Source organism: Oryctolagus cuniculus, chromosome 18 (assembly GCF_051225735.1).
Source record: "Oryctolagus cuniculus isolate XC-2025 breed Fujian yellow rabbit chromosome 18, ASM5122573v1, whole genome shotgun sequence".
NCBI classification, from domain to species: domain Eukaryota; kingdom Metazoa; phylum Chordata; class Mammalia; order Lagomorpha; family Leporidae; genus Oryctolagus; species Oryctolagus cuniculus.
Window position 1 is genome coordinate 77,182,640 of NC_142884.1, and position 68,849 is coordinate 77,251,488.

Consider the following 68,849-nt stretch of genomic DNA (forward strand, 5'->3'; position numbering starts at 1 on the left):
GCAGCCGTCGGAACCCTGAGGGCTCACCAGCGGTCATTGCTGTCTGAGGCCGCTGTGTCTTTCGGAGGCTTGTGGTGTGGGGTACTTAGCTGACCGGAAGTGGGATCCCCAACCCTAAACGACAAAGGGTATTGGTGCTGAGATTGGAAAGCCGGCGGAGGCCTGCAGACTGATGAGGGCACCTGGAGCAGGGCTGTGAGCAGCGTGGAAGCTGCCGTCGGGGCCGGGGGAAAGGACCCCGTCGTGGGGCCGGCACAGGTGGTGACGCTTTGCCAGCGGACTCGTGAGTGGGGCTGCATCCGTTTGCTAAGGGTATGTACTGTTGCGGCGTCCAGAGTGTAACTGGTTGCCTTGGATTCCTGGGAAGAGAGAAGGAGGAGGAGAAGGCAGAGGAAGAGGAAGACATTTAATTTTCGAGCAGAGCTGAAGGGGCCGGCACTGTGGACAGATGCCAAACACGCAAAGATAAACCAGCTCCTGGGGAAGCGCCCGGTCCGGTGTTGTTAGTGACACCAGGATTGGAGCGCCAGCTCGGCTGGGCAGTGTGGCTGGAAGGCCCTCTGAGAACCGAGTGGACAGGGAGACCGCGGGCTCTCTTGAGTCCGACCAGGGGCTCCTAGTGGTTTTAAAGAGGCTGTGCGGGAGTGACGCAGAAGCTGCCAGCTCCAGCTGTGACTGTGGGGGTGCAGAAGTGACGCAGGGGCTCCCAGCTCCTCTCGCTGTGGGCAGCCCCTCTCAGAGCCCAGGTGCTTTGCTGTGAGGAGCAGGGATTGGGGGGGTAGCAGGCAGAGCTGAAGGGCTCCTGTGGATGCCCCCGCTGAGGCCCAGCCAGCAGCCAGCACCGAGTGCCGGGCCCGTGAGCCAGCTGCCGTGGGGGCCGGCCCAGATGAGACTTTGGACGGCCGCAGCCCCACCGCCGTCGGGGAACAGAACCGGGCAGCTGAGCCCAGTCCCCCTGTCCGTCACGGGAGATAATGAATGGCTGGTTTCTATTGAAGCCACTTAGTTTGGGGTGGTTTATTCTGCTGCAGTAGATAATCAAAACAAGCATTTGTCTTCCCCTTCAACATATTTACTCTGGGTGAAATTCCCTTCAAAGTGAACATGGCCATGAAAATATTCTCAGAGGAAAGTAGCAGAATGTGGCCCCCGCCCCCACGACTTTGACTCCGTGGAGAAAGGACTTAGGGGACTTAGGGAAGGTTCAGGGGCCCCCGTCCCGAACCTCTAGGCACAGGTGAGGGAAACTCTTGAGTCCCACCCGTCTGGGGGGGAGTGGTGGCTGAGGTGCCACGGAGCCTCCTTGGGGTCACCTGCAGTGGTGGCCCTCAGTGAGCAGCCCAGGCAGCTTTCCGGCCGGCAGCTAAGACACTCTGATTGGGACCACAGCCTGCGCCGCACCAGTAGCGGGCGCTCGGTGGTGCCTGTCGCTCTTCTGCCGAGGGCCCGGCACTGGCTCCCAGCGTCAGGGGTGACCTGCAGGTGCTGAGCAGCCCCCTGTGGGCTTGTCCCTGGACACCTGCCTCTGATGGATGAGGGGACCACAGGAGTGCTGTGGGACTGAGCCCTAGTGCCGACAGCGCCGACAGTGCCCACGCCCTCGCTTGTACAGCCTTCTAGGGCTTTCTCCTCCCCTGGCCACCCTGGCTGCCCGCCCCAGCCTCTCCTCCCAAATGAAGTTCCTGGACTCGGAGTCTTGGCTCAAATAGTTTTTTTTTTTTTTTAAGATTTATTTATTTATTTGAAAGAGCTACATAGAGAGGCATGTGGTGTGTGCGTGTGTGTGTGTGTGTGTGTGTGTGTGTGTGTCTTCCATCTGCTGGTTCACTCCCCAGTTAGCCGCAATGGCCAGAGCTGCGCCAATCTGAAGCCAGGAGCCAAGAACTTCTTCCAGGTCTCCTGCATGAGTGCAGGGACCCAAAGTCTTGGGCCATCTACTGCTTTCCCAGAACACAGCAGAGAGCTGAATTGGAAGTGGAGCAGCTGGGACTTGAACCAGCGCCCATATGGGATGCCGGCACTGCAGGTGGCAGCTTTACCCGCTACGCCGTAGCGTCAGCCACCTCAAGTCTGCTTTTGAGTCACATTAATGGAAGACTCTGGGCAAATTTCGTGATTCCTTTCTCTGCTCTAGGGGCACTGGCAAACCTGATGAAGCCTGCGCCCCCTCCCTGGCTCCTCCTCAGTGTCAGGGAAACCTGGGGGTTCCTTCTGTCATGTGCTGTGGACCCCCCAGATCCTTCATCATCACCCTGGGTGAGACCGGCCTCCCCCCGACCCCTGGCTGTTGGTGGGTGGGCAGCAGGACACCTTTGTCCACTCTGTTTCCATGGCAGCCTGGTTCCCAAGTGGCAGCAAGTGGGATGGACGCGGCTTGCAGCATCTGCCCACAACCCTCTCCCCCCTCCCCAGGCCTCGCCCAGGAGAGACGGCTGCAGAGTCCTCCTGCTCTGACGGCGAAGCCGGCCGTGCCGAGTGCACAGCAGGTGGAAGCTGGTCACTTGGAGTCTAAGCCGGGGAAAAGCCTGACCTGCGGGTGCTGGCTTCGACCAGCAAGGCTGTGCTGCAGGAGCGACAGCGCCAGGTCTCGGGCTCTCATGCATGGGTGGACAGAGCTGGCCACAGGCCTGCCCTCTGGGGAAGGGGGTGGGCCACATTCTGGTGGCTCCGCCAACCTGATGCACAGGTTCCCTGGGCACTGAGAAGAGAGCAGTGGAGAGAATCTGGGCTTTGCGCTGGAAGTGACGGTCCCCTCTGCCCCGACCAGAGCCAGTCCCCTGTGCTTCTGTTCTTGAGGGTCTGGGAGGTGGGAGGGGGCAGACAGACACCTGGGGACCACCCCTGGCTCTTCAGTTTTCTGCCCAAGGCTCTCCTCCTCAACTTCTCCTGAGAAGCTTGGTTTGGGGCCGTTGTGCGTGCACATGCAGCTGTAGGAAATCCTGCGCGGGGTCCCTCGCATCCCTCTCTCACTTTCCTGCGCTGGTGACGTAGAGTGCTGCTTGCGTCGTGCTGTGCTGTGTGGTGGGGACCGCAGCACCCAGTCCCAGGTGGGACGCCACGCGGGGACAGCCACGCTGAGCACCGCCCGCACCACGAGGACGTCTCCGTGGCAGCTGGTGGTTGCCAGGCACGCAGTGCACCGTGTGCCGGCCTAGCAGCAAACACTGCCAGGATTGATTAGTAATGTCTGCCGTGGAGAGACTGGGGGTGGGGGGGTGCAGTTGCACATGGGAACTGTATCTATTCCAAGAGGCACACTTTCGAAGTCAGAGATCTTTGCACATCTCTGAAGTCAGGATGCATCACACAGTTGGTGGCATTCTACAAATGATTTTGCAATGTATTTTTTTTGTGGTTCACAGAAAAATGGTGCATTGTACAGTTCATGAAATAGATAACATATGGTATTTGACATTTTTGGTTTGTTTAGAAGACTTGTTGGAATTGGATGGGCTGAAATTCAGAATGCCTGGACCCAGGAAGGCGCTGTGGGGCTGATTGCCTGTGCCTCTGCCCCTCTCTCCCCTAACCCCTGCTTTGCATCTGGGGGTGCTCATAACCCATCTTCGGCACGGCTCCACCACAGCCGCCTCAAGACCCTCGGGAAAGGCATGCGCTGTGGCTGGGGATGGCTCCACTGCACCCCTTGGCACCCTCCAGATCACCCCGTCTCTGCTGGCCCCACCCTCACATTCTTTCCATGTTCTGAAGTTCAGATTCTCTGGCCCCTGAGTCAGTCAAGTAACCTTTCCGAGGCTAGAGCTTGCTGACCAGCCCATGAATCATTTCTCCTCTGGGCTGAGGGCTAGGCCCTCATCTAGTCAGCTGGGATGGGGTCAGGAGGCGGCGGGCAGAGTGCGGGATCCTGGGGGCTGGTAGAGGATGGCTGGAAAAGCTTGTGGCAAAGTGGAGCTAAAAGCTAATGCACATCTTCCAAAGGTTTTGCAGCTCCCTCGCAGGTCCTGGTGGAGGTAGGAGGCTGCGGGATGCTGGAGGTTGTGGGTGTGAGGAAGTGGAATGAGGTGGGGGCTGTAGGTCACCCAGATGGAGCCTCAGGAATGGAGTTGCCCCCTGCAGGTTTTTCCCTCTGGCCCGAGGGAACACAGCGCAAAGGCAGCCCTCTGTGCTTGGGGAGGGGCACTCGCCAAGCCCCCATCTAGCCTTGGGCTTCAGCCTCTGCAGTGTTGATGGAGACCCCCAGGTGGTGGTCTTTGTCTCAGAAGCCTGAGCTGAGTGTGTGTAAGACCCAGGCCCGTCACACCTGCGTCTCCACGTCCATCTGCCCTCCTGTCTGTCTCATTTTCCTGGTGATGTGGCTGGATGTGAACTTGGAGAGAAAGGGGCCTGGCTGTGTAGCCGGCCTGGTCACCTTGATTTACACTCCTTGAGGCCAGATGTGAGCTTCTGCTTCCTCCTGCCCTGAATGAACCCAGCCACATGCAGTTCCGTTTTAAATGTCAAACGTTTGTCCCTGAGACCCTGGCTGTCCATCACAGGCCCCCAGGAGGCAGGTGTCAGCATCAGGCGGGAGGTGGTACCTGCTGCACGGTGGGAGGCGGGTCAGCCGTGATGTGGGCACCTCTGCTGGGTGTAGGCACAGGAGCTGGGGCGGCAAGGAGGCCGGCGGGGCTGGCGAGGCGGGTCCTGCCTGTCCTTCCTGGAAGCGAGCTGCCTCCCGGTTACACATGAAGTCCATTCTGATTGTAAGTGTGGGTTTGCCTGCCCTAATGGCAGGGCTGGTAATGATGTGGTGACGAGAGGAATGCTGCAGCCGGGGGATTCCGGACGCTGAAGGAATGCTTGGCCCTTTGATTGCCATCCCCGTCACTTGATTGTATTTATCGGGCCAGGAATGTGGGGACGCTAACTCTGCTGCAGTTTCTTCCTGTGGATTTGAGGCTGCGCTGAGGAGCGATGGGGGCTACCATTCCCCCGGGAGGGACCCCGGGGCCAGTCTGCGGCAGGCCCTGCAGGGCGGAAGCAAGGTGCACGGGGCGGAAAGCTCGGGAAGAGCCCCGGAGCGGGGCCTTGACTCGCCGCGTAGGGCACAGATGGATGTGGGACATCCAAGGTGGTTTCAGGCTTAGCCTGGGGATCCGTCAGGACTGCGGCCGGCCGCAAGTCATTCCTGAGTGACTCAGAAGGTGTGCGTGGGAGCTGTTGTTTTGTGGGCAGGAAGACTGCAGGTGTGGGGCAGCTGGAGCTACACCGGCGTCCAGCAGGGGATTCTCAGACTTCTCCCCACCACGCCAGCATGGGCAGGAGCCCTGGGCGTGCTGCGTTCACACTCCCTCCACACCCGTTCTCGCTAGCCAACAGCCTCTTTTCACCTGCTCAGCAAATGCCACCATCCCCACTGCAGAAAGACACGCAGCAGCCCGTGGTGGAGCTGTGAGTTCACCTGAGTCTTGCTGGAGTCGCCGTGGCCCTGGGGAAGTCGGCTGCGTCTCTGCTCCTCCCTGACTCCCCGTCAGGGAATCAGAATGGCCAGGGCAGAGGCCCAGCGGCTGGCCGCCTCGGACCTGATGCTGCCTTCCAGTCCCCAGCGTGGCCCTCGATGGCAGCCTGGGCAGGCAGTGCGTGCCTGCTCGGAAGCTCACCCCTGGGCTCCCACCCCAGCTTCTCCTGTGGGACTTGGGCAGGTGTGAGCATGCTTCTCGGCCTGGGTGCCCCTCGGCCAGCTGGGAGCAGGAACAGAGGCAGGAGCGTTTGGTCCAGCAGCTGAGAGTCTGGTCAGGACGCCTGCACGGGCTTCCACCCCGGCTGGCTCCTGCCTCCAGCTTCCTGCAGATGCAGCCCTGGGAGGAGCAGGTGCTGGCTCAGGTGATGGATCCTTGCCAGCCTCGCGTGGGAGACACGGATTGAATGCCTAGCTCCCAGGTGGACCTGGCCCGGCCCCAGCTGCTGTAGGTCTTCAGGGAAGTGAACCAGCAGATGGAAGATCTCTCTGTCTGCCTCTCTGTCAAATAAATGAATGAATTTTTTAAATAAAAAGAAAATGAAATAATTAGAGTGGGGAGCAGAGAGAAAGTGGGAGACGCCCACAGGGCTGTTCTCGGCAGAGGGGACTCCGTGAATGCTCACCCCTTCTTGTAAGGGCCAGCGGGGGGCGGGGCAGGTGCCCTGGTGACCCTCCCTGAAAGGAACCCAAAAGGGAAAGGAAAAGTGGTGGAACTTGTCTTAGCTTTGGCTTCCAGCAGAATCACGAGTAGGGAGTCTAACACGCGAGGGTGCGTGCTGTGGGTGTCTAGCGTCGATTTCCAGGCACAGTCAGAAGTTCGGGGTTCAGCCACCACAGCACCCACCCCACAGGCGCTGCAGGAAATCGCGCTGGCCGAGCTCTTTCGTGTGCTGAAGAGCTTGGCTCCGTGTCTGCCGTCTGTTGGCGTGAGCATGTGTGCTGGAGTGCAGGACGGTGAAGCTGCAGCCTGCTCCGAGAATCCCTGCCAACCCCCACAGACCCCACCGTCTCCGCAGGAGAGGGAATGGGACGTAGCATCCTGGAGAAGCCCCCCCCATGCCTGGAACCACGACGCCCAGTGCCCCGGAGTAGCCAGAGTGGCTGCACCACTGTCCTCCGTGGGACGCTTTTGTGGAGTGCACTTCTGGATGTCCAGGGCAGGGCCAGGTTTCAAACAAAGCCACCTGGCAGCAGGTGTGCCCAGTCTGATGAGGTGGTGGCAGTGGAAGGACGTGTAGACGTCACTTAGTTCAGACTTCTCATGTGACGGATGAGAAAGCTTGTCAGGAAAGGGGAAGTGAAGTGCCCAGGTCGCGCAGTAAGGTGATGCCCACGCCATTCAGTTTATGTCCTCATCTGTCGTCCACCTGCCTGTCTGCCCACTCATCCACCCTCTGTCCATCCATCCATCCACTCACCCATGCACCCACTGCCTACCCACCATCCTCCATCTGTCTATCTGTCCATCCTCCCATCTGTCCATCCACCCACCCACCTAACCATCCATCCGTCATCCACCCACCACCCACTCACCCACCACCCACCACCCACCCGTGCATCCATCACATTCACCGTTCACCCACTGCCCCCCCATCTGCCCACCATCCATCCCATCCACCCCCCCAATTCATGCATCCCCTACCCATTCATTCTCCCACCCCCCACGTACCCATCTGTCCATCCGTCATCTGCTCATACACTCCCCTCCCCTGCCTCCCATCCTGAGGCGCGAGTACTGGACTAGCTGCTGAGCATAGGTCCCCATGAGCATGCCTGATCCCTGTCCTTAGCAACTGTTTTAGGTCGGGGGGGGGGGTTACACCAAATTATATCAATTAGGGCTGTCGCTGACCCCTGCGGAGGTCATCTCAGGCTGACTTGGAACAGCCAGACAAAAGGGTGGGGTAGCAGGGAATATTTCAGGCAAACAGAGGAGTAACAAGGAAACGCTTGGGACATCTACACAATGCAGGAAGGCTGGCGAGCGGTGGGGGCCGGCAGTACGAGAACCCGGACTCACCACCAGCCTGGGTATACGGTCCGCTCCTGGGCCCCCACCCCACGACTCTGCCTTGTGGACCCCATCTCACCCTAGAGAGGATGGGCAGTGAGAATGCTTAGCTTATTTGCTTAAGAGAAGCTTTGTTCTAAAATGTCCTGGGGCTTAAGGGGCTGGGGAGAAGCCTAGATAGCTTGTAAATAGTGAAATACCAACTAACGTAGCATGCATGAAGACAAGATGTTACTCCTGGGACGAGAAGTCTGGGCTCAGCGTCAACCGTGGAGTGACTCCCCGTGGTGCTGGCACCCTGGCACCCTGGGCAGTCCCACCGTGGAGTGACTCTCCGTGGTGCTGGCATCCTGGCACCCTGGGCAGTCCCACCGTGGAGTGACTCCCCGTGGTGCTGGCACCCTGGCACCCTGGGCAGTCCCACCGTGGAGTGACTCCCCGTGGTGCTGGCACCCTGGCACCCTGGGCAGTCCCACTGTGGAGTGACTCCCCGTGGTGCTGGCACCCTGGGCAGGATCGCTTCAGCTCCCTTGACCTGTCCAGGGCAGTCAGGGTGGCAGGTGTTTTTTAGGGATCTTGTCTTCCTCCAAAGGCAAGTTGATGGAGAAGGGGCCTCTCCCCATTTTGCAGGGGCAGAAAAGCCCCTTTCCAGGGGTGTTTCAGCGAGCTTTCCCCTACGGCTCACTGGCCGCATGCTAACCACCAGCTGTGAGAAGGCTGGAGACGGCGCTTTCCAGGGAAGCAAGGAGGAGGGGCATGCCGATGGCTGCTGGCCCTGGCTGTCGAGGCAGCAAACCCATGGAGAGGCACGTGTCGCCTTTCCACTCTCGGGGACGTGGTCCTGGGGGCCGCCGTCAACCTGCCTCTGCCGTGCACACGCACTGCTGCCGTAGGGGCGGAAAAGGCACTGCACTGTTCAAGCTCCCGTTCTCGGCCATTCAGAGCCAGGAGGAGGCTTCCTGCGCTTGGCAAAGACCTGGGCAGGGAATGTGACCTCTGATCCCTACCTCACACATGTACAAACATCAGTTAAAATGCAAGAGCTAAAGCCATGGAACTTCTAGAAGAGAATACAAGAAATAGGTCTGCATGATACCAAGGCAGACAGAGGTGTCTTCAGTCAGGCGCAGAAAGCGGCAGTCAGGAAAAATTTGACAGATCGGAACTCACCAAGACTGAAAACGTTGCCCTTTAAAGAATACCGTTAGAAATTAACCAGCAAGCCTCAGACTGCAAGAAATCGTCCCAAAACTTGTATCTGGAAAATGTCTCGTTTCCAAAACACATAAAGAACTCTTAGAACTCAATATGAAGATGACAACCACCCAGTTTTGCAAATGGTCAATATTCCTGGACAAACCCTTCACAAAAGAGGTACGAAAATCTATTCAGCACACAACAAGATGTCCAGCACCATTAGTCACCAGGAAATGCGGGTTACAGCCGCAGAGCCGCAGCGCGGTCTTGCGGAAGAACGCTACCACGTGCTGGGCGTGGCGGCTGCGGCGGGAGCACAGCGCGAGCCCCGGGACACAGCTCTGCTGCTCCGTGCTTTGTCCTGTTCACACAGGGCTTGCATGGAGATGGTCGGTGCAGTTTTATTGATGTACTCATCTGTCGTCAGGGCTGTCGACGGGTCACTGGAGGGCCACCGTGGAATGGCCAGACGATGGAACACGGCCCCGGACTGCAAAGGAACACTCTTCCAGCACACGAAGCAGCGGTAGTACAAGGCAAATACCCTGTGTTGAGGAAGCCAGGCACAGCACGTATGTGCCGGGGTCCACAACACGTATGTCCGAGTGAGGACTGGACCAGGCTGAGCTATTCTGCAGCCGCAGGATCCGAGTGGGGTCGCCTGGGGAGAGGGCGGAAGGCTGACGGGCGTGTCTGGCCCTCCTGGGCTCTGCAGCAAGGGCAGGACTGTCTGTCAGCAGGGTGCAGAGGGCCCGGGGCTGCGCTGCCCCGCCGGGGCTGGGCCCGAGCCTGCAGCTTGACTATTACCTAGAAGGGGGCTCTGCCCGCGGCAGTCCGGGCCTGCTTGGGCCTCACGCTTTGGCAACAGGAGCTCCACTACCGCCAGATGTGGGGGATCCCCTGGCTGTGCACACACACGCACACCCACACCATTTGTAGTAACTCAGGTTAATATCTAGGGCATGGCACCTGTGGCTTGTATTTAATACTTTTTGAAAAAAAGGTTTATTTGTGTATTTGAAAGTCAGAGTGAGAGAAAGAGAGCTTCCATCTGCTGGTTCCCTCACCACGTGTCTGCAGCATGCAGCGCTGAGCCAGGAGCTCCACCTGAGTCTCCCACGGGGGTGGCAGGGCCCAAGCACTTGGGCCACCCTCCGCTTTCTGCCAGTACGTGCATTAGCAGAGCCAGAATGGAAGCAGGGTAGCTGGAGCTTGAAGCAGGCACTGTGACACGGGGTTCAGGCATCCCAGGCGGCAGTTCAACCCGCTGCACCACAGCACCCGCCCTCTGTGGCCTCCTTTTGTACAGCCCAGGGCCTGATAGTGGTTTTTAGATTTTTAAAGAGTTGCAAAAAAATTACAACAAAACAAAACAAAGAACAGGCAGCAGAGGCACCACACAGGCTGCAAAGACAAATGCTCCCTCTGCCCTTCCCCGAAAACCCATCCCTGCACTGCTCTAGGTCAGAGGTTTGCCATTGTTGTCAAAGACTTACTTATTTATTTATTTGAAAGCGAGAGTGCCAGAAAGGGAAGGAGGGAGGGAGAGAGAGAGAGATCATCTGTCTGCTGGTTCACGCCCAGATGCCCACGATGGCCAGGGCTAAGCCAGGGGCCAGGACTCCATCTTGGTCTCCCTCGTGGGTGGCAGGGACCCACGTACTCGGGCCACCACCTGCTGCCTCCCAGGAGCGTTAGCGAGATGCTGGGTAGAGGCGCGGGGCAGAGCTCGGTCCCAGGCCTCTGACTGACTAGGCTGAAAAAGAGTGAAATCACACAAAGCATATTTTCTGACCACAGTGAAATTAAACTGGAAACCATGAACACAGATGCATACGGGAAAATCCCCAAGTATCTGGAAAAAAAACCAGAGGCCAGTGGATCAGACCATGAAGGCAGCAGGCAGTGCCCGCACCCGGGGCTTATTACAGGGGAGAAGAAATTCCAACATGCTGTGGATAGGACCAGCTGTCCACAGTGTTGGCACAGCCAGCAAAGGCAAAAAACTAGACCATAAAGATATTAGGAAGAAATTTAGAATAATGTATTTATAAGCTTGAGGATAGGGAAATTTTTCTTTGCCATAAAAATGGAAAAACAAAATGAGGTATAAATGAGAAGTCATCTTGACAAATGAGCACTTAAAAATATATACTGTAATTAACCACAAACATGGTAAAAATGCACGTGACCAACTGGGGAAAAATATTGGCAAAATGGAAAAGTCAGAAATTACTGAAATCCAAACCATTGAGAGCCTTGCAAAAATCAGGTTTACACGCACAAACAGCCACACACACAGCCACACAGACACAGCAACATGCACACACAACTACACAGACACACAGCAGACACAAGCACACACACACACAGAGACACACATATGGACATAGCCAAACATTCAGAGACATGCACACGCGCAGCCACACACAGATACACAGCCATGCACACGGAAACATACGCATACACACAGAGACACACACACACAGACACAGCAACATACACACAACTACACAGACACACAGCAGACAGACACAAGCACACACACACACAGAGACACACACATGGACATAGCCAAACATTCAGAGACATGCACACGCGCAGCCACACACAGATACACAGCCATGCACACGGGAACATACGCATACACACACACACACACACAGACACAACTACACAGCTACACACAGCCACTCACACACACACCCGCACAGAGGCCTCCAAACTGCAGGCTGCTGGAGGCGCCGGGAGACCAAGCGCTCTGGAATGGGCTGCAGGTGCCCAGCGCGGAATGCCACTCAGCCTCGGCAAACAGAACGTCTGTTAGTTAAGACGGCAGGATGCAGCTTCCCGCCTGCAACACTGGCGTAGGTAGCGGATTCGCCGGGTTGGTGCCGGGCCCTGTTGTGGTGTGTCTGGGGTGATTCAAGAGTACAGGCTTGCTGAAAGGGCTCATGGGAAAGCTGATGCGAAACAGTTTGAACTCCTCACCTGGTCTTTGCACAGCACACGTTCACCTGAATCGCTTGAAGAATCCTCCCCTAATGAGAGCCCGTAAGCCCTTCGGCCCAGAACGCGCTCTCCTAGCTGGGGGAGAGGGGCTGTGTTCACTGCCGGCCCGGAGATCAACCCCAGCGTTCACACCCGCCCGGCAGCCAGGGCATGGCAGACTGCAGCTGCGTTGGGTGAAGCAGAGTTGGTTGGTATCCTGGGCGTGGGCAGATCCCTAAGACGCTGTGCCAGGGAGGGTGCTGGGGGACATGCCACTCGCGGGAGGGCCACGCAGACTGGCACACCTGTGAGTGTGGGGTCGGGGCAAGCGCTCACAGGAGCGAGCGCAGTCCCAGAGGCAGCTTCCTCAGCACAGAGGTCGGGTGGCTTCACTGCTCTCGGGGGCTTTTGTCTGGTTATTCCTGAGGTTTGCTAAAGGGTTACAAGGCCACACGTGTGCTGGGTCTTCTGTCTCCCGTGCCAGGGACTGCGCCCACCTGCTGTTACTGGACGGGAGCCGGCCTGCCTGGCATGGTCTCCAGCCCTGGGCATTCTGATTGCATTTCATCTTGTAAGTCGGCCCTGAGCTGAGGGAGACCCTCAGCCCCGGGGAGGGTGCCTGGAGGTGTTCCAGGGGGCTTGCCTAATTCTCAGCTCTAGTTCCGGGAGGGGGACAAGTGGGCCTGTGCAGTGACACCCGCTCCCTCCCTGGTGCTCCTTAAAACCACGTCTCCAGAAGCAGCCCAGACCCTCCGAACCGTGCCGCTGGGGCAGAGGTTACCGAGGCAGGGGAGCCAAAGCCCCAGGCCCCTACCCCAGGCCCCAGGGGACGTCTGGCCAGCCCCTTGTGCCTGTGCTGTGAATCCGTTTCATCTGCAAACTTCACCCAGCTGGGGGCTTCTGCCCAAAGGGTGACAGAGCTGGAGGCCCCCTGAGTGGGCAGACTGGGGGCTCCGGGGCAGGGGAAGCAGGCCTGGAGGAGTCCCGGTGGGGAGAGCGCAAGGAAGAAGCAGGGCAGGGAAGGGGCTGAGGGTCTGCAACGTCACCTCCCTGCCTGGGGCCCTGGGTGGTGTCTGGGACCCTGCAGAGTCGCAGCAAACATCACTGCCTCGAGACAGCCCAGGAGTCCCGACCCCAGTGCTCTGAGGGAGGTCTGCCACCCAGCACCCAGGAGGGCTGATGTCGACTGCAGTGGCAATGACAAATAAATAGAGGAACGGGAGCTAGACGAGCCCAGTGCCCCCACCGCGGTCGCGAGAGGGACTGTGCGGCCCAGGCTGCGAGATCGCGGACGGCGCAGGGCCGCCTGTGAGCGCCCAGCTGCACGGGGAGGGAGGGCCCTGTCAGGAGGTCTTGTCCAGCTTCCAGCATTTGGTTCTGATGGGCGCGTGTGTGTGCACATGTGTATGCGTGTGTGTGTCTGTGTTCGCACAGGCACTCTTGGGATAGAATGGAGTCCAAGAAGGTGAGAACGCTGAACCAGAACTGGACGTGGGACCGGGGTCAAAGGCAAACACGCTCAGGTGGCGATGGCCGACAGATGGGTCGGCTGTAGTTTAAACATGGAAACGTCCCTGTGAGGAGCAGACGTCTTATCTAGTCCCTCGTTGCTTCCATTATGAAAATTTGAACCCGTGCCATTTCCTGCAGTGAGGGCTCACGCAGAGGGGTGAGGAGGGCACGTCTATTTTGGATTCCTGTTTCCAAACCTCCCAATATCGTAGCGATCAACTGGCACGGCGCGCCGGGGGTTTCTTGCACAGAGCGGCGGAGCGCGCCTATCAATGGAGCACACGCACGGCGGGCGGAAGGGCGCGCCGCTGGCCGCTCCATCACCCCTGGCAGATGTGTACATTATGGCCTTTGATCTGCGAGGATGCTGGATTCAGATGACATAATGCGCCTTCGGTTATCTTTGCCCAAGGTAGAAGGGACGCAAGCAGATATCCACTCGTGCAAGATAAAATTAGCACCTCTTTGCTGGGAGATAAACATTCCAGCAGGAAGGTCCCGATCAAAGTACAAAGCAGGCGAGGTATTGGCTGCGCCCCTCTGAACGAAATTCCGACTTATAATAAGCGGAAATAGCATTGGTATGACATCGGGCAACCAGCAGAAGCCACTGACGGGGCCTGAAAGACGTGTCTTCGCCATGGCGGCCTGGGAACCACTGTGGTTTGCTCAAAGGCCAAAATTGGGGTTCAGAAGAGCAAAGGGGGGAGACTGGAGGTCACGTTTTTGACCCTGACACAGAGCCAGGGGTTCTGTTGGTCTAGACCCTTCCTATTGCCACATTCTAGGGCTGCCATGAACGGTTGTGAGGTTTGCTGACTGCACAAGGAGCTTGGCCAAGCAGCTGAGTGGGCGCTGCTCACCGAGTTCTTTACCCTGGTGTGGGGCTGGGTCTGATAATTCTGGTACAGGTGCCAGGTAGGCCAAGGCGATGGTACGTCTGCTGCCCCAGGATGTCTTCCGCCCATTCCTGCTCCTGCCCTGTGTCCACAAAGGCCCCCAGGATGTCTTTCCTGCTCCACGTTGGCCTCAGTAGCCAGTGAGGGGATGGCACACTGCAAAAGGCCCTGGTCCTGCCTGTGGCTGGGGAAACATGGGCCCGGGCTTCCGTTCCTCTCCGTGGGATGGCTGTCTGGAAGCCGGCACACACTGCCGCCTGCGCTCCACCCGGCCCCGTGTGCCGCTGTAGCGCCCGGCACACTGGAGCCGCTCACCTCCTCCCTTCTGCAGGAGGCCCCGTTCATTCCCGGCATGAGCGAGGCGGCCCACCGCCTCCCAGGCGCTGCCGGGGCAGGGGCAGGGGCAGGGGCAGGGGCAGGGGCAGGGGCAGGGGCAGGGGCAGGGGCAGGGGCAGAGGCAGAGCTGGTGGCCCCGCCTCTGCCTCCTCCCAGCCCCGGGTTTGAAGAAACTCCCTGGTCAGTTTCAGCGTCTGGTCCAGGCGGGTTTAGAGTAGAACAAGCACTGGGAAGCCTGCAGTGCCCTCCCCACACCAGGAGATCACAGTCGCCGGCAGGTGTAGGAGACTCGGCACAGAGCCCTGGGCTACGGCTGTGCTCACGCTCGGGCTTCAGGGCTGCCTCGTCTCCTGTTGGTCTGACCTGTGTTTGTGTCTCTGCCTCGTCTTCGTTAATTCCCCTCGGATTTGCAGTTCTGCTTTTTCCTGCCTTTTCAGCTATCTCGTAACACAGGCTTAACTTTCTTGGCTTTTAATTTTTTATTTACAATTTACAAATTTTTCTAGTTGAATTTCGCTTGCATAAAAGGGTCTTGAGTGTACAGCTTGCTGATGTCCACCTGTGTGACCGTTCCCAGCCCCCGAAGGGCCCCCTGCCACCCCAGAGCTAACCTCTTCCGACCTCTGTCCTCCGTGCCTTTGGCAGCATCTCAGGCCCGCGACACGGGCTCGAGCTGGCCGCTGGGGTTCGCTGGCAGCCGTGCAGCCCAGCCCAGGCTGCCGGCACAGCCTGAGCTGAACTCCTGAGCTGCTGGGGCCTGGCCAGGGGCTCACTTGAATACCTTCCCAGACACACACCTGCCGGTGGGATACGTCCAGGGCACCCCTCCATCCGCTCACTTGAAAAGTGGCGTTGGCCTGCGTGAAGGACCAAATGCTAAGAGCCCACATCCTGTCCCCCCAGAGGAGCCCAGGGCCAGCCCGGGGGGACAGTCCTGCTGCGGGGAGAGCTACAGCCTCTGTAGACAGCGGGGTCTTGGCCATAAAACTGCAGGAAGAAACACTGCAGCATTGTGAGAGACAGGCAGAGCCGCCCCAGTCACCCTGCCGCCCCCAGTCACACTGCCCCCCACAGTCACACTGCCGCCCCCAGTCACCCTGCCCCCCACAGTCACCCTGCCCCCCACAGTCACCCTGCCCCCCACAGTCACACTGCCCCCCCACAGTCACCCTGCCCCCCCCACAGTCACACTGCCCCCCCACAGTCACCCTGCCCCCCACAGTCACCCTGCCCCCCCACAGTCACCCTGCCCCCCACAGTCACCCTGCCCCCCCACAGTCACCCTGCCCCCCACAGTCACCCTGCCCCCCAGTCACACTGCCCCCCCACAGTCACACTGCCCCCCCCACAGTCACACTGCCCCCCCACAGTCACACTGCCCCCCACAGTCACCCTGCCCCCCACAGTCACCCTGCCCCCCCACAGTCACCCTGCCCCCCACAGTCACCCTGCCCCCCCACAGTCACCCTGCCCCCCACAGTCACCCTGCCCCCCCACAGTCACCCTGCCCCCCACAGTTACCCTGCCCCACAGTCACCCTGCCCCCCCACAGTCACACTGCCCCCCCACAGTCACACTGCCCCACAGTCACCCTACCCCCACAGTCACCCTGCCCCCCACAGTCACCCTGCCCCCCCACAGTCACCCTGCCCCCCCCAGTCACCCTGGCCCCCCACTGTCGCACTGTGCCAAGGTTCGAGACATACTAACAGCGCTTTCTGCAAGTGTGGGTTCTCAGACGAGAGGCGTGTTTATTTAGAGTAGGGTGATTGTTCGGGGTAAGGATTTTATTTGGTAATTAAAGGATTATCATTTGCAGCTGGGGCAGGGGGTCCAGCGACGTGAAGTTCTGTGGCCAGGCTCGCCCAGCAGGTAAACCACACAAACGACACGAGACAATCAGTGGTCCCGTCTCCCCGAGTCGCCTGGCCGGTCGCCACATCTGTGACAGACATTGTTTCAGCCTTTCTTACTGTGGGGGCTCTCAGCGTCCCCCCCACCCCGTCTGAGCTGGGCAGCAGGACGGGAACCCGTTTCTGTGAGAGCTGGGGGAAGCGCCCTGCCAGTCCGCTGCCTCTCCCGCCGCGGCACTGCGCGGAGCAGGCCGGGATCCCGGCTGTTACTCTTCCTGTGTTCCTTGTGCAGGCGTCCCCTCGGCCTGGAGGGGGAGGGTCCATGGGACTCCAAGGCAGGAGGGCTCCTGAGGGCTGCCCCCCAGCTCTGCTCCCCGAGGGCCCACTCGCCTTCCTCGGGGCACCTGGCTGAGCCCTGGCCTGTGGGGTCCCCTTGGCCCTCCCCCCATAGCTATGCTGTGCGAGCATTTGGGACATGACAAGAGTTCTTGCCGACTCCTGACGCCAGGCTGCAGCCCACGACCCAGTGTTGGGGCCAGGTTGTGGACAGCTGGCCTGCGGCCCAGACCCCAGGGCCCAGTGTGTGCTGACTGCTTCTGGCCGGGCAGGCGCTGGTCATACCCTTAACAGCTCCTTCAGTGGGGACCGCCGTGCCCCCGGTTTCCCGAGGGACACTGAAGCTCAGATGGCTGCAGAGGCATGCCCGTGCCCGCTGGGACCGGGCCTGAGCGACTGCCACCAAAGCCCCGTTGTCCCGCTCGGGGAGTGACGGGCACCGCTCTGCCGCCAGACAGCCTGGCTTCGGTCCCAACGCTGGCAGTCTGGCCCGCGGCCTCAGTTTCCCTGTCTGCACATGAAGTCAGAGCAGTGCCTGCTTCCAGAGGTTGTAGTGTCGGAGGGCGGGGGCCACGGGAGCTTTTCCACACGAGGCGGTGGGGACGGCTGTCGCCGGGCGGCCGGCACCTCCGTGGGTCTGCGCAGGGAGCGCAGCGAGCGTTCCTGCGACAGTGGAGCTGCCCGCTGCGAGTGCACGAGTGGCCCTCCCTCCTCCTGGAGCTCCTGCGAGGAGAGAGGTGGGTGTGACCCCAGCCCCGAGGCCATCAGAGGGTGCAGGACAAGGGACATGACGGTGCTGTTTCGGGGTGAGCCAGCGTGCTTTTACTTCAGACCCCGCTGCCCGCCGGCTTCCCATGGAGGGGGTTCTCTCAGCCATGACTGCAGCGGCAGCGGCAGCGTAAAACTCTGTGCGTTCGACACCCGGCAGGGACCGGCGGGAGGGCTTCTCTGAGAGCCGAGGAAAGGGAGTGAAGCCGGGTGGCGCTTCCGCGACGAGGGAAAAGGAAGCGGTCTTCGGCTGGCAGCTGCCGCAGCGAGAGGCCGGACGATCAGCTACTGTTAAAAAAGACCGTGCTCGGGAGCTGTCACGCTCAGGCTGTAGCTTTCAGAACAAAAGGATTAAACTTGCCTTTTGCTCGGTTTAAGTGGGTGTCCACAGGTCCCAGTGGGTCCCCGGGAGAAAGGGTTTGTGTTTGTCTCGTGGCTGCCTCGTCCCCCGATGGGGCCTGCAGGGGAGGTGGCAGACACCGGTGGCTGTCACCCATCGCCCCACGGTCACACTGCTAGCAGGTCAGACAACCCGGAGAGCAGTTGTACTTCCACACGGGATGGGGGTGCATGGCGGTCCTCGGGACCTGCTTCTCCCCTCATCTCAGTCAAGGCAGAACAGTCAGGGAGGGACAGGGGGTCCTGTGTGGCAGTGCCCAGTGTCCTGCCCCAGCAAGGATCACTGTGTCTCGCGTCTCGGCTGGGGCGTCCCTGACCTCAGAAGATACGGCGGGTGTGGCCATCAGAACCGGCTGAGGGGATCCAGCCCCTCTGAGAGCGACCGGGGTGCTGCCCAGAGCTGGGCACCTCGGTCCTCTGCTGGAAGCCACCTTCCCCCCACCCCTGCAGCTGCTGCCCGGCTCCTTCGTCAGAAGCGTGGCTGCTCTGGTCAGCCGGCCACTCTCCAAAACCACAGCCACGTCCGAGAACCAAAGAGCATCAATGTGTGGCCTGCTTGAAGTCGCGAGGTCAAATCTAACAGCAGAAAACTGTGTCCTTCTTCTGTGTCCTTCCATCAGCAGGGCCTGGAAAAACAAATCACACTGCCACAGCCTTTGTTTCTCGTACAGAAACAGAACGAGGCGGAAGGAAAGGCCACGCTTTGAATCTGCAAGTTAAAGCAGGGAGACGCTCACTTCAGAATTCTGAAGTCCCCACACATCTCACGGTCCAAGTGCAAAATCCTACGTAGCACTGATAATGGATTCTTCCCCCATCCAAATAGAAAAAAGCTCTCTATGCTATATTGACATTCAGGCTGAGTCTTTCCCTTATAAGGGGCTGGACATAAATAGCTTTTATTATGTAACTCTCAATAGAAGGGATTCACACATCTCTTAAAGGTCCCAGCTGGTATTGTTATCATTGGAGACATAAAATTGGAGTCCCAACTTCCAATATCAAATTTTAGCACAAACCCTATAAAATGTATCTTGTCAGAACGTGCCAGAACCACTAAGCCCTTCCCAGCGGAACGCGTCGCAGCTGGTGCCTGGGCCCCGCGTGCGGCATCCCCGGGGCCTGGCCGCCCACTGCTGGCGGTGTCTGCCCTGCAGCAGCGGCTGCAGATCAGCCGTGGCCTAGGCCATCTGCCGGGTGACACCGGCGTGCCGGCCCAGTCCTAGGCCTGGAGATAGGACGGAGCAGCAGGAATGCCAGGAATGTTTTTCTTCGGACTCTGCCGAGGCACACAGACCGTGGGGATTCTGCCGCAGTGACAGCCTAACATTTGCCAGAGCCCTGCACGCCTGCAGAAATGGCATTGCCCACCCTGGAAGTGAGAAGGTAACGTTTATTTTTGTATTTTTTTCCCTCTCTCCCATATACAGGCTGTAGGGAGACCACCAAGCGCGGGCCGGTTTTTTTTTTTTTTTTCCGCCATCATGTACAATTCACATTTGTTAATCAAAAAAAAGTGCCCGAGGTCATCCACCTAAGCTTGCTTTCTTTTTTTTTTTTTTTCTGAAACAGGAAACGGGTTTCAGATGTTTAGATGTTAAAAAGTAAGGCCATTTACCACGCCCCGACTCCCTCTCTCTTACCTTTTAATGTTCAGACCTCGTAGAATGACACTGATTTTTAATCTCTCTTGTTATTTAGAATTAAACAACAACAACAACAACAAAAACCTCTCAGTAGTCACCTGCTTCTTGGGGCCGGCTCCGCGGGGGTTAACGCCAGCCTGCCTGGGCCCCGCTCCCTGGCACGCGGCGGGCCCGTGAATACGGGGGAGCTGCGAACCGTCCACAGAGAGGTGGGATTCGTAGTGCCCTTATGTTGGCGCACGGCTGCCTCGAAGCCCGCTTGTGGTTTTCCATGCCGGGACTTGTTACCGCTCCCGCGTACACACGGGCTTCAACCTTGTTTTGCACAGAAACAAACTTATCTTTTAAGACCGTTTCCCACAGTCTTTGGAATCCCTTGCACAGCGTGATCACACGTGTGCTTGCGTGTCGCTCTCCGCAAAGGGACGTGGCCCGAGGCCTCCGTTCAGGTGCAGAAGCTGTCACCAAGCGGCTCCTGCAGACGCTGGCTTCTCCGCGGTGCAGCGAAGCTGTCCATGTTCCTTCCCGCAGTCAGGCCGGGAACGCAGGGCAAAGCCGGGAAGCCCAGGGTCTCTGCACCAGGCTTCAGCCCCAGGGCTGGTGGGAGCCGGCTTTTGCTTTATGGCTGGGATTCTCCTCGCTGCACGGCTGGGGAGTTCTGACGGCCACTGCTGGTGCGAACGCTCCCCGTGACGCCCTCTGTCCTGCAGGAGCACGGGCGCACAGTCAGGGAGGGAGCGGCACGGACGGCGCAGCCCCGCCTGCCTTTCAGGGGAATTGTCGGTGTTGGGACCACGGTTTGCGAAGACGGCGCGAAGAAGGAATTAGAGCGTTTGCTGCGAATGAGGGATCGCTGGCCCCTGCTCTGGGACCCACCTGTGTCTGACAAACGCTCTGTGTCTGCAAAGGAGAGAGGGGCTGCCCGGAGAGCATTTCGTGGAGGAGTGAAAGCCAGCTGAGCTGAAACCAGCCCCGTGTTCTCTGATGAGCAGAAACGCTATTTGTAACCATCAAAACGCGCAAAGACTCGTTCTCTGTTTCCCCACACGCCTCTTTCTCCCTCACCCCAAATTATAAACGGTTCCCTGAGGCCGGGCGCGTTTGCTGTCCTTCTCACCAGAGCCTCACAGGAGGTGTGGAGAAGAACCGCTCAAGTGTGAAAACGAACACGCAGCCCGTGCCCCGCCGTCGTTAAAGGGGACCGCAGGACACGGCAAACTGAAAGTGCGCGTCGCTTTTGACAAATGCAGCAGCCATGTTTGATCCCTCGGGGCGCCCCCAGAAATGCAAGGCTGCCTCCTGCCACACAGGTGTCAGGGCCCCCCAGCTGGAGACAGCAGCCCCCGCGCCGGCCCTGAGCTCGGAGCACAAGCGTAGCAGGTGTCCTCTGGAGAGGGAGCAGCGCCCGACCCTGCCTCAACTCCGGGCAGGCACCCGGCGGCGCCGACGCCCTGTGTGCTGAGATCTGGAGCAGGCGCCGCCCCACCAGGGCCCTTCTAAACCCGCAGGGCCGGGGTGGAAGGCCCCGGTGCTGGGACTGCAGAATGGAGCCGGGCTGAGCGTCTGTGCAGCCACCAAAAGGCTGGGCGTGCAGAGCGGCCCCGACAGAGGGACTCAGCTGGCCGCGGCCGGAGGAGCCACGCCGCACGGGACGGTTTGCGGGCTGCCTGGCGGCCTCAGTTCCACAGCCTCCCAGGTGAAACCCGCAGACCGGGAACCTGCTTTCTGGCCAGCATTTAAAAAAAAATTTTTTTTTCATGTCTGTTTGGCCCCTGGACCGTAGTGAACACAAAAATGCCGAAGACTGCAAATCCGCTGCAGTGGCCGTGTCAGCGCCTGGGAGAGATGTTTCCCAAGCCAGCACCTGGACGGCGTAAATCACCCCCCGGTAAACACTGCAGGCCGGGTGTGGGCTGCAGGCGGGCGGGGGCGGCCTGGGCCCAGAGACCAGGCGCTGGCCCTGCCCTCGTCAACGCTCTTGTCACCGCAAGGACCCCCTCCCAGGCTGGGGGCTGGGTCCCTTCCTAGAGAGTGTTCAGATAAGCCGCAGTGACTTACCCAGGCTGCTGTCAGGGCGGGGAGCTGTCAGGCGCTGGTGCCGTTATGAATGGCTTTACGACCCCCAGCCGGATCCGGGGCGAGGGGAGCGGGGCTGTGAGGAGACAGAGCTTGAGGTCTGGTCCCTGATACCTCGGCAGCACCAGCACAGCGAGGGAGGTCGCCGAGGCACCAGTGTCGGCAGGAGCCCGCCTGGCACCGCCGCTTCTGAAGTGTGCGAATTCAAACATCAGAATAACTCCCGTTTTCTCTGCCCCGGCTCCCAGCAGTTGCCTTCCTGTTGGGTGCACACAGCTGTCGGGGACAGGACGTGGCTCGGGGACGATGGCCTCCCCGGAGTCTCTTCATCCTGGGACGCTCCGCTCGAAAAGGACTTTCTCTCCTTATCGCGATCAGGCTGGGAGACATCTGTCTGCGGTGGATAGATGTGCAGGGAGCAGCGAGCGCGTTAGACCAGTGGCCTTTTCACAGACCGCTCCTTTCCACCCCCGGCCGGGACCCCAGAGCCGAGGGCCCCAGGAAGTCCGTCCCCGAGAGATGGTCCAGCCTGCACCGCGGCAGGGGCCGAGGGCGCTGGCCGGGGAGGTGACCGGCGTGGTCAGGGGAGCCCTATTAGATACAGCATGTTCAGTGCATCTCACGTGGAAAACACCTTTTGAAAAGTGTGTCTGATTTTAGCAGTCTGCTGGGTGTGCATCCTAAGGCTTTCTCGGTATGCCCAGGAATTTGCCGTCTCTTCCCAAAAGAGCCCTGCCTTGGCCGCGTGTCCCCCCGCCCCGACTGATTGCAGGTTTCCAGGTGGCTGTCTGAGACTGCTAACACCACAGGCAAGCCCAGGGTAACTGACTCGAGTTGTGTTTGCTCACAAGACGCAGTGCAGGCCGGCCAGCGCGGGAACCTGCGTGTGGGGGCTGTCATTCTCCCACCTCAGGGCGGCGGGATAGCCGCTGACCCGTGCTCTGCCCAGACCTGAAACCACTCTCTAATGGGCTTTACGGAATTTACATTTGCATTTTATTTATAGGACACCAGATGGCTACGTTCAAAAGAAAAAATCGTTTGGGATGGAAAATCCCATGCTGCCCCCAGTTGTTAGCCTGGTGGGGGCTCAGAGCTGGGCTCTGTGGTCAGGGAGTGGGCACCCCTCGTGCCGGCCTCCTTGTCCGCCTTGGGTAAAACGCGGGAGGTGAATAACCGGCTTGTGTCAAGGAAGAGGCACTGCCTGCTCCGAGGTGACACTGAGCGTGGGAACCGGCCCTCACCAGACCCGGAGACATGGCCTGGGCAGCGGCGTGGTTCCTGGGCTCCCGGCACCCACAGAGGTGACCTTGGGACAGAACACATCCAAAACGCAGCCAGATCCTGCCCTTCACGTGGTTAGGATTTGCACCGCAGGGTGACTCGACACCAACACTCAGCAGGGAGCACACAGCGCACCCGACACCCCGCACACCCACTCTGGCCGGTCTGCCTGGAGCTGCCGGCCACGTCTCCAGAGAATGCCGGAAACTTCTGAGATCCCCTTCCTGGAGCCCACTCTCCCTGGGGCTGTGCCTGGAAAATCACCCCCCCTCCCCCGGCGTAGATGGCCAAGCAGCGTATCCTCCACCCGCGGAGACGCAGCCCCACGCCTCCTGTTGGGTCACACAGGCCCTTCCTGTGAGCGCTGCACTGCTGTGCGCACCTGGCTCCGAGGTGCGCTCTGGGGCCCGCTGCTGTCCACCTGCCACCTCCTTTTAGATCCCCAAAGGGCGTCTTAGGCCCCCTGCTTAGTCGACACCCCTCACCACAGTGCACACCGAGATCCAGATTCACCTCCCAAGTGGCCTAACAACTCCTTCTGGGTATCGTGTTTGGGGTTGCAGTCAGACCAGAGGGGAGAGTGGAGAGGAGAGTGCCAGAAAGCCGGGTCTGGGAGGGTGGGGGTGGGGTGCAGGGGCCTTTGACACGGCCCCCTCCAGCGCCTTGTGGGCCTGCTGCAATTCATCACTGCTGGGAGGCCTGGCTTTTATTCCCTGCGGTGGCCGGCAGCAGCCTTACACTTTGCCAGCATCAAAGTGCGGGGGCCAGGGCCGGAAGGAGGCGATATCTGTAGGAGTGACCGGGTGTGGAGCCTGCCTGGGCCTGGGACAGAAACAAGAAAGGGACAGAAGGAGGAGGTGACAGATCCGAGAGGGAGCAGATAAGAGAGCAGTGGCGATGCCTTTGGGGTTAGAGACCTGGGCAGAGGGAGCAGTCAGGGTGCCATTAGCAGCTAGCTGAAGTGAGAGAAGGGGCCTGGGTGGGTGGGGGCCGGCTCGCGTGGGAGGCCAGGATCCCTGGAAGTGCAGAGATTCAGGACAGCTGGGTGGGGGCTCGCAAGGGAGGCACCAGGGCCTCCCATGGCTCTCCCCGGGGCTGCCCAGTCCACCCCCCTAGAGAGCACCCCAGGGTCGTGTGGGGCTTAGCCCTGGCAGTGTTTACCCAGCTCCCTGGTGATTCTGAGACCCAGTGCGCGGAGCCGGGGCTTGTGTAGGCTAACGTGCTGTGCGAGCTTCCACGAGCTGCCGGGAGCACCAGGCTTCGCCTCTCTGCTTTCAGTTCACACGTGGAAGATGCCTTCTGGGCTGGGGGCGCGTCCCGGGGAGCAGGCGTGTGCTGGGCGGGGGCGTGTTTCCGACGTGCTCCTGGGGCTCTGTCCTGTCCCATGGTTGGTCCCAGGGCAGTGAAGGAGACCCTAACCTGCCCCTGGCCAGGACTCATGGTCCAACCTGAGTGGTGAGCAGGGGGCCCAGACCCCTTCAGAGCCTGGACAGAGCCCCTGTCCCCAGCAGGGCCTCCTTTGTGGTGGCGAGCGTGGCAGTGAGGCCGCGTTCAGTGCTTGTCTGGGGAGAAGCCTCGTGTTGATGGAGGAACACCAAGGCTTGGCCGTTGGAACAGCGCAGCCGTGGTGCTCCGCGCGACCTGCCGAAAGCCACGGGCCTCGTCCGTGAGAAGGACACACACGCATGTAATGCACCTGGCACCTCCGTCTGTGCACGGGGCCTCGCCCTCCGTTCATCCCACGGGGTCAGTACTGGCGCGTTGTGGTGAGGATTTATTTATGTTCTCTCAGGAGTAGCAGTGACTGCGAGAGTGAGAGAGAAAGTCTTCCATCTGCTGGTTTGTTCCTTAAATGGCTGCGGCTAACACCAGGGGCCCAGAGGTCCATCTGCATCTCCCACAAGGGTGGCAGAGGCCCACGTACTTGGAGCATCTCTGCTGCTTTCCAGGCTCTTCGGCAGGGTACCCGGATCTAAGCAGAGCAGCCGGGACTGGTGCTCCAGGAAGACGCTGGCTGTGAGGGCATCGCGGCGCCAGTCCCGCAGGTCCTCTTCCTGTGTGCATTTCACAGTGTGCTCAGTGGGGGCCACACACTTGCCCCAAGGCGGCAGAGCCGGGGCCGGAGCCCGAGCTGTGCAGGTTGGCGGTGCTGAGCTGAGGCCTCTGCACGGCAGGCCGTGACTGCGCCCTCCCTGAGCCCCGAACTTCCTCTCCCTGTGAGTAGACCAGCACCGCCTGCCCCAGCCCTGCGCCCTGATGGCACACCCGCCCTGCACCACGCAGAGACTTGGGGAGCTGTCAGCCTCAGGTCTGCTCGAGGACAAGACGCCTGGGTGGCCTCCCCGGGGACCTGGGGCCCCAGACTAGGCGCCGGTGTGGGCAGGGCCTAGGAGAAGTGGGTCGGCATCCCCCGCCCAGCCTCCCCCCCGTGTCTCTGGGAGCCTCATCTCCCCAGCTGTGAGAGGGCCCAGCTGTGCACCCCGGGTGTAGCGATGAAGCTTGTGTAAGTCAGCACAGAGCCTTCCAGAACCTGCCACAGTGTGCTAACAATACAAACAGGAGCACGCAGGGCGCCTGCTCATAAACACGTCATCCTCACGGCAACGGAAGCGGTGGGTGCTGCTGTGAACCCATTTTTTGGATGCTAATCCTGAGGCACAGAGCAGTGATGCCGTTTAGCCAGGCTGCGAGCCGAGCTGTGATTGGCACCCAGACCTTGACGGATGGCTGCCGTGACCGTTGCTTTGGCTTTAGTACAGGTATTTTGAAATTTTGAAATCCATAAAGTTTTCTCATAATCCACATTTTCTGTGATTCTTTTGAAGACCTCTTGTATGCATGGATTTCAAATTTTTTTGCACCAAACGAACTCCTCTTTTAACTGCATTTTCTCCACGGTCCCTGTGAATTACCCCAGGAGCACGTAAGTTGGACGAAGTAAGCTGTGGTCGCCTGTGGGGCTCACTGCGTCGGCGCCAGGAGCCTTTGATCAGCCTCCCTCGGTGGGTGCGTGAATCCGCCTCCCCCAGGACTGTGCAGTCTTTCTGGTGCCCCACAGAGGAACAGGTAGATGGTGTCAGGTGTTGCTGCTTGGTGGGAGTGACAAGGCACACCCCACCGTGCCCCTCCCCCAAAGCCCCAGGAGCCCTGTGTGGCTGCCCTCTGCGGCTCCGTTCCCCCCTGAAAGGCTGTGATCTTTCAGCAGTTAAGAGCCGCTAACTCGCTAACTCCAGACCGAGGGCTCGAGTCGCCGAGGAGGGCAGGGGTCCTGGGGTGGTGTCGGCTTAAGTGCCATTTGTGCGTGAAGTCCTTGCTAATTCTGCTGACGTGGAATAACAAACAGCCTAACACCCTCCGGTGGGCTGGGGCCCAGCGAAAGCCCGGGAAGCTGCTGGGCTCCGCGCCGGCGGGGCGGGGAGGACGGCGTCCCAGGAGCCAGGCTCCCCTCGCGTCTGCAAGGTGCAGGCGGAGAGCACACCTCTCAGTGCCGGCGACAGCACTGTTCTCTGCCACTGCTCTCCACACCTCTCTGATCAGAGCAGACAGAACCTTCGGCTGCTGCTTCCTCCTTGTACCTTCCGGCAGGGGCGGCCTTGTCCTTAGAAGTTTATTGTGAAATTTATTTGAAAGATACAGCGGGAGAAAGAGAGAAAGAGAGAGAACTTCCATCCGCCGGTTCACTCTTTAAATGCCCACAGCGGCCAGGGCTGGGCCAGGCTGAAGCTGGGAACCAGGCGCTTGATCTGGGGCTCCCATGTGGGTGACAGAGACCCAAGGGCCGTCACCCGCTGTCTCCCAGGTTGCACACAGTAGGAAGCTGGAACTGGGCGTGGGGCTGGCACTGAAACCCAGGCTCCCCCGAGTGGCATCTTAACCACCGTGCCAGACGCCCACCCTGCTTTCCCCTTTGGAAAGTTGGGGTTCACAGGGCGACAGTATCGCTGGTGTCATACCGTGATCTGGCCTTCCGTGAGTTGGTGAGCACGGTCATGGGGTGGGGACCCTGTCTTCTTAGAAGAGCCAGTTTCCCGCTGAAGTATTTCGTTGAAAAACGAAAGTGAATTGATGCAAATAAAATCGGAAAATAGGTGAGTGCCGAGCCAGGCTGGGAGGCGACAGCCTTGATGGATGAGGTTTAGGAAACCGCCCTGGAGACCCTCGGCGTTCACAGTGGGGCGCTGAGGTCCGAGAGAGGCAGGCAGCTTGCAGGTGGCCGCCAGAGCCGGTGCAGAGGGCGGCCACGAGGGGGCCCAGGTGGGGCTGGACAGGGACTGTGTTCAGAGCCCGAGAGGACCAAGGGGGCAAATCAGCTCCACTCAGAAGGCCGACCCCGCGGCAGTGCCGTCGCAGCCTGAGGCCCCTCTGCCGGGGCGCTGAGCACCCAGCTGCGGCTGGGATGCGTGATAATGGCACACGTTCCTCCTGTGCTCCGGACGGGCAGGGGCGTGAGAGCAAACACGCAGTTACTGCAGGCGTGAAGACGATCCCCACAGAGATCTGATTAGGAGGAATTACTGAAGAATTATTGGTTACAATTCTGAGATTCACTGGTTGCGAGGCTTGCTGTCGTCTGGAGTTTTCATATGATTTGAAATAGATAATTTTAGATGCTGCTTTTCTTCTATTTTGTTGGGAAATGCTTCCACTTTTTCAAATACGATTTAGAAAGATATTTTTAAAAACCTCTGGTGGTTTCGATGAGATGAGGAAAGCTGAGGCCAGAGAGGCCAGTGACGGCAGGGAGCGAGGAGCCGCAGTCAACGCTGGCCTCCTGCTCGCGGGCACCTGGGCAGCTCCCGAGCGCTCGCCCTACTCGGGAGAACCACGCACACGCGGTTTCCTCAGGAGCACCCGCCCAACAGAGGAGCTGTGGATCCCGGGGGCATCGCCGAGGCACCCGCAGCCAGGTCGTAGCTCCGCGGTCTGTCCACGGGCAGCGCCAGCGGCCCTTGTGCCTTGGTGCCCGTGTCAGCGTGCGGCATCTTCTGCCCCTGTGCCGTGTTGGAGAAGCACCTGGTTTTGGAGTATCTGACTCGGCTTCCTAGCACCTTCCTCTGGAACCGGTCCCCGAGGGGACCTAAACCTGTGGGCCAGACGCCGGGGGAGGGGCACGGCCGTCTGCAAGCATGGCGACGCGGGCACCCTTGCTGCCCAAGCCTCTCAGTTGCTGGGGGCGTGCGGCAGTGGGGCTGCGCCACCTCTCTGGGCAGCCTCAAACGGGGATGCCTGAGAAGTCGCTGGAGCCGCCGCCGCGGGTCAGGACGGCTTGCCAGCTGCCCCCTCTGGTGGGAGGGACCTTCTGGGACCCCCCCCCCCAGGGAGTTCCTGCAGCCCCGCATTGCCGCCGGTGGGGCCTGGAGCCCTGCGGTGGACGGGGAGGGAGCTGGGGGGGGGGGCTTTGCCCTAAAACCAGTCTCCCAGAGTCCTCAGACGGCAGGGCACCAGAAGGCAGGGACAAAAGGCAGCGCACGGAGTCTGCGGGGGCACTGAGCTCCCTGGCCCCGTCTCGCATAGGAAATCCGCATCCAGCCCCAGCTCCTTCCCCACAGCCTGGGTGTCTGGCTTTCTGCGGCTGACTTGGTGTTTTTTTTTTTTTTTTTTTATTGAGATAAAATTGACGTACCATAAAATTGGCCATTTTAGATGGAGCCGCTCGGTGGTTAAGCCGTTCACACCGTGGTGTGAGCAGCACCTCCGCCAAGCTGGGGTCTGCTGTGTCAGCCCCAGGGGAAGCCCTGGGTGCCTCAGGCCGGCTCCCGACACCAACACCGACACCCGCTCCTCTGTGGGACGTTTCATCTGCTTTCACTTCCCACAGTCCTTGAAGAGTCACCCACGGCATGACTGACACGTGTCAGAATACCCCTCCTTGCTCACTGCTAGCGAGGCCCCGGTTGGACCCACCCACCCGCCAGGGCACGGGGGTCAGTGCTCTGCGGACCCTCAGCTGTGCGTTTTGCTGGCTTCCTGAGGGGAGGCAGTGGGGGTGCCGGGCCGTGGGTCAGGCCGGGCTCAGCTGTTTGAGGATGGCCAGGTTGCTGTTCCCTGGCCCAGGTTCACTTTCAGGGCGAGATGAAGACCTTGGGAGACCTTGCGCCGATTTCCTGTCACTTCAGTTTCCTTATTTGGTCAGGACCCTGCGTCCTGTGAGCACAGTGCTGGACACCTGGTGGCCACCCAGGGGCGCGTGGGGAGCTGTACAGGCGCCTGGCTTGGGGCTGTCTCTCAGCCCGGCTGCTCCTCGTCCCGGTGGGAAGAGCAACAAGCGCTTCTGCGCTGAAGCAGGGCCCGGGGCAGGGGTGGGGCCGCGGTAGACAGTGTGGTGGGTGAGGGCCAGCGGCCACCCCCGCAGGAGGCCTCTGGGAGGCAGAGGCTGCAGCCGGCAGACTGTGGACAGCGCACTTCCAGGGCTGAATAAACGCCGTGATCAGAGAGGAGGCCTTGCAGGGGCCTCTGGCCCCGAGGGTGTTAGGACCCGTGGGGCAAAGCCCGCCCCTCCCATCAGCAGTGGCCCTGGCCAGGGCTCAGCGGGAGCCGCCTCCCTCCCCAGGCCCTGCTCTCCTTGGGCAGTGACGGGCAGGAGGGCTGCAGAGATGGGGAAGCCCGGGCAAGCATTGAGGAGTAGGGGCCTGGGGCAGGGGTGGGGTGGGGGTTGCAGGGGTGAAGGGCAGTGGCCTCCCTCCCCCAGGTGTCCTGTGGCTGTCTCAGGATGCTGGGCTCAGAGCCAGACGTTCTCTGGGAAACCAGGCTCCCGCCAGGGCTCTGAGCCCCAACAGCCCTGGTTGGGATGCATCTGGGCCAATAGCCTCCCTGAGGCCAAGAGGGCGCCACTGCTGAGCCGGCCAGAGGCCTGGTCCTGGCCTGCACGTGTCCCGTCTCTGCGAGCTGTCAGGGCTGCTGTGGGATGCAGGGAGACCCAGGAGCCTCGGACAGCGGGAGCTGTTAACGTCTGAGACCCACCCATGTGGCCAGCGGAGACAGAGCCAAGTGATTTCCAGTTCTCTAGCAACCACGTGAAGAAACGGTGGCACCAGCTTCAGGAAGGGCACTCCGCACGTGGAGGAGGGTGCGGCCAGCTGCTCGGGGCGCGGCCTCCTGAGACCGCCTGTTTCGCAGGTGACCCCACGGGAGCCCAGCAGCGGGAGATTCCCAGCAGCCCTTGCTGCTGAGGACAGTGACGGGGAGACGTGATGAGAGCAGCAAGGCCGGGGGGCTGGCGTGGTGCCGGTGTTTGCACAGCAGGTAGCCCACTGTGCCTGAGTGAGCTCTGCACGCCGTCCCTCCGCCGGGCGAATCCAGGGGCAGCGAGTGCAGGAAGAGGTGCAGTGACTCAGTCCGCGTCGATGAGGGAGCCAGGTGTGGATCCTGCCAGCCCCGTGCCATGGCGCCTGCTCTGCTTTTACACTGAGGGGGCCGTGAGTTCCTCGGCACCGCGCAGACCGCGGCTGCTTCCTCCCGGCACGTACACCGTGAGCTTGCTCCTGGGCACTGCTCGGCTGGCCCCTTGCACGGTGGGCTGCCTGCCTGCCGTTTCCATTCCTGTGCCTGCAAGGGCCCTGGGAGCTGGACTCGGACTCCTCCCACGGTGCCCAGCGTTGGGCTGCTCCTGCTGCGCCCCCCTAGACCCGCTGCGGAGAGGCCAGGTGTGTATCCTCGGACGTGCCCTGAGCTCTGAGCAGAATCCGACAGGCCTCTGAAGTTGGGGTGGGAGGGGCCGTAAAGGAGAAGTGTGAATGGCAAAGAAAATAAACGCAGGCGTGTGCTAAGGCGCGGGAGTGACTGTGTATTTTTGTGGGGTGTGTGTGGCAGAGGGGGCTGTTTATTTTAGGCCAAGGCTCAAGCTGATCTTTGCTGTTAGTGAGAAGCCCAAATGGGGAGCCAGGAAGGACCCCGGGACACAGCCTGCCCCAGACGTCTGCTCTTTCGTGAGTGCGTTGACTTGCGGCTTCTTGTCCCCAGGCCTCGCTCCCTGATGAACATTTACAGAACCCTGTGGTGTGCAGGTGCGGGGCTGGTGGTGGAGGCCCGGCTGCTGCACAGCAGGTTAGAGCAGTGATGGCGACGTGGCCAGGCTTCCTACCAGCGGCTGTGTTTGGAGAATTTCAGCTACACTAACGGCTCAGTCCTCCCAGCTGCCCCATCCGCACCCCGGCTTGCTGTCCCCTCTTCCTAGAGGAGGACTCATGGCCCACAGGCGGGTGGCTGGGCTGCCCTCAGGCGTGCACGGAAGTGACTGGACGGTGTTCCCTTGGCCAGGGACACAGCTGGAGAGGCCAACTCAGTGGGAGCCCATGCCTTCCACGGGCAGGAAAAGACCTGGAGTCGCTGACCGGGTGGTGGCTGTCCCCAGCATGTGTGTCGCATCACCTGTGTGGCTTAAACATGCAGCTGAGCCCCCCCGGACACCCTGACCTCATGGCCTGCACAGGGCTGGGCATCCGCGTTGTTAGGTTGCTGTTCTATGTTGCTATGGGGATCCCAGCTCTGCCCTGACCCTGGGTCTCCAAGAGCAGACCCATGCAGCTGCACAGGGTCCCCTGGGAGACTCCTGGAAACGCAGACCTGCCAGGTGGGACCATGTACTGTGCCGGGTGGGACCATGTACTGTGCCAGGAGGGGCCATGTACTGTGCCGGGTGGGACCATGTACTGTGCCAGGAGGGGCCATGTACTGTGCCAGGAGGGGCCATGTACTGTGCCGGGTGGGACCATGTACTGTGCCAGGAGGGACCGTGTACTGTGCCGGGTGGGACCATGTACTGTGCCAGGAGGGACCGTGTACTGTGCCAGGAGGGGCCATGTACTGTGCCAGGAGGGGCCATGTACTGTGCCGGGTGGGACCATGTACTGTGCCAGGAGGGACCATGTACTGTGCCAGGAGGGGCCATGTACTGTGCCGGGTGGGACCATGTACTGTGCCAGGAGGGACCGTGTACTGTGCCGGGTGGGACCATGTACTGTGCCAGGAGGGACCGTGTACTGTGCCGGGTGGGACCATGTACTGTGCCAGGAGGGACCGTGTACTGTGCCAGGTGGGACCGTGTACTGTGCCGGGTGGGACCGTGTACTGTGCCGGGTGGGACCATGTACTGTGCTGGGTGGGACCATGTACTGTGCCGGGTGGAACCATGTACTGTGCCGGGAGGGACCGTGTACTGTGCCGGGTGGGACCGTGTACTGAGCCGAGTGGGACCGTGTACTGTGCCAGGTGGGACTGTGTACTGTGTCGGGAGGGACTGTACTGTGCCGGGAGGGACCATGTACTGTGCCAGGAGGGGCCGTGTACTGTGCCGGGTGGGACCGTGTACTGTGCCGGGTGGGACCGTGTACTGAGCCGGGTGGGACCGTGTACTGTGCCAGGTGGGACCATGTACTGTGCCGGGTAGGACCGTGTACCATGCCGGGAGGGACCGTGTGCTCTGCCGGGTAGGACCGTGTACCGTGCCGGGTGGGACCGTGTACTGAGCCAGGTGGGACCGTGTGCTATGCCAGTACCCAGGGAATCTGTGCAGGTGGCAGCTGGGCCTGCAGCCAGAGTTTAGGTCCCTGCTGACCAGAACCCAGAGGCGTCCCCCTCCTGGCTCGCCGCATGTTGGGCTTGAAGGAGGTCACCGCTGGGGGCTCTCCACAGGCGTCTCCTGACGCCCCTGCCCCACGTACACGTCCCTCTCCCTGGGCTCTGGCTTGCCGTGGCCGAGCGCTTGGAGCCTGCGTTCTGGGTCCTTGGGCTTCTGCTCCAAGTCAGCTCCTCCGCTCACTGGCTGTGCCATCCTGGGCAAGGCTCTTAACCAGTTTCTGTTTAAACTCAGTTTGCTCAACTGTGAAGTGGGATATGCTGGTCCTGGCCGCCTGGTGCCATCAGGGACTCGGAGGGAGGGTTCCTGCAAGTCGCGGAGCAGGTGCCCCGCTGGTGCTGCCATTGTACAGACACGCCCCTCTGGGCCTGTCCTGCCCGTCAGTGGCTGAGGTCATGGCGAAGGCCCCGTCGTCTTCCTGAGGCTCTGCTGCTTGGGCCAGCCCGGAGCCCTGACCCCTCTGGGGACAGAAAGCCTGGTCCCAATTACACCGTGCCGTGTGCAGACCTCATCCGAACTTCCTTGCTTCTAATTTGGGAACAGAATTTGGACCTTTCCAAGTTTCAGTTTTGTCCAGAGCTGGCAGGATGAGCTTCCTGGTTCAAAGGAAAAATAGCTCAATTAGGCTTTGGGGCTGCAAATGACTCCAGCTGGAGAACATTCTGATGAATTACGTGTGAGTGAGTCAGGAACACACGGGCTGGATTTCCTTTCCCTGAGAGCTGGCAGAGGAAGGGGAGCTGCACGAGGCTGGGCACTTCACTCAGTGGGCCCCCCGACCCCCCAAATCTGGAGGAGCCAGGCACTTTTGTTCAGGTGGGGAGGGCACAGACTTGGGAGCTGGGCGGCCACTCTGCCCCTGGCTAGCTGGGCGGTGGCAGGCAGGCAGCTGTGGCCTCTCGGAGGCCATTCCGTAAGGGCATGCTGGGTCACGACACTCACTTCCTGGGGCCACCGGGCTGGAGGGGGGTGTCCGTGATGCCCGGCACGGACAGTCCTGACAAGGGACCGATCAGTGAGACCTAAATCAATAACCATGACCTCTCCTTTGCAGAGAGTGCGTGAGTGCCCTGTGGCTGCCGTGTCCACTCGCGAGGCAGCCAAGGCCCAGGCCGAGGCGGCCATCGGTCCCTCCTCGGCTCTGCTTGACTTCGGTCTGGGCTCTGTCTGCCTCCCCTGCTGCTTTCTGTAGCTCAGAGATTCTGGAATCTAAACCCAGGAGGTTCGGGCGGTCCTGTAAAGCCCCCGTCCATCCGCCCAGCCTGAGCGCCCTCCCCGTCCTCATAGCCGCTCCTCCAAGGCCCAGGAAGGTGCCAGGCAGGACGCCATGGAGCCTGGGCCCGCTGGCCTGGGAGGCAGCGTCATTTGGAGGTTTCTCGTGCTCCTCTCCGCGTCGCGTCCTGTGGACGTGGGTCCCGAGCAGGCTTGTGAGATTTCCCTTCTCCCCGAGTGGGTCTGCAGTGGTGGCAGCTGTTACGACCCTCCTGGAAGTGCGGCTGAACGCCGCATCCCACCCGTCCCCCTCGGGGGCCCAGGGAGACCACCCACGACGGGCCGGCCTTCCCTCATTGGATTGTAGTCTCAGGATGTAAGTTTGCAATTTCACCACAATTAAAAAAAAAAAAAAAAAAAAAACCACCCCGAATGAAACGGGGCTGCTCTCTTGAGCCCAGACCTGCAGCGCGCCCTTCCGGGATGAGGCGGGGCTGCCACTACCTAACGTCCCCAGGATCTGAGTGGCTTCAGCGCGGGGAGGTCACAGGAAGAGTTTCGCAAGAACACGCACAGCCCCGTCCGAAGCCACGTTCCAAGTGAGTTAGCTCAGAGAGAGGCACAGCTAAGCCGCTGCTTCTCATAAATACCGCTAACTTACCCAGCGGGCACTGCGGAGGGCGGGCACCGGGAGGACACAGAGGCACACGGCGCCGTGCCCGGGGACGCCCCAGCCGGGACCCCAGACCCACGGCCACATCCCCTGTGTCACCCGCCATGTGTGGCCTCCACACGTGGGTGTTCAGTTTATTTTCTTTCTGATTAGAGTTTGTAAGTCCAAGTCTACAATACACACACGACATGTGTGCACACACATGCACACACACGCACACACACAGGCACGCGCTCCCTGTGTGTCCCCTCCCCGCTGTCAGCTCTGTTCCTTTCTCACACTCTGTGGGAGCTGTCGCCGGACGTTTGGTCCGCGGTGATATCCAGGTGGGAGACCCGGCCGAGGAGTCCTCACAGGGGACTGACCCTGGCCAGTTTCTGCTGTTTGTTCTGTCTCTGGGATGCCCTCTCTCTCCTTTCTTAGTTTCTCTCCTGCCTTCAGGCAGTAATATTTTTTTCCCAGAGGATGTTATTTTCCTGTCCACCTGCCTCCGTGAGAGGGCTGGGAGAGAGGACTGAGGCTGGGCGTCTAACCCTGAAAGCCGTGTTTGAGGATGAAATGGTACTGTAGGAAGGGCAGCCGTACCCACAGAGGGTCTCAGCAGCCCGCCGTGCTGATGAGGAAGACACACCCCGGCCCCGAGGGGACTGCCGCGGGCCTGCCTGGTGTAGCCACACACCGGGGACGGTGGCTGTGCTGTGCGCCCTGTTGGCCAGGGTCAGTGCGTGTGCTGGGGCAGGCGCTGGGGCTGGGTGAAGGGAGAGCCCGGCCAGCCCTTTGGCAAGACTTGGGAGTTGCTGTTGAAACTAGCAACGCGTTTACTCTTGGACCCAGTGTTCCCACTTTGGGGATCTGCCCCAGGGGCACTCTCTCAGAGCACCCGCGGGCTCACAGCCTTGTTCTCGGCAGCAAAAGTCTGGGGACAAACTTGCTGGTTCTTAGGGGCTCTCCGTCAATAGAAAATGACGCTGCCGCCGGCGCCGCGGCTCAGTAGGCTAATCCTCCGCCTTTTGGCGCTGGCACACCGGGTTCTAGTCCCGGTCGGGGCGCCCGATTCTGTCCCGGTTGCCCCTCTTCCAGGCCAGCTCTCTGCTGTGGCCCGGGAGTGCAGTGGAGGATGGCCCAAGTGCTTGGGCCCTGCACCCCGTGGGAGACCAGGATAAGTACCTGGCTCCTGCCATCGGATCAGCGCGGTGCGCCGGCCGCAGCGTGCTGGCCGCGGCGGCCATTGGAGGGTGAACCAACGGCAAAGGAAGACCTTTCTCTCTGTTTCTCTCTCTCACTGTCCACTCTGCCTGTCAAAAAAAAACAAAAAAGAAAGAAAGAAAAGAAAATGACACTGCCGCAGTCAGCGGCAGGTCCCAAATGCACAGTCCTGGGCCCCGGGGCCGAGGGCTGGACCTGAGCGATGGCAGAGCGTGCCACCCGCCGACGAGGAGCTGTGCTCTCTGGGCCTTGCTCTCCTCACCTGTGCCGTGTGTGGTTGTTGGAGGCTTCACAAATCGACACACTCAGCCGGAATGCAGCAAGTGCTATGCGACCAGCAGCTGTCGTCATCACCATCATCACTGTCATAGACCGCACACGTGTGTGCCGAGACGGGCGTGGGCTATCCTGGAAGGATCCCCAGAGCCCCAGGTCCCAGGGAGAGCAGGTGCCGGGGCTTCTGGAAGAGAGAGGGCCAGGACACGGAGTGGGGAGACCTCAAACTTGTAGCTGTTTGCATCTGTTGATTTTCTGACAAGTGTCTGCATTCTCTAATTGTGAAATATTTTTAATAAAGATTTATAGCCAGAAAGAAAAGTTGAAGAATTGCATAGTGAGCATGCATCTCATTTCTGAGACTCAGGGAGGCTCTGCACGGTGAGCACACGGCTGTGCCTCCCTGCCCCGTCCTGCCGTCTGTCCATCACTGCCTCTTGGTCTCTGATGCACGGCTGTCAGTGCAGTCCCCCTAAGCTCTTCTGGGGGTCATGGGCCAGAGGGCAGGGCCTGTGTAAGGGTTCCCTAGCAGCTAACATGCATTTGGAATCAACACACGGATCTGAACTGCATTGTTTGATGATTTTTGCCAGGCATCATCCATCAACACAATCAACAGGTAAAATGTGGATACCAGAGAGAGAGGAAGAGACAGAGAGAAACAGACGAACCAAGAGGAGAAAATCCATCAGGACCCGGTGTGAAGGCTCGGCCAGCGGAGGGGCGTCCCAGAGGACCGTGACTTTCACGGGGCCCTCGATCAGGGGCTGTGTCTACCCCCAGACAGCAGACCTCCCTTTGGAAGCTTCGCGGCCCAAGTCTCAGGCAGGAAGCATCTCTGGGGTTGTCGGAGCTGCTGGCTGATGGGGCTCCAGGCCCAGGCCCCAGCCCAGCCTCGGGGGCCTCTTGGACCCGTCATGTGTCCTGCTGGGCCTCGGCGTCCCCTCTGGGAGGAGAGCTGCCTCCTGCCTCCTGGGTGTGTGGGGAGGTGGGGGCGGGGTCCTGAGCTAAAACACGCAACGTGTCCAGGGCCCCTGGACCCTGAAGCGTCTCCTTCAATGTTGTCTCTCGCCACAGGTCGCTTGTCCCCGTCTTGGCCGGTTCCCGAAAGGTCGAATCAGGAAGAGCTGAGCAAGGCAGAGCGAGGAGGTCTGCCCCTCTCCCACGGCTGCCCTGCCTGCCCACGCGCCACAAAACCCCGGGGGAGGGAATCACCGCAGCCGCGTGCTCGCCCTCCTTTGATTACTATATGATTGCAGCATCCACTCTGTCTGGGGCTAAAAAATCGAAAGAAAACACAAATTCTTGAGTCATTTCCAGATACTGAATCTGACACCGCCATTCCTCTCCGAGTTTTGGCAAAACCCAGAAAATGAGTGACCAGGAAGGGTAAACAAGTTTAGGTAAACACTCGGCGCGCGGAATCGTGATTCAGGACATCAGTGAGCGTTTAGTTGCAGTCAGCACGGGCTTTAATGTCATTAAGAATGTAACTTCTTAGGAAAACTAAGAGGGTCTGTTTTTAGCCCAGACATGCAATTAAGGGAATTAGTAACGTGATACACGGCCCCAGGAACTCCGATAGGGCAAGAAGTCTCGTGCAGCCCGGTGCAGAGACGCCCGCAGCCCACGCCGGGGTCCAGCCAGCTGCCGTCTGAGGGCCGCGGGAGGAGGAAGAGAAGAGGAGGAGGAAGAGGAGGAGGAGGAGGAGGAGGAGGAGAAGAGGAGGAGAGGAGGAGGAGGAGGAAACCGTGGGGCTGCGTTGCGCCGCGCGAGAGGATTTGCTGTCGTGTGCAGATGTTAAATCTCAGAGGGCGGGTCTACCCCGGGCATGAGGCTGCTCTCCCGTGTGAGCGCGATGGCTCGCGAGGGCGGGCAGTGGGAACTGGGGAAAGGGTCGTTTCCGTTCCTTTTAGGGACTTTCCGCAGAGAATCGCATTTTAGGAGGCTTCGGGGTTCAGTCACAGCTTCTGGGGGCTTGGGACGCTCGACGTCAGGGCTCCTGTGGGCTCGGCTTGCGGTGGGGACCGTCCCTGAGCGGTGTGACGGCCACAGCCGCCTGCAGACACTGCTGAGGCACCCTGAGAGACCAGCCCCGCTCTCCAGCGGTCCTCTTACTTGGCAGGTGGGGAAGCCCAGGTCCAGAGAGGGCCCGCCAGCACGACGTGGGAGCACAGGCGCGGGGCGGGGGCCACGCAGCCGCAGTGGTGGTGGCGGTACTGGGGGTGGCAGCACTGGTGTTGTCTGTCACTGTTGGTGTTAATGTTTTCTCAGGATGGCGGTGGTGTGGATGCTGCTGTGTGTGGTGGTACTGGTACGCTGATGATGTCACCGGTACTGGTGTTGACAGTGTTACTGGTGTTGCTCTCAATTCTAGTGGTGCTGTTAGTACCGAGGTCGGTGTGTTCCTGTCAGTGGTGCTGGTGTTTTTGCTGGTGTTTGGGGTTATTGGTGTTATCAGTGTTGTTGTGTTGGTGGTTTTCAGGATGGTGATGGTGTTGATGCTTGTGGCGGGGATAGTACTGCTGTTGGTACTGGTGGTTTTGATGGTGCTGTTGTTACTGGTGGTAGTGGTATTGGTAATATTGTGGTTGGTGCTGATGGCGGTGGTGGGAAGAAGTGGGGGAGAGGGATGGAGACCCGATTCCAGGCCTGATTGCACTTGAGGATAGCTTAGTCGCTTGCCTGGCCAAGGGCCTGTCACCCTCTCAATACCACAGTACCTTCCCCCGTTCCCACTGCCCACCTTAGCTTTCCCCTGGGTCTCCCGGCCCTCCGGTCCCTCAAGTCCCTGGTTGGATAGAGCTGTCACACAAATGCTCATCACCTTTCTTCCCCTAGCCCATTCTTGTTGGCCTGGGAACCTCAGTGTGACAGCCGGTTCAGACCGGTCAGAGGTGGCCCTGACAAAGTCTATTAGGTTCTCTCTGCATATTGGTCTCCTCACCTGTGCAGGAGGTGACAAAGAGACCTCCCTCGGGCTGACAGCAGAGAAACCCTGGGCTCTGAGCAAAGCCGACCAACGCAGCTCCCTGTAGCCCCAGCCTCCGGCACCAGCATGATGCTGAGTGCATGGTCGGTGCCTGATAACGAAGAGGCCGAGTGCCTGGGTCTGTTCTCCTAACTGGCAGCTCTGCTCCTTTACACAGGGAGTGGTAATAGTGGGGTTTTGTGTGGACAGAACAAAAAAAATGAAAGGATGAAGCCATTCATCCACCCACCTGCCCTCCCTCCCCTCTATTCATCCACCCACCCACCCACCCGTTTACCCATTCACTCACCCATCTATTCATCCATCCAATCACCCAGCCACCGCCTGTTCATCTACCTACTCACACACTCACCCACCTGCCCAGCCTCCCGCCTGTTCATCTACCTACCCACACACTCACCTACCCAGCCTCCCGCCTGTTCATCTACCTACCCACACACTCACCTGCCCAGCCACCCGCTGTTCATCTACCTACCCACACACTCACCCACCTGCCCAGCCTCCCGCCTGTTCATCTGCCTACCCACACACTCACCCACCTACCCAGCCTCCCGCCTGTTCATCTACCTACCCACACACTCACCCACCTGCCCAGCCTCCCGCCTGTTCATCTGCCTACCCACACACTCACCCACCTACCCAGCCTCCCGCCTGTTCATCTACCTACCCACACACTCACCCACCTGCCCAGCCTCCCGCCTGTTCATCTACCTACCCACACACTCACCCACCTGCCCAGCCTCCCGCCTGTTCATCTACCTACCCACACACTCACCCACCTGCCCAGCCTCCCGCCTGTTCATCTACCTACCCACACACTCACCTACCCAGCCTCCCGCCTGTTCATCTGCCTACCCACACACTCACCCACCTGCCCAGCCTCCCGCTGTTCATCTACCTACCCACACACCCACCCACCTGCCCAGCCTCCCGCCTGTTCATCTACCTACCCACACACCCACCCACCTGCCCAGCCTCCCGCCTGTTCATCTACCTACCCACACACCCACCCACCTACCCAGCCTCCCGCCTGTTCATCTACCTACCCACACACTCACCTACCCAGCCTCCCGCCTGTTCATCTACCTACCCACACACCCACCCACCTGCCCAGCCTCCCGCCTGTTCATCTACCTACCCACACACTCACCCACCTGCCCAGCCTCCCGCCTGTTCATCTACCTACCCACACACTCACCTACCCAGCCTCCCGCCTGTTCATCTACCTACCCACACACTCACCTACCCAGCCTCCCGCCTGTTCATCTACCTACCCACATACTCACCCACCTACCCAGCCTCCCGCCTGTTCATCTACCTACCCACACACTCATCCACCTACCCAGCCTCCCGCCTGTTCATCTACCTACCCACACACTCACCCTCCCGCCTGTTCATCCATCCACCCACGTATTCATTCCTTGACATCATATTCCTTCCTGATTGGTCTTGGCTTCAAGGACTGAAGTATTTCAGCACCTGCTTGCTTTCCTTTTTTTTTTTTTTTCACTGTTTGCATTGAGAATGCTTTATGGCCGGTGCTGTGGCTCAATAGGCTAATCCTCTGCCTTGTGGCACCGGCACACCGGGTTCTAGTCCCGGTCGGGGTGCCAGATTCTGTCCCAGTTGCCCCTCTTCCAGGCCAGCTCTCTGCTGTGCCCCGGGAAGGCAGTGGAGGATGGCCCAGGTGCTTGGGCCCTGCACCCCATGGGAGACCAGGAGAAGCACCTGGCTCCTGCCATTGGATCAGCGCGGTGCGCCGGCCGCAGCACGCCAGCTGCGGCGGCCATTGGAGGGTGAACCAACGGCAAAAAGAAGACCTTTCTCTCTGTCTCTCTCTCTCCACTCTGCCTGTCAAAAAATTAAAAAAAAAAAAAAAGAATGCTTTATTTACTTTAATGTACAGTGTTCCCAGTACAATGGGAATGTTGTTACTGTAGCTACAGAACTTCAGTCTCTGCCCTAGTAAGTGCTGTGTTCTGTGAGGAGAGCCGTCCAGGAAGGCAGTGTCGGGATGGAGCCGTGCATGCTTGGAGCAGCCAGGGCGCGGAGACTCTGGCTCGCACTGGACGGTCATAGACGAGAGTTTCCTGGTCATCACCAACCGACACAGCTTTTGAGCCATTTCCATTGTATTCTACTCCCCAGACCTGATCCTGGTGATCAAAGGAGATGTGGACACAAGTCCTCGTCCCAACATCCCAGGCTTCTACACTGTGGTCAGACGAGCTGGAAACACAGTGTGGCTGGTTGGGACGTTCAGCCCCCAGGAGGTGCGTCCAGTCGGCGTGCCGGCCGGGCTGGGCTGCTGTCTCCCAGCGTGTGCAGTAGCGTGCCAGTTGCAATGCGAGAAGCATGGATGGTGCCGTCTGCGGCTCCGCTGGCCAGGTGCTTCCCATCGGGACCGCACGCAATGCTGAGCGTGGATTTTCCTCTTGTGTCCAAGGAATATTCTTTTTTCCCACTTTCCACACCAACAATGTTCACTTTCCCTTCCTGTGGCCAGATACTGGGAATCGGGAGAAAAGGCCAAAGTCCAGGCATCCGCAGGTCCTGCAGCTGTAGACTTCATCTGTTTGCCATTTTGTCCGTCCCAGAGATGGACGTGCGCATCGCAAGAACTGGACGCAGCAATGGGCAGGGTGTGGCTGATGTCCACAGACAGCTCCCCCGGCCGATGTCCCTCCAGACTCCGCTGCAGGTCAGGCTGCTCATCACACCGTTTCCAGAGCTGCCCCAGGTCATCCAGGGAGCCCGGCACCCCCGTCGTAGTGTTTTCATCTTCTTTGTCCTCCAGGCATCTGACCAAACGGAATCGTTGTGGGCTGGTTGGCCGTTTCCGAAGCAGGGACGAAGGCTAAAGGCCGACAGCTCACCGCACTGCTGGGCTACACGACTCAGCACCTGCTTTCTAAGGAGCCAGCCTGGCTTGTGTGTCCCGTGGGTGAATGACTGAACGGATGTGTGGTAGGTGAAGCCACGAATGGCGCTGAGCGGGACTCGTTCCAGGGAGCCCAGCTCCCTCTGTGGCTCCATCTGGGATGCTTGGGCAGCGACAGTGCCAGCCCTGGGACAGGCGGCAAGAGAGACCTTCCTCAGGCTGCTGGTGCGGGTCAGCAACCGCGCATGTGCGCTTCCCATACCTCCAGGGCCCTTCTCCGAGACCCACCCCAAGGAGACCCCGTCCACATAGCACTGCTCCCTTCTCAGCTCAGGCAGCCGTCAGCAACCCACGTCCAGGTGTCCAGGGAACTGGGGCTCTCACCCTGGAAATCCCGTGCCTCTCTCTGCTGAGCTCAGAAGCCCCAGCCCGAGTCCTTGTCCTGGGCACAGCTGCGCTGCACACCGTGGGGGAAGAGTGAGGAGGGGGAGGAGGAAGTCCTGCTGACTCATCGCCCCTCCCCCGCAGTCTGAGATCAAGCTGAGCACAGTGAAAGGGAAGCTTAATTTATGCAAGTGCATGGTGGTTGGCGTCCAGCCGCTGCCCGGCGCGGACAGGTCAGCCCTGAGAAGGGCGTGAGCAGGACTAGCTCTGTGCATGGCTCCTCCCTGGCCCCGCCCCGCCCCCAAGGTGTGGGAGGGGTGGAGAAGACATGGGCCCCACCAGGACCCCTGAGCCGGACGTCAGGGGCTCTGTGTCACGGGGGCTCCGTCGCAGCTCGTCCATCGCTCCTCGTAGCAGCTTAGCGCAGACTGCACGGTGTCTCGGCCCTCTCATCTCTCAGCTGCAGGCCAGGGAGTCCCAGGATCCGGGGAGAGGGCTTGGGACCACCCAGAAACCGTCTGACTCGCTTTGGTGCAGCACCCTGTTAGTGCTTTCTTCTGGTTGGCTCGCACGCTCCGTCCAGACTCCGTGGGGAGGGCAGGCCTCGTCCCTGTCCCCATTCTGTCCCTGAGGTTGCTGCGGCTCAGCCACTTGAGCAGTCAGCCGGCCGGCAGGGCCAGGACTCGGCCGCAGCCTCACCGTGTGCCTCCGAGCTTGGAGGGGGTCCGTACCGGTGCGGCTGGGGCTCAGGCATGCTGTGGGTTCCCTGTGTGGGGGAAGGGCACGCCTGGACAGACCCTCCCCTCCCCCGCCCGCCATGGGCCGGCTCCCAGCGAGCAGGCGCCACTGCGTGGATCAACCGTGTTCTCGAGGGAGTGCCCCAGAGGCTGAATGTGAAAACTTCCCTTCTCAGCGAGGTGGCGGGAGGGCCCGGGCGGAAGGGCCGGGAAGCCCAGGCCGCCTCGCCTCGCCTCGCCTCGCCTCTGCCTCGCCTCTGCCTCTGCCTCTGCCTCTGCCTCTGCCTCTGCCTCGCCTCTGCCTCGCCTCTGCCTCTGCCTCTGCCTCGCCTCTGCCTCTGCCTCGCCTCTGCCTCGCCTCTGCCTCACCTCTGCCTCGCCTCTGCCTCTGCCTCGCCTCTGCCTCTGCCTCTGCCTCGCCTCGCCTCTGCCTCTGCCTCGCCTCTGCCTCTGCTTTCACTTCCCCAGCGTCAGCCCTGCCGTGGACGACCCCTGCAGATCCTGTTGTATGGAATCTTGTTCGCCGTGTTTCTTAGCAGAGACCAATTTTGGGTGAATAACTTGCGACCACAGAAACACGACACCAAAGCTGCAGCGCTGGGTGGCAAATTTCTCCGTTACCACAAATATCCTTTCTCCTCGAGGACCAGATTGGAAGCATTTGGGATTGTTTGTGCCTCCCGTCCTCAATCAGGAGGGGGAGGGGCCGCCTCGGTAGCTGCCACACGCCCCTCGCTACCCCGGCGGCGGCCTGCACCAGACACACTTTCCCCTCCACAGGGCTTTTGCCGAAGCACCGTGAGGTCCCGCAGGCCCCTTCCGTGGCCGAGCTGAGCTCCCAGCGTCTGTGACGTCCTGGGAGCAGCATTAGCTGCACCTTGCAAACACAGAACAGGGACGTCCAGTGTGGTTCTTGGGTGCTGGTTTTGATCCACTTGGGTGGAAAAGGGGTCCAAGGGTCAGGGGCACATTGCCCAGCTCCTGCTGGTGAGGGTCGGGCAGGGCAGACCCTCCCCTGGGGGCGGCCCGCTGGGCCCTGCCCCTCCCAGGCTTCCTCTCTTGCTTCCTGGGCCCCCGATCTCCAGCTGGGAGCTTCCTAATCCCAGGCCACTCCCCGCTCAGGCAAATATTTCCCCAATAACCAAGGGAGCCACACAGTTAATCCGTGGACCCATCTTGTTACTGCTGCAAATATTTCTTTTTTATTGGACTGACAGGAGCTAAGCCAGGACAGCGGGAGAGCCCCAGCCGTCAGGGGGAAGCGCATCCGTCCCAACCCTGCGGGAATCCCAGGCATGTGGCCGGCATCTCCCAACTGCGTGCTGGAGACGCCGGCCAGGGCTCCACACAGGCTTGTGGCCGGGCCGATTGCGATAAAGCCAGAGTCACACAGCCCCAGAGCACGTGGGACTGCCCAGCCGTGTCTGGGCTGGAGCTGATGTCCTTCTGGAATCTTCCCTGCAGGCCGATGTCCCCCACTTCCTCTCCTGCAGGCTCTGAGGGTCTGGAGCTTTGGGGGGGGGGTGCGTGGTCCCTCCCTGCTGCCGTGTGCTGGTTTACGGCACAAACACGCCCAGGCTGCGTCGGTTCTCCCGCCAGCGGCTGTGGGAGGTCCCCGGCGGGGGGCCGCGTGGACGGTGTGTTGGCACATTCTCAGCCGCACACATGTCGGCCTTCCTGTTGCGTGTGTCCCTGGGAGCGGAATTGCTGGGTCACCCAGCAGCCGTGATGTCCGGCTGGAGCAGATCCCACCAAGCCTCTCCCAAAGGGAAGCTCTGCTCACATCCTTGCCAGAGTTTAATTTTAGCCACACTGCTGGTGAAGGTATAATACACATTTTTAAAAAAGATTTATTTTATTTATTTGAAAAGCAGAGTTAGAGAGACAGAGACAGAGAAATCTTCCATATGCTAGTTTACTCCTGAAATGGCTACAACCACCGAGGCTGGGCCAGGCCGAAGCCAGGAGCCAGGAGCTTCTTCTGGGTCTCCCTCGTGGGTGCAGGGGCCCAGGGACTTGGGCCATCTTCTGCTTTCCCGGGCATGTTAGTGGGGAGCTGGCCGGGAAGTGGAGCAGCCGGGACTGGAGCCAGCGCCCACACGGGTGTGCCACAGTGCCTGCCCAGTAGGCGTTTCTCGTGGTCACCCTCCTTCCCCAACCCCAGGACACACGTACAGAGCTGGAGGCTGGACTGAGGTGGACACTGCTGTCCCAGGGCCACGTTAAGGTGACCCGAGAGCCACAATCCTAGTGGGGGGGTGTCTGGGGAGGGAGTGGGCCCCAGACCTGCCTGCCTCCTCCTTTGCCTCCCACGCAGCTTGGATGGCCTCTCCAGGACAGTCACCGGTGAGTCCATGCCACAGGCTCCTGGGAGGAGCCGCTTGCAGCCTCTGCAGTCTGATTGGCTGAGGCTGGGGGTGGGCGGTCACACTGTGAGCATGCACTTCTCTGTGACAGCTGAGTCCAGGATTGGGAGGGTCCCAGGCTGTCCCTCGAACCTGAGCTCCTGGAACGACGGGAAGGTTATTGGACACTCTGGGGGCCACAGGCTGTCCTGTCCTGGGGTTTGGTCCAGTGCACCCTCACAGGATCCCACCAGCCTCGGCCTCTCCTGGGTTGCCCTTGGCATCCTGACCTATAGAAATCCCCCCCAGACCACTCCCATCAGGGGGGAGGTGAGACCAGGGGCCCCCTGCCCTGCCACCCCCAGCCCCTGCTCCTGCAGCCTTGGCATGGAGGGCTACTCCGTCTTCCCCACCCCTGGCCAGATGACAAGAAAAAAATCTCCTTGGGCCAAAGTGGAGCCTCAGCCCCGACAAGACCCTAAGCCAGGCTTCAGCAGGGGCCTCCTCTTCCTCCCTGTTGCCCTGCCCAGGCCTCGGCTCATGCATGTGTGAACTCTAAAAATGACCAGCACTGTGACATAGTGGATAAGCTGCTGCCTGCAGTGCTGGCATCCCATATGGGTGCTGGTTCTAGTCCCAGCTGCTCCACTTCTGATCCAGCTCTCTGCTGTGGCCTGGGAAAGCAGTAGAAGACGGCCCAAGTCCTTGGGCCCCTGCACCCCCATGGGAAACCCAGAAGCTCCTGGCTTCGGATCAGCATAGCTCCAGTCATTGGGGCCATCTGGGGAGTGAACCAGTGGATGGAAGTCCTCTCTCTCTCTTTCTCTCTCTTTCTGCCTCTACCTCTCTGTAACTCAATCTTTCAAATAAACAGAGAAGGCAGCACTGGTTCCTGCGGGAGGCACAGGAGTGCAGGTAGCGGCCTGTGGCGCTCCCTCCACACCGTGCACCACGGGAGGCTGGGAGGGGCAGAAGCCGCTGCCCGCCACCCCTCTGGGGCTTTGCCTCTCTTTGCTCCACTTCCAGCCCTCCCCCTTCTGAAACTGAGGGCTGGGCCCTCTGCGTCATTGAGGCTCCTTCTCCAGTTTCTTGTTCGCTGCTCCCTGGTTCTCTGTGTGGCCTCACATTGGGCTCTCAGCACAAGGCCTCTGCACCCACGCACACCCATGCGCGTCAGTGCACACACAGTCCACACAAGCACACAGTGCACACAGGCGCACACACACAAGTGCACACACACAGACCCCTCCCTCTGTTTGCAGGATGTTCCAGGCAGCCCCCAAATGCCATTCAAAAGACGTTCCCACTGCTCTGCCTGGGCACAGGGTGGGGAAGGGGCGGGAGGCGAGGGTCCCAGGTGTGTGCCTCCCTCCAGGATGCCCACACCTGTCTGCTGCTCCCCGCGTATAAACATGGGAGTGCACCATCTAGTGAAGGAACGCCAGGACCCAGGTGTGACCTGCACTGTTGCGTCCTAGCTGTGCATCACAGGTGGCAGGGACAGGAGGGTTGGGCCCAGCTCTGCTTCTCCTGTGTGGGCAGCAAGAGCAAATGTCCCTACGCACCCCCCCCCCCGCAGTGTGCAGCTCATCGCTGAGCAAGGCCGAAGGGGGCTGCCCCACCTCCGTCCGCTTGCGGGCAGGAGACGTGGGACGACAACGGGGAGTTAAAGTGACAAGCATTTCTTGACAAAATGCAGACACATTTCTCATTGCATGGACGCCACTAGAAATCCAGATGAAAGGCATGAAAATTAGGTCACAGGTGTGCTTTCTGCCTGGTTCGGCTGGTGAAATCCTGCCGTGGAAGCTGTGGGAGTCTCAGCTGTGTGCCCCACCCCACCCCACCCCCCGCCGCCTGTGCAGTGTCCCTGGGCAGCGACTGCCCGGCGGGCGGGAGTTGGGGTGGCTGGGGAGGCCTCCCGTCTGCTGGACGGAGCTCTCCTCTTGGCTGTGGCCCTGGGCTTTCTCGCTGGAAGGCAGCGCTGTGATTTCTGCTGAGGGCCGCTGGACAGTTTTGCTGCTGTGTGGGGGTGGGAGGTGAAAGTGTCCTTTGTGGCCAGTGGCTGCCCCCATCCCCGTCTCATTTTGCCATCCGCTTCAATGGCCCAAAGAGACAGAGCTGTATATTCTGTATCTTCTAGTCTAAGAAACCGGTTCCCCTCTAGCCAGAATAAAGGGTGTTTTGTTCATCAGAGCCTGCACGAGGATAGGTTAGAATGGTTGTTAAACTCAGCTGCCAGGTTCGATCTGCCACACAAATCCTCGTGCTGTCTGAGCCTGCGCCAAGGCAGTTCTCCTGTGCCTCCCACCTGGGCCGTGTTTGCAGCAAGCCTGGCAGTGCCCGGAACCGCGGCCGAGCCTCGGGGCCGCCGGAGGTGACGGAGCTTCAGGGCTCGGGCGTCTCTAAGGAGAGGGGGCGATTCCCGGGTGACAGTCCACTGCAGTCGTCGAGAAGAGGGAAAGCCAGCTTCGCAGGGAGAGGCTACCCGAAGAGGAGGGCAGGCCCCTCCTGGGAAACCTCGCGAAGACAGGAGACCAGTCTGCCGCATCAGGAGTGCTCGCTGTGTTCTCACGGACGCGAGCGCGGGAGGCGTGTTCGGGACAAAGGGACGCTTGTGTGCCGCTGGCGGGGAGAAAGGTGCCCTGGACTTCTTTGGGACTTTCTAAGAGACACTGGGCATGGTGGTGAAAACGTGGTAGTTGGTTGAAAACGCGCACTCTTTACAGAAAAACAAGTGGCAGCGACGCGCAGGCGTCCTGCGGCACCGGCCGGGCCGAGCCGAGCTGTGCCCACACGAGCGCCATAGCGTCTTTGCAGATGCGGCTGAGATAAGTTTTCTTTCCCGAAACGCTGGTTTTTGTCGCGTTCACCAGTGTCTTCGGCGTGCGTGCGCCTGCCTGCTGGGGGAAGGGTGAGGAAATCAGACCTTGAGAGAACGCCAGATGGTTCGTCCCGAATCTTTGCAGTTTCTGTTTCCTTCAAAACGTCCCCAAAAATGTTTTCTTCCCTTTTGCAGGATATAGGGTTCTCTTCAGCTTCCCGCAAATCCCGAAACGCCTTTGTTTAAAGCAAAACAAAACAAAACTTGTGGCTTTTCTCAAGATGACAAACCAAACACGCAGAATCTAAAATCCCCAAATGTAACCCAGGCCGTAAACCTTCCTGACTCAACAGGCAGATTTTATGGAGCCCCCAGTAAAACCCCAGGGAGAGCGATAAATAAACTGCCAGCCGCTGCCGCAGACAGCTGCGTCCTGGGGACCCGGGGCCTCTGCGGCAGGGTCTGGGGTCTGCAGACACGTGCTGGGTGCACAGGAGCTCAGGCTGCCTGGAGGTGTGGCCCTGAGCGCTCCCTGCAGCGTGGCCACCTGGAGCAGGTGCACTGATACCTGTGTCAAACAAGGAAGAAGAGAGCCACGTAGTCGCTCACGGAAGTGGCGACTGAGCACAGACAGGACTGGGAGAGCGAGGGAAAGGCGGGCGGAAGGGGGTGCTGGGGAGGAACTACCTCAACAAGACTCCGTTCCCATCCCCCGATCTCAGGGAGATCCCGCAGGGAACAGCACGTCCCTGGGGTCTTCCCCAGCGCTGTTGGACAGGTCACCTCACTCACCACCTACGATTCCGCTTCCCCTCCGGCAGCCAGAACGGAGGCGCAGCCGGGCTGCGGCACTGAGGTGGAACCTGGGACGTGTCTCAGTGCGAGAGGAAGTGGGCGTCGTCCTCCTCCGGGTCGTGGCCGCAGCCGGACGCCTCCTGGCACCCGCTCGTCGCTGGGGAGCTGCTTTCTTCCCTCCAGCAGGAAGGAGCTTCCTCCGGGAAGTGTCCCGACATTGTTCTTGGTACTGCGGAAGTTCCGTGGCTGGCAGATGGCGTGTCCAGGAGGCAGCGGGCCCCGAGCACAGGCCGCGTTTAGGACTTCGTCTTCACCCAGCGCGGACACTCTCGGGCTCACATCTGGGCAGAGCGCCCATGCTCAGACGGGCACGCACACTCCCTCACCTGCACGCGCTCACACGTGCACGCTCCTCTACGCAGAGGCAAGCCCGCCAGCAGCTGAGCCCGGCTGTGGCACACGCCTGCGGGGGACAGCATTGCCTGCAGAAGAGCCTCCTCCCCTGCTCTCCCTCCCCCTCGGCCGCCCGGCCCTGTCACAGCCCAGGACTCGGCCCCCAGAGGAGCAGACCTGCCACTGGCTCATAGCAGAGGCCTCGCTTCTCCAGGGCTTTCCTGGACAAGGCCAGGCGTCCAGGCCCAGGGGGTGGAGGACCCTGAGGTTCCCCGGCCCCCTCCTTGTCCACCATCCCACTGCCCAAGCTCAACCCTGGGTTTCAGGCCCCCTCCACAAACCAGGTGAAAAACCAGGTGATGCACAGTCCATTTCATCGCCATCGGCATGCGGGAAGCTCAGATGGGCTGCAGCCGGCCGCGGGTCTCGGCCTGCTCTATGCAGTTAGAACGCGGCAGCCGGCTGCTCTGCGGAGCTGGGGACCCGCAGCAGAGATGTCCGGCCCAGCAGAGCGGCATCCCGCCTGCCCTCCCCACGCTCCCGTGCACCTGGGCCGCTGCCTCCACTGACCACTAGAAATCGAACCCACATCCAACAAAGGTGAATCGTGCGCCAGTCAGACGCGGGGTCCACGTCAACACTGCGAGGAAGAAGTGGGGACAGGAGAGGGGCCCGCCATCGAGTGGCCTTTCTCCAGTTGGCCTGTGCAGGAGTCACACCGCCATGGCAACTGCCTTTCATGTCATTGTCACTAACCCCCTGGGGCTGAGGGTGACAAGCTGAGCACCGGAAACCCAGCTTGAATGGGAAGGCCTGGAGAGGGGAGGTGGTTGCGGCTCCAGTCAGGACCCCATCCAAGCCCCTCCGGTGCCTACTGCTGGCTGCTTAGAGGATGGAGACCCCGAGGCTGGGCGCCCTCAGCGGCTTCCTCCCTGCTGGCCCCCATGGCTACCGCCGGCTGCTGCGTGTCTGGGGGCTGAGGGCTCTGGGGCGAGCAGAGAGGGGGCTGTGGCTGCAGGACGGGGCAGTTCCTGAGCGCAGCAGAACCCCTGATGGAAGAGCCCGCGAGCCCGGCTGAGCCCGGCCAGGCCCTCTGCAGTGCTCTCTTCCCTGCACCCAGCGCCCGGGCCCAGGTTGGCACAGGACAGGTGCTCGCTCTCAGTGACAGCGACAGCAACACCACCACCATGGGTGAAGGGCCTGGCTCTGCAGGCGCTGTTTGCTGGACCGAGTCTCACTTCTCCCCAGCGTTTGGGGGTGAGGGGTCTCCCTCTGTGTCCCCACTCCGAGTGTCCACTTGTGGCTGCTCAGCTCCCCCCACCACCACTTGGGAGAGGTCACTGGTCAGAGGACTGGATCCTGTGGGCGCTCAGAGGAAGGGGGCCTGATGCAGATGTGGTGGTCAGGGGAGGCTTCCTGGAGGTGACACCAGAGAAGATCCTTGACGGAGACGCAGGGACCCCCTCCCAGACCGGGCAGGTGGGTCCAGCTACAAGGGAGAGGTGTACAAAAGGGCGCAGGTGGGAGCCGCTGGGACCCTCCTGAGAATTCCCAGCTCCCCAGGCTACTGCCTGCGCAAGTGGGCAGGAGGCTGCAGGGTGGGGGCTGGGCATGGGGAGGGGACCCGGTCCGGGGGGCAGTGGCTGCTGAGAGGTTAACCAGGGGTGTGTGTTGGCCACCCTGGCCCCCTGGCCCTGGAAGGTGGCGTGGCAGAGAGCAGGGCTGGGGACGGAGAGCAGCCGAGGCAGTAAGGGTCGGAGGCAGACGGTGGTGCCGATGCATGCACACAGTGGAGGAGCTGTGGGTGTGTCCTTCCCTCTGCCCTGGGGTGAGCCTACCGCAGGCCACCCACGGTCCCCTGCTCTCTGCCTCACCAAACTCAGCCAGCAGGAACTCGGGGGAGCAGAGGAGGGGAGACAGTGGTTGGGCACTTGGGGTTTCTCTTCTCTCCCTCCTGGGAGGTCTGCCCTGTGGGGGTCACCCAGGCCCGCATGTCTCTCCCTCCAGCAAAGGGCCGCCTCTGTCACTGTGGTCCCTGCTTGGTCACTGTCTCCCTCAGAGTCCTGCAAGTCCATCTCTCCCTGGGACCCGGGGTGGGGACAGCCCCAAGGCTGCCCAGCCCTCAGTTCCCTTGGTCAGCAGAGCCCCCCAGAGTCTCCTGCTGTGAGGGGTTCCTCTGCTTCCCCCGCGACACGACCTTGACTCTCGTTTCTGAAGGCTGAGTCATGGCACAGCCATTCTCTGCACTTCTGGGAGGGAGCACCAGGCACAGAGCCGAGAACAACCCAAGGTGGTGGGGGGCAGGGTCTCTACAGTCCATGGCAACGCCAGGGGGCTTAGCTACCGTTTGGATCCTGGACCCTGCCCCAGGGCCCCCTAAGTGCCCAGCACAAGGCGGCCAGTGCGGTCACCAGTGATTGCAAATGCCTTGTGGGAAGCAGGACTGTGAGCCGGCTCCATGAGATGGCTTCAGGCACGGGGCCTCCTAACTGGCCAGCCAGTGTGCAGGTGACAGTGCCCAGGCCACCCACGCCGAGGGGGGGGTGCTGGAAAGCCAGGGACATGGCAGACTGGCCAGCCAGTGTGCAGGTGACAGTGCCCAGGCCACCCACGCCGGGGTGGGGGGGCTGGAAAGCCAGGGACATGGCGGACTGGCCAGCCAGTGTGCAGGTGACAGTGCCCAGGCCACCCACGCCAGGGGGGGCGGCTGGAAAGCCGGGGACGTGGCGGACTGGCCCATTTTTCCCCATCTGCGATTGTCTGCTGTGTACAGTATGTCCCCAGTGCCCCCGACGACAAGAACAGAGTAGTGACCACAGCAGTAACAGGACCCTAAAGACACGGCATGGGGGGGCCAGGGCAAGGCTCAGCCGGAAAAGCCGACACCTGTCACACCAGCATCCCATGTGGACACTTGTGTCCCAGCTGCTCCTCTTCCGATCCAGCTCCCTGCTGTGGCCTGGGAAAGCAGCAAAGGATGGCCCAAATGCTTGGGCCCCGCCACCCACGTGGGAGACCAGGAAGAAGCTCCCGGCTCCCGGCTTCGGCCTGACCCAGCCCTGCCCATTGTGGCCCAGAATCTAGGGAGTGAACCAGCAGGTGGAAGACCCCTCCCTCTCTCTGTCACTCTGACTTTTGATCAAGGAGTAAATAGATCTTTAAACAAGGCAGGGATGTGCTGTGCACGCGTTCTGCAGGGTCTACCCCAGCCCCACCCCGTCCCCATCCCTTTCATCCCCTCCCTTTCCGTCTCTCCCTTGATAGACCTGCTGTGTCCCACTCTATAAAAATCTACGTGAATTGCTCAGAAGCCGTAAGTGGGTGGCAGTGAGTCGTTGTGCTTGAAGCCACATGGCCGCCGCTCGGCCAGCTGCCTGGCACACCGGTGGCACGAGGCAAGGGCAGCAGGCCAGGCGCGGCCCCGGCAGGTGGCTCGCGTGGGACCCTTGCTCTGCCTGTTCCTGGGGCTCCATTGCCCGGGACCTGTGGGCTGGGTGCCGGGGGACGCTACAGGCAAACGCAGCCCCTGCCTGTGGGTGGGCCCCGCCTCGTCTCACACCTCTTCCCCATCCACCAGGCCGAGCGGTCTCGGCTCCCTTGGCTTCGAGATGTTTCAGAACAGGCGCAGCACGGCGGGCCCTCCCGGGTCTCACTTGCGGCGTTGGAGGGGTGGCGGGGGCGGAGTGCCCTGTCCAACATGAAAGTGCTCCTTTGCTGTGGGTTGGATTGCCAAGCGGGTCAAACGTTTACAGAAATGGCCCAAACCATACAAACAAACCAGAGCTCCCGGCGGGGCGGGCGGCTTATGCTCCTCGGGGTCAGCCGAGTGCGGAAGCCACAGCCCCTCCTCTGGAAACCACTTCGCCCAGCGTGCCTGTGAGCTCTGCTGCCGCCGGGATCCCTCCGTCCCGTCAGAAAGCTCTGGGGGAGGCGCACACCCGTCCACTCTGTCTGGATGGCCAAGCTGGGATTTTCCCCCCGGGCATCCCAGAACACCCCGCCCGGGCCCCTCCCGGCCTCACCTTCTCCCCCTCAAATGCACCTGCTCTTGCAGGAGCGCCACTGCCGCCGCCCACCTGACACACCTGGGGAGCGGGCGCCGGGTCATGTTCTCTCACACCCAGCCCGCACGGCTGGGGGCCTCGCGCACAGCTCCTTCTCACCCGTTTGCCATCCCCTTCCCCGCTTTACAGACGGGGAAATGGCCCCAGTTGTGGGGGCAGGGCCTATGCAGGTCACGGAGCTCCTATCTGCTGACCCCGAGGTGTGTGGATTAGGGTGACAGTGTCCGCACCACGTGAGAGGAGGCGCACGGGGAGCCGGGGGCCGAAGAGGCCCCCTACAGTCAGCCGACGGAGCCCGGACGAGGTGCGTGCCTCGGTCCCTGGCGTCTGTCTTTGTTTGAAGCCCACTCTCTGTGACATTGACGTAGCAATGCTTCTACGTGCACCTGCCTGGTGTGTTGGCACCTGTCGTGATTCTCACCCCTCTGCCGCGGCGCTGGAGCTTCTGCCGACAGTGTGCGGTTGGCTCGGCCTCTGTCACCTCTGTGTTCAGCGGTTTGCTGATATGTTACAGCTTAGGCTTGTCATTCTGTTATGCACGGCCTGTGTGTTACCTGCGTCCTTCCTCTGTGTTCCTCTTTCCTTGCCTTCTTGTCGTACGAGCACTTTCAGGACTGTGTGTTGATTCATTTAACAGATTTCATCGTTTTCCCAGTGGCTGCCCTTGCCACCCCAGTGCCCCCAGAGCCGAGCACCGAGAGCCACGTGCAAACCGGCTCCTCTCTCTAGGAAGGTGACGGCGTTGCACTGTGCTCCGTCTGCCTGACACACTGCTTCAGAGAGTCACAGCCTTCGCGTCCCAAGTGACTTCAGAAGCCCTGTGGAGACGTGGAGGGGATTGGGGCTGCCCCAGCTTTTCCGCGGCCTGCTTTCCCTCCCCAAGCCCCCCGCAGAAATCCCCGGAGCCGTTCTGCAAGGTGGGGGCTGCCGGAGACGGAGTCCCTCACTGTTGTCTCGCTCACGGTCTCTTTCTCTCGCCGTCCTGAGGGAGACGCTTGCTGGGTGCCAAGTCCCTGGATGGCGGCTCCCTTCTCTCATCCGGTGAGAAGTATGCTTCCTGTCCCTGTCCTCCGAGGCCGCAGGGAGAGGGCTTTTCTGACTGCATCGCCCGACAGGAGCACCCGTGTCCCTCTGCCTCCTTGCAAGTGTTGCACTAGTCTTTGGTGTCTAGAAGTTGGCTTATGGTTTGTCTCAGTGTGCATTTACTTCAGTTCATGCCATTTGGGTTTCACTCCACTTCTTGAATCCATTAGGTTTATGCTTTTCACAAATTTAGAGATTTTTCACCCCCTGTTTCGTTAAAACAAACATTCAGGAGAAGGCTCTGTGGTATAGACGTTTAAGCCTCTACCTGCTGTGTTGTGATCCCATATGGTCACCCATTCAACTCCTGGCTGCTCCGCTTATGATCCAGCTCCCTGCTAATGCACCTGGGAGAGCAGTGGAAGATGGCCCAAGTGTTTGGGTCCCTGCACCCACCTGGGAGACATGGAAGAAGCTCCTGGCTCCCGGTTCCAGCCTGGCCCAGCCCCAGCCATTGCAGCCATGTGGGGAGTGAACCAGTGAATGGACGATCTCTGTCTGTCTCCCCGCTCTGTATCTCTGCCTTTGAAATAAATAAACCTTAAAAAAATCACATGAACGTTCAGCCTGGCTCTCTCCCCTCCCTCTGGGATTCCGATGGCCTGAATATGGGGTGTTTTGTATTCTCCATTTGTCCCTCCAGCTCTGTTCAAAGTTTCTTTTTTCCTGTTTTCCTTTTCCCATTCGGACGGGATACTTTCTCTTGTTCTTCTTCAAGTTTGCGTCTTCTTTTCTCTGTCATTTCACTCTCTGTCGCACCCGTGGCGACTTCTGATTTGGGCTGTTGTGTCCCTAAGTCTCCTCCTTGCCTGTTGTTCTGTTCCATGCTGTAGGCCCTGTCGGGGCTGCTGTCTGTCCCCCACTTGCTGGAGGACACGTCTCCTGATGGCTCTGTGATCCGGCGCCTCGTCCCGGGGCCTGGCTCATTGTCTCGTCTTGGGCTGGATGTGCTTGTCCCCGCGATTGTGGTGACAAGTGACACTGCAGGGCCATGGGATCGTGTCCTGAGACTCTGGCTCAGGTCACTCTTTCTCAGTAGGCGGTCGCCCTGCTTGGATGTCACAGGTGGTCCCAGAGCACAGGTGCAGGTCCAGCTGTCCACTGAGCCTCGCTGGCTCATGGGGTTCACGGGGTTGGACGTGGGGCCGTGACTCACATCCTCTCATTGCAGAGGGTGTGTGGGCACCGCTGGTAGCAGTCACTCCTTCATTGCCACCACCCCGGAGAGTAAGCTCAGCTCCCTGCTAAGACCAGCAATGCCAGTGCAGGCCGAGGCCTGCTGGGGACATGCCCGGCCAGGTTGATGGGGGAGGTGCCACTGCCCGGCCCTGACAACACCACAGGCTGGGGAAAGTGGAGCCAGAAGCAGGAGCTGGACCCCCACGCAGCCCCTGTGGCCCTGGGTGGAGGGGGAGAGGGCCCAGGGAGTCCACACTTTTTCTGGGAGTGCTCCGTGTCAGCTGTACGGGGCACAGTAAGGACACTGGAGTGGGCCTGGGGCCACATGCCGGCGTTCAGAGGGTCGGGGTGCTCCGCCTTCTTCCTTCCACACTGTGGAGCGTCTGGGCATCTGCCTTGGTCCAGGGGCAGCCTGAAGTCTCCCAGAGGGAGTCTGAACCAAGCCCGCCTGCTCCCAGGGCCTCTGCTCTCCACTGAGCGGCCGCCCTCGCCCGCCCACGCCATGGGGACCTTCCGGGCAGGAGCCGTCTGCCCGAGTTTCAGTGTTGAGTTAGCTGTGCCTGCCTCGGGCCTGTGGACAACATCTGACATTCTTCTGGGAACAGCCTCCGAGCCGCCTCTCAGCGGGTGCTGACCGACAGCATGGGCTCCGAGCACTTCCGGGGGGTCCGGGCAGCCGGCTGACCCTCAGGCCCCTGCCCGTCACTGGCCCCTCCCTTCCGAGGAGACAGGCAGGAGAGGCACTTCAGTCCCTGCTTGGCCCATGACTGCTTGGGTGGCCCAAAGAAAATCCCTCAGCACAGGCCCCAGCCCCTCGGCAGCCTCGCTCAGGGCCGGGGAGCAGACCCCGGGCGCGAGGCCAGGAGGCGGGGAAGGCACAGGGAGCCCGGCCTGCCCGCTGGGCTGCGGGGGGCGGGGTACATAACAGCACCCCTCGTTCTGCCTGCATCACTCGTGCCCCCTGTCATAGTCATGGCACCTGTGTGGCAGCGGGGAACCCTATGGCCGCCCGGGGTCGCACGTACAAGGCTGGGGCGCAGGGCCAGGCTGTCCCTGAGCCCCCACAGCCGTGGCTGTCTGCCGTGGCCGTGTTAGCCTCCGTGGCACCAGAGCGCCATCACAGGATGAGAGCTCTGGGCCAGCGCCAGCCGCCCGGGCGCACCTTCCCTCCGCCCTGCGTCGTCCGCTCCCCGGCTCGTTTTCCACGCTGCGTTTGGGATGAGGAGCAGCATTTGGAAAGTCCCAGGGAAGAGAGCAGAAACTGGAAGTTATAAAATCCGCACCGTGACGTCAGGGTGTGGCGGCATTGTTTACACAGGGGGACGTGTCTTCCAGGAACCGAGGCCTCCCAGGCATCCACCCCGGAGGCCGGAGGAGGTAGAGCTGCAGAAATCCGGACACCACGACGCCCTCTGCTCCTCACGAGGATTCGCAGGCGGGCGGGAGAGATGGGTGCAGGCAGGGACACAGGCCCACGTCTTTGAGCTCATCCCAGGGGCGGCTCTGGGCCTCGTGTGACACGGAGCTCGGGGACCGGGGGCCCAGCGGGAAGGGGTGACGACTTGTAGGCCCTGGAGCTCTGTCCGCCTCTCCCGGTTATGCAGCGTGGGGAACGCTGGCTCCCCGCTTTCTGCCCGTGCCAGGGGAGGACGCTGCCTGCCCGCCTGCTCCTCACTGCTGTTTGCCAGCCATGACCTCCGTGTGCCCAGCTGGAGCGCTCGCTGCACCATGCCTGGCGTCCACTGTCCTTTCTCGGCCAGAGAGGCTGCTGGCCCGGCCCCTCCCCTCCTCATCTCACCCCCAGCACCCACGGAGAAGCCCTCTGATTTTCTGGCCTCCCCGTGCCCTGACCTCCCAAACTGCGACACCTTGCACTTGGTGACGGGGCTCTCACTGGGTTGCCTGTGTCCGACACGAGGGAGAAATGGAGCCGCCGTCAGCCTGGGCGTCTGTACCCTGTACCGTGTGCTGAGTCTTCCCCTAAATAAAGCAGGGGGGGACCTGGAGAGGAAGTGGCTGGGGGCTGGTGCGGGCGTGCAAGGCAGCAGGTGGGGGCAGAACCCTCGTGCCCCCAGGCCGGCTCACAAGCACCAGCACACCTGAAGGGCTGGATGCACGCACGGGACGGCCATGTTGGCGGCGTCTCAGCGCGCAGCAACATCGGGGGCCTCCCTCCGACACCTGGCACCGTGGGAGTCCCCTAGCTCTTAGATACGGCCCTGGTGCTTGGGCACCCCGGAGCTGACTGCTGCTGCGCTCACGGCTGGGGTTCAGCTGGTCACGCAGAGCGAGAGCTGAGGTGCGGACTGAGAATGGAGTGCAGAGTGGCCACGTCGCCCCCCTCCCTCTCGTTCTGTCCCCGGGGAGACCGACACTGTCCTCTCTGTTCCAGCGGGTCCCACACCACCACCCCTCCACCTCTCCCGCTGCGGCGCCTCCAATGCCCACAGACCCAGGGCTGCGAAACCTCGCGCCCCGCGTTCTTTCACAAGTGCAGACTGAGAACCAGAGGCTCTGGAACTTGGACACTGGACGGAGTCCCCTGCAGGTCCCTCGGTGCCCCCACTGCCCAGAGCTGTCACCGCTTCCTCACTGGCCTCTGCATTTGCGTGGGCACCAAGGGGCACTCATACCCGGTGCAAACCTGGCCGATACCCCCAGGTGGGTGAAGGATGGGCGGCTCCTGCGTGCAGGTGGATCCATTTCACGGGGTGCGCTGCATCCTTCCAGGCGGGGGCTCCTGGGCCCAGCACAACCCCGGCCACTTCCTGTCACTTTTCTGGTTGGTCACTGCTGTGTAGACAAAGTGGAGGGGAGAGAGAGCCTTGACGGGCTGGACCCTCGGCCGGGATGTCACCTCTAGCCTACGGCTCCGATGACATCACAGAGCACGTCCAGGCAGGGGTGAGAACTGCCTGTACCTGGGAGAGCCGTGACATCGGCCCTCAGAGACGGGAGAGCAGGAGACAGCCCAGAGAGGAAAATGTAGGAGAAGGAGGACGGTGGCCCGGCGGCCAGGGAATGTACGCAGCGGCCACAGCGGGCTTGGGGCAGCCAGGGAAGCCAGGGGCCTGGGCCTGCCCTTGCTTTCCACTGGGCAGGGAAGGGGGAGGGCACTGCCCTGATAGCAAGGAGCCTCCTGGGGAAAGTTCTGGAATCAGGCACTGAGCTTTTAGGCAGGCCTGCCCTGGGACTACCCTGGTCACAGAGCAGCACAGCCCTGGGACTGACCTGGCGCCACCCCGAGCGGGCGTCAGAGCCTGGAGAGCCTCAGCTCCCTCCCCTTTCTGATGGGAGACCTGAGAGGGGGTCGGGAAGAGCCCAGGAGGCAGGCGCAGCTGCCGCCTTCCCGTGCACGGCAGCGGCATCCCCAGACCACACCTCGCGGCACCCTTGGAACCCTCTCGTAGCCACAGGCGCACACATCCACGTGGACACACACACACACACACGCACACACGGTTTCTGGTGGGGAAACTGTTACTATTCATGAGGCTCTGGTCAAGCCAAGACCTGAGTTAGCCAAGGACATCCAGTGTCAAAGCCTGGGGCGGTGGGTTCGCAGGCTGGGACGCGACGGCCGAGGCCCTCCCTGAGCCAGCCCTGTGCCGCGCCGCTCCATCCCAGCCGCATCCGGGGAGCCTGGCACGCACACCCTCAGTGACGTCGCCGTCCCGGCCCTGAGGCCCCCGACTCCATAGTGGGCGGAGCCTGGGGGTGTGGGGGGTGCAGGAGTATCTCTCTCCACTTCTGGGTGCTTCTGCCGAGGAGTGCCCTGGGGAGGGTGGTGGCTACAATTGGGGAACCAAGGGTGGGGGGGGGCGCCTACTCCCAGGCCGTCTCGGCGGCGTCTCTGGTCTGTGCTCCCTTTCCCTAGCAAGCACAAAGGCGGAGCAGGGCTCGGCTCCCTCCCTTGTGGGTCACCGGGGAGAGGCCCGGAGAGGCCGAGCCGCCTTCCCCAGAAGGCACAGCCAAGCCAGAGGGGGGGGCGAAGACGCCAACGTGGCTTTGGCAGGTGTCTCGCAGGGGCCTGATGCCCCAGAGTTGGGGCTCCACGCCAACAGCGAGGGTGGCACCCACTTCGAAGCCGGTGTCAAACAGCCCTGAATCCGAGAGACGCCACGTGGGGCAGGTGTCCCAACGGACAGTGTGGTGCTTAAAGCTGGAGGCGGGTGTCCGCCGCCTTCTGCAAGTTCACCTTCCACTCCCGTGAGCTGTGGCCTTGGGGGGCTGGGCGCTCCCCCGCGCTCGGCCCAGCTAGGGAGACCCACGGAGCCCTGCGCGCCTCAGTCTGGCTCCCAGCCCGCCCCCATTGGGGAGGGGAAGTGCGCAGGGGCAGGTGGTCCCTGGGGAACCCGGCAGGCATGGCTCTGCCCACGGCCTGGGACTGTGCCCGGTTCCCGTGCAGCAGGGTGCTTGCAGCTTTAAGTGCAGGAATTCCAGTAGTCACCGGGTTTGGGAGATTTTATAACCAGCTTGTCACCTGGTGCCGAGAGAGAAAGAGAGAGAGAGAGAGAGAGAGAGAGAGAGAGAGAGAGAGAGAGAGGTGGCTTCTGCCTACCGTATTTGTTCTTATTCCTGCTCATCATTGCTGTTGAGTCAGGAGCAAACGCCGTGGCATTGGAAACAGCCCAGGGCAGGGCTGCCTTTGTCTTTCTGCGCCCAATGCTACTTTTTTGCTGTGTGGAATGTGAATGCGATGGATGGGGCTCCAGTAGCCTTCTGGAACCACGGGACCTTAAGGCAGAAGCCTGCTGAGGGGAGCAGAGAGCCTGCTGACGGCATCCGGGGAGCTGGTAGCCAGGTCTCCCGGTTGCACCGACTTGGGAGAGGAAGAGGCGGTACTGGGGAAGACGAGCCGCCGGAGCCTAAACCCCAGCTCTGCCTTGCTTGCTGCTGGCCTCAGCAGGTTCTCTTACCCTGCCGCCCCTCGGCTGCCCCAGCGCTGCCGTGAGGGGAGCACCGTGACCGCGTGAGGAGGCACCGTGACCATGTGGGGCACCTCGGCTGCCCCAGCGCTGCCGTGAGGGGAGCACCGTGACTGCGTTTGGGGAGCACAGTGACCACGTGAGGGGAGCACCATGACTGCGTGAGGGGAGCACCGTGACTGCGTGAGGGGAGCACCGTGACCACATGTGGGGAGCACCCTGACTGCGTGTGGGGAGCACCGTGACCACGTGAGGGGAGCACCATGACTGCGTGAGGGGAGCACCGTGACTGCGTGAGGGGAGCACCGTGACCGTGTGAGGGGAGCACCGTGACCCCATGTGGGGAGCACCCTGACTGCGTGTGGGGAGCACCGTGACCACGTGGGGCACCTCAGCTGCCCTAGCACTGACGTGAGGGGAGCACTGTGACCGTGTGAGGGGAGCACTGTGACCGCGTGAGGGGAGCACTGTGACCGCGTTAGGGGAGCACCGTGACCGCGTGTGGGGAGCATCATGACCGTGTGTGGGGAGCACCGTGACCACATGAGGGGAGCACCGTGACTGCGTGTGGTCACTGTGAGGACTCAGCACGTGGTGCATGGAAGCCACAGCAACAGCCGCGTGCAGATTACACGTGTGACAAACCAAACGCAGTCACGGTCGGCAGCAGCGACCGGCAGAGGCCGTCAGTTGGACGCCGGCCTTCACCACTTTTGCTGTGTTTTTGCCGTTGGCCTGAGCCTGGTTCTCCATTCTCATGGCCGAGTGTTGAGTGTTGAGCCGTGCAATCCAGGAAGTCCCATTTCCCTAAGGCACCGCGCACGCGGATTCTCACCCACCGTGGCCCTCGGCTGCACCGCCTGCTCTGTGTCACGGCGCAGGTTCAGGACCGTGGGGCTGAGAGAAGGAACCCTGCCCCTGTCCTCTGCAGGCTGGGGGGGGGGGTCCCAAACACCCACATCTGCTCCCGTCTTGGCGCCCGCCTGGCTGAGGCCACCATCATCCCCAGGATGGAGAGGGCAGCACCCGCCCTGGGCTGCAGGGCACCCCTGCCCGCCGGGACCCCTCCCACCGTCAGCTAAAGTCCCTCTGCAGGAACCCTGCCAAGCGCCCTGGGCCGCCGGGTGCATCTCCTTAGCTGAAAGCCCAAGCCTCCAGCAGACGCCAGGACCTGCAGTTGGGCGGCTTCCAGGGCCAGCTGCTTCTCGGCTCCATGAGACCTTCTAATTGTGGAAGTCGCCACGAGGCTGTGGGCCCTTCACTTCTGTTTACTTCCCGGGAGCCGGCCTGCAGGGCAGCCTTCGTGCCTGGGAGAGGCAGCCAGGGCCCCTGGGGACATGTGCAGCTTGGTTCCCTCCCCAGAGACACAGACGCAGGATTCACATGGAGTTTATTTAGCTCATGGTCCCAGGGAAGTCCGCAGAGGAGTGAGGAGGACAGATGGGGATGGAGCCAGCAGTGGATGGGTCACTGGGCCACTGAGCAAAAACCCACTGAGCTCAGCCCTCTGGGAAACCGGGCGCCAGTATGGACAGATGCCCCCAGCTGCCCCCACAGAGGCAGCGGATTGGTTACTCCAGCCCAAGACTCGTGGTGTCTGAGCACACGTGTGCTGGTGAGTCCCGGTGTGCAGTACACATGTATGCGTGTGAGCATGTGTGTGTGTGCACGTGAACGCCCAGGAGTTCCAGTTGCTGTCCAGGTCAGAGTCCAGCGGCAGCCGCAGGCGCGGGGAAGCTGGGCAGGCAGCACCGTCGTGGGAAGGGGCGAAGGTACCACCCGGCACTTCTGGGGAGGACTATGGCCCCGTCCACCTGGAGTTGGCGGGACTAACCGCCCGGTGTGAGGTGAGGGCAGCGGCAGCCTACAAGGATAAGGTTCAGTGTGGGCACAAACAAACGCAGAGGTCCGAGCACTCCAGAAGCCTCCCCAGGTCACCTCCTTTCCCGTTGGAAGGGCACTTGTCCCTGTTGGGGAAATGCGAGAGCCCAGAGCCCAGAGCCCCAGGTTTTGCACATTCCCGCCCCCCCACTCCTCCGTCCCCCGCCCCGCCCCTGTGCACTGTACCCAGATGGCCTTGGCCACATTAGCATCTGCAGATGCTTGCTGGGTGTGTCCTGACCTGAACTGCCAAGTGCCAGGCGTCTCACGTGAGGAGCAGGGGCGCCTGAGCTGGGTGAGAAGTTACCTGCAGGAAAACCTGTGCAAAGGGGCGGGCGGGGGGCAGCGGGCGAGCCGCCGTTTCCGGTGTCCACGGCCCCTCCGGGAGTGCCTGGGCTCAGGGGCAGTGGGCAAGCCACCGTTTCCGGTGTCCATGGCCCCTCCGGGAGTGCCTGGGCTCGGGTCCTGGTTTTGCTTTTGCTTCCAGCTTCTCACTCGTGTGCAGCCTGGGAGCCAGCAGATGATGGCCCCTGCCACCCACCTGGGAGACCCAGATGGAGTTCCCTGGCTATTTGGGGAGTGACACAGCAGGTGGACAGCTTCGCTCTCTCTGCCTCTGCCTCTGCCAACCAACCAAACAAGCCTCAGAAGCCGGTCTTAAAAACGTAAAGAAAAGCTGTAGAACCGTCGTGACAGCATCCTGTGGGAACGGTGTGTGACGTGGGGTTCAGGTGCAGAGGGGAGACGAAAGCGGGCTCTGGCTCGTTGGCTGCGTCAGGGCCTCGGCTTCTGCAGGAGGAGGAGAGGAAGACAGCGGTGCGTGGGCCGGCCCGCGGGAGACATCGTGAGCCTTGCCGCGTGGCGCAGCCTGCTGCAGCCGCCATGTCGTCTGCGTCCCACGGAGTGGCAGCAGCGGCTCTGCAGGAGTGTCCGTGAGCTCCACACCCTCCCCTGAGGATTTTCTGTGGATGCCCGTGGTCGTGTCCCATCTTCCCAAAGGGCTGTGAACCTTTTTCCCGTGTGGTGTCCCAACATGGCTTCTCCGCGTGGCTCACTTCTGTGAACACGGCTTTCTCCCCTTAGACAGCGCGTTCTTGCGCAGTCAGAGCTTGGCGGTGAAGCGGGTGAGACAGAGGCTCGCGGGGGGTCCGCAGGGCGGGAGGGGCTCGGGAGCTCACCACAGATGGGCGTGGGCGTGACCTCGGGCCTCCGGTTTCTGTTAATTGAGAACACGATGTTCCCGTCATTCCTCCCCCTTGGACTGATTCCCTGATGTCCTCATCTTTCTACCTACTGGTCCAAACAGCAGCTGGACCCGGGACAAAGGAAGGAGAAGGGGGGAGTGAGGAGCTCGCGTCGAATTTCCACCAGGGCTGCTGTCAAGCGGCTGCCTGCCCCACGCTCGCCCCGTGGCCGGGAGCCCGGGGCTGGGGAAGAGGTGCCGGGAGCATCCCCTGGAGTCCAGGCATCTCCCTCAAGGACTGCAAAAGCGCGGTCAGTTCCCGATTCGGGCAGCCTTCAGCCCTCACTCTGACGTCCGTCAGGTGCAAAGGGAGCAGTGGTCACGTTCCCGACAACTGCACGTCTTCAGGGCGAGTGGCGTCGCAAGGCAGGGCGGGGACTGGGGGCTGCCCGCGGGCTGGGCGCAGGCACGCGGGACGACAGCGCCTTGCTTCCCAGCCTGCTTTTCTGCAGGGTCTCGTTGTTGGTTTGTTCCTGCTCAGGAATCAGCTCCTCAAATCAGTGAAGAGCTGACTGGGTGTCCTCTGCACCCCCAGCCCACACGCAGCCTCCCCAGGGGCCCCCAGAGGCCACATCTCCACCCACATCTGCACAACGAGTCTGACGCCCTTTGGGTGGGAAGTGGCAGGGCCAGGGCTCCGGCTGAGTGCGCCTGGCTCTCCCCTCAAAGCTTGGACCAGGGTGGGAGCCGTGGTCCCCTGTGCAGCCGTCCACGGAGCAGCAGAGGGACCCGCCAGCCTGCACCGCCGCCCCGTCTGTGAGCTGGGCAAGCGCCAGAGCCTCCGACTCCACTGCAAGGAGGGCTGGCTGAGGACGCAGAGCGAGTGTGGGGGCCCGCGGCGGCGTCCACGCAGAGCTCGGGAGCAGGGCAGCTAAAACACAAGGAGGGTGCCCAGCACCAGAGAGGGGTACACTTGACTTGTGCACGGGAACACGGTGTAAACGTGAGTTTATCTGGGTGCGGGAAACGGAGCTGCACGGGCAGTTTGTGCACAGTACTCGTTCTCCGCATTTAGGGGGGAACCACCCAAGCAAGCTCGCACTTTCAGCCGTTTTCCACCCAGGATCCCTGCTGAGCTCTCATGGGAGAGGGAGGCAGAGCCGGGAGCCCAGCGCTTGGCACGCAGGAGGCGTCTGGGCAGAGCCAGTGCGGCTGTGCTGGGGTGGAGCCCCGGCCCCTTCCCCTCCACTCGCAACCCTGGGCGTCCCCCTGCGGATGACGGCTCTCTGCCCTTGCCCTGACCCGGGTGATGAGGAAGGGCTGTGAAGGGTTCCCCTGGGAGACCCAAGACAGCCTCTGGGGCCCAGCTGTTGAGTCGCAGGAAACCTGGGAGATGTCTGGTGTGTCCCCCGCACCCCCCGGGGCCTTCTCCCCCGAGGGTCCCCCTGCATGGCCGGCCGCCCTGCACTCTTCCAGCCACCGCCTGCCTGCTCCCCACCTCCAGATGCGGATCACAAACACCTTGCCCCACACCCCCATCCCCGCCACAGTCCCGACAGCCTCGGGGGCAACTCCCAACACCCCAGATCCCACCGTGCACCCCAGCTTTCACCAGGCGCCCTAGGCTGTGGCAACCACTATGTGGCTCTTACCAGCAGACGCCCAGGGCCTCAGAGGCCCCTCAGTGGACACAGGGGACCCCGCCCCAAGCCCACCGTGTGCTGGCCAGGGTCACTGCTGTCTGCACCTTCTGCAGGGGTGCAGGTGTCGGGGCTGGGCCGGCAGCACTGTCCACTGGTGCAGGGCTGAGGGAAGTGAGATAACCTGGCTGCCCCGGGCTTTGCACGTCAGTGAAATGAGGTGTGGGGCAGCAGGACCGGCCTCCGAGGTCTCTGAGATTGCTGCAGAATGTTCCAGAGGGACCTCTGCGCTCAGGCCCCAAGCGAGCGGCTCACTTCCCTGCGATCGTTACTGTCGTCTCCTCTTAATTGTCAGAGTGAGGCGTGGAGTGTCGCCCAGGCTGTAGCAGGCAGCCCCTGGGCCCACTCGGATCTGCAGGCCTCGGGCAGTGGTGGGTGGCGACCTTGGAGCCGCTTCCTGCGTCACTGGCTCCCACTTTGCTCAGCGTTGCCCCTGCCTGCCTCTGGAACTCCGGGGCTGCCCTGCTGGGACAGGAGCCGTCTGGAGCCGCGCTCCCCCCTCCCCGGGTTCCTCTCCCTGCCTGCCTCTGCCTTTGCTCCCTGCCCACCTGGGTCGGCCCCTCTGGGACACCTGGGTCTGGCGGCCCCAGCAGGGCAGGGCGAACAAGAGCCCAGGCTGTTCTTCCTTCCTGCTCCTGAGCGGCCCCGTGGGAGACCCGGGGCTTCACTGAATCGCACAGATCCAAGCAAAGCCGCCCATCACCCCAGCCTCGCCCACACGCCCGCAGGCCGCCCTCCTCACTGGGCTTTCCTGGGGAAGTCAGAGCTGGTGACGCTAAGGGTGGCGGGGAGGTGGGGATGGGGGTGCTGAGGGTCCCACAGCGGCCTGCTCGCTGGCCGTGAACTACCATGCTGCAGACAGACGCCGGCGGGCGCGAGGAGAGCCATCGAATGCAGACAGCGACGCCCGGGGATCTTGTTTCTATCAGCGAAGTAATGCATAGAAATAGGAGTAGCCACAGTGTGAGACTGGGGGCTTCTCTCATCCCCCTCCCCGCCCCAGCGTGTCTGCACCACTGTGTGTGCTCAGCCATTCTCCAGAGAAACCACGCAACCTCTGTAGAACACATCTATAAAAATTTACAAAGAACTCGTAAAGTCAGTCTCGGCCGCCCTTTGGCAAGTGGAGCCGCTGGCCTTGGACCCAGCCTGGAGGGAGAGGCTGGCCAGCGCCACACCAGCTGCTGGGACTCGGGGCCAGCCTGATGCTCGGACGCCTGCAGCCGCTCCTGGGCCCTGCCTGTGCTGCAAGATCAACAACACCTCCCCGGTGACGGTGACGGTGACGGTGACGGCAAAGTCTGACCCAAAGCCGTCTCCTGCAGAAGGAGGGCAGGGCAGAGCTGGGGGGGGGGGGCAGCAGCACGTGCTGCGTACCCCCTGAGGCTGTCCCTGCTCCGGCTTCCTCCCCAGTGTCCCAGGGACAGGAAATCCAGCGCAGGGGGCTCAGTCCAGCCAGTCGTGGGGCTGTGGCTGCCATGAGCTGAGCTGGCCCATCAGCCTGGTGAGGGCTGACTCTTTGGCAAGACAGAGCTCGCCCCGGGCGTGTGCGCGTGCGCGTGCACTTGGGCAAGCGTCGTGGCCCAAGAAAGTGAATCTTTCACTTCCAGAAAAAAAAAAAAAGCAGGCAAAACTTAACTGAATGCATTCGTAGATGACCCTTCCCTCGCGTCTCACCAGCTCCCCCTTGTCCAGATTCTGAGCACCCGAGTTTGGGGAACCCGACGTGTTTGCTTAGAGACGCCTCGCGTTAGGTGAGAAGTGGAGACGTGCTGGTGCAGGGCGCATCACACGCAGCCGCTTCACAGAGCTCTGCTCCGGCAGGGCGAGAGGCGTTGCCCGCGGAATCCTTGCTGTGTCCGGCGTCCGCCAGTCTCAGACCTGCAGCTCGCTCCGATCGACAGGCGGTGGAGGTGCAGGGGCAAAGGAGCAACACACAGAAGAGGCCGCGCAGCTCCTGGGCACGGCGCCTCGGTCCGCCTCGGCCCCTCTCGCCGTGGGCCCCCCAGAGAAGCCCAGGGTCCCCAGGAGAGCGACTGCTGCGATCTGCACCATGGCCTTGTCTGGACCCCTGCAGCGGGGCACCCTGGGCTCCCATCTCTGCCCCACCGCTCTGTGGCTGCTGCCCGGGGACCAGGGCTAGGAAGAGGCGAGCGAGACGCCTGCCTCGGTGCGACGTTGACAGCGTCACAAGGGCTCAGCCGTGAGCAGTGCCGTTGTGACAGCAGCGAACGCGTCGCAATGACTGCAGAAACCCCCCGGGCACACACAGACCAGACCCGCCCCACACTCGCCGGAGCCGCCGCACCCCGACCCTGGTCCTCGCTGTCCTGTCTTTGTTTTAGAACTTGAAGCGTTGCTCCTTGCGGCTCCGTTTTTAAAGCCTGACTTTAGTTGGTCTGTGTGCTGGTGACTGAGTGTGGGGCTTCTGAGGTGAGGGTCTCTCTTGCCTCCTCCCCACCCTCCCCCCGCCTCGGGAGCCCCCTCCTGGGGCTGCGCTCGCCTCTCCCTGGGGTCTGTAGGTGAAGCAGCAGGGGCAGCTGGGGTGGGCGTGGCTCTCTTCGTGAACACGAACCCATGGCCGTCGGCGGTCTGTAGCTTCCGCGTGGAACGTCACGTCCAGCCTGTTTGTTCACCTGGCCGCACCCTCGTGGCCACTGTGGGAGGCCCGTGAGAGCCCTGCCCCCGGAGCTCGCAGAAGGACTCGGGGGGGGGGGCGGCATGGCATCCTGAGGCTGTTTGAGGAGGGACAGGGTCGGGGGGTTTCTGGGGGGCAGTCAGGGGCCCAGGAGGGCTGCGTGGGGAGCTGTGCCTGGTCCTCAGAGAATTTGAAGAGCATGTGTCTAAGAGAACTGTGAAAAAATGAAAAACTGTAAAAAAAAGTCTCCACGTGGGACCGTCGTGTCATTGGTGTAAAATAACACCGAGTGGCCGGGGGCCAGGAGGGTTCCGGCAGTGGCACGTCCCTTTCAGGGGCACCCCTTTTCTTCCTGGCTGGGCCGCAGCCCCGACTGACCCCAGACGCCGTCCCGGGGCGAGAGGGCCCTTCTGCCTCCGCCCTGCCCCCGGGCGCCTGCTCCCCAGCTCCCCTGCTCCCCAGCTCGCGGCCCTGTGGCTGGAAGGTGCGCAGCAGGTGTGACGCCTGCTCACAGGGTTCCTTTGTGGTGTCAGTAAGCCCCGAATTCTTCTGTACAACTCTTAAATCCCCCGAATCCCTCCAGCCTCCGAGAGCAAGCCTCCTAAATCCAATCAATTACACAGGCCCGAGAGCCAGTCCCTCGCTGGGAAGACTGCGCGCCCGCACCTAATCGTCCCTCCCCAGCGGTCTGTGTGTGCACGGGAGAGCAGCCCCCGGCAGGCAGGGAACCCGGCCAGGGGAGCGGCACGTGTTGACATGGAAATACGTCCATGACAGATACCATTGAGCTTAGAAAGTCAGGCTCAGGACCTGCAAGCTCGGGTGATCCCGGCAGCTTTGGGGAAGGGTGTGCGTTGCCAGTGTTTATACCACGTGATGTCTGGGGCCAGGCAGGGCTGGGGGCCCCAGCTTTGCCCCCCACTTACTGTGGGAGACCCACAGGGAGCCACGGAACAAACGTCTTCCCCGTGTGTGTGTTTTGCAGTGGTTGGATTGTGTATGTGTGTGTTATCTTCAGACTAAGAACGAGACAAAGCCTCCGGCCACTGATGTGGGCTCTTCTCACCGAGCCGCGCTGGTGAGCAGGAGGCGCCGATTGTTGGGTGTGTAGGGAGGGGAGGGGGGAAGCTGC

At 61.3% G+C, this 68,849-nt stretch overlaps 1 protein-coding gene, 1 non-coding gene and 1 pseudogene across 2 annotated transcripts; all 3 read right to left on the reverse strand.

Moving 5' to 3' along the window:
- Positions 1 to 15,040: 15,040 nt before the first annotated feature.
- LOC127486558 (small nucleolar RNA SNORA5) lies at positions 15,041 to 15,159 on the reverse strand. Its single transcript, XR_007913227.1, has one exon. It is a non-coding gene; the product is annotated as a small nucleolar RNA SNORA5 (small nucleolar RNA).
- A 3,319-nt stretch (positions 15,160 to 18,478) lies between these two features.
- On the reverse strand, positions 18,479 to 38,534 carry LOC103347056 (uncharacterized). Its single transcript, XM_089319094.1, has 4 exons — positions 38,434 to 38,534; positions 38,103 to 38,307; positions 21,468 to 30,388; positions 18,479 to 20,113 (listed from the first exon to the last, which is right to left on the reverse strand). Exons 1-3 carry the CDS (start codon positions 38,532 to 38,534, stop codon positions 29,474 to 29,476), a joined length of 1,221 nt encoding a protein of 406 aa, XP_089175220.1. The 3' UTR covers positions 18,479 to 20,113; positions 21,468 to 29,473.
- Positions 38,535 to 40,035: 1,501 nt separating this feature from the next.
- On the reverse strand, positions 40,036 to 41,559 carry LOC149121043 (WD repeat-containing protein SL1-17-like; annotated as a pseudogene).
- Between the last annotated feature and the right edge of the window lie 27,290 nt (positions 41,560 to 68,849).

Bases quoted from the DNA above. Each gene is read 5' to 3' on its own strand.
- LOC103347056 (XM_089319094.1), bottom strand. From the start codon at position 38,534: ATGAGCATTTGTGTGACAGCTCTATCCAACCAGGGACTTGAGGGACCG. The intron at 38,308-38,433 runs GTACTGTGGTAT...CACCGCCATCAG, and splicing joins GGCAGTGGGAACGGGGGAAG to CACCAACCACAATATTACCA. The intron at 30,389-38,102 runs GTACTAACAGCA...CAGCGGGTCTAG, and splicing joins ACAGGAACACACCGACCTCG to GGGGGCGCAGCAGGAGCAGC.